The 52,445-nt window shown below is 38.5% G+C and overlaps 1 protein-coding gene across 1 annotated transcript; it reads right to left on the bottom strand.

Annotated features, from left to right (window-relative positions):
• Positions 1–15,197: 15,197 nt before the first annotated feature.
• Positions 15,198–42,247, bottom strand: LOC101407964 (myosin-8). The gene is made up of 38 exons (XM_014789502.2): positions 42,038–42,247; positions 41,035–41,178; positions 40,793–40,949; positions 38,356–38,383; positions 38,141–38,255; positions 37,963–38,055; positions 37,766–37,829; positions 36,729–36,827; positions 36,534–36,637; positions 35,942–36,080; positions 34,637–34,755; positions 34,383–34,532; positions 33,076–33,246; positions 31,874–32,183; positions 31,697–31,764; positions 29,965–30,052; positions 29,762–29,879; positions 29,269–29,392; positions 29,035–29,171; positions 27,266–27,521; positions 25,363–25,605; positions 25,095–25,271; positions 24,871–25,016; positions 24,697–24,787; positions 24,218–24,607; positions 23,654–23,780; positions 23,187–23,305; positions 22,863–23,059; positions 21,555–21,738; positions 21,305–21,470; positions 21,083–21,207; positions 19,835–20,143; positions 18,956–19,159; positions 17,554–17,679; positions 17,294–17,464; positions 17,003–17,107; positions 16,340–16,435; positions 15,198–15,347 (listed from the first exon to the last, which is right to left on the bottom strand). The coding sequence occupies exons 1-38, from the start codon at positions 42,245–42,247 to the stop codon at positions 15,198–15,200; spliced, it is 5,820 nt and encodes a 1,939-aa protein (XP_014644988.1).
• Between the last annotated feature and the right edge of the window lie 10,198 nt (positions 42,248–52,445).

The following is a 52,445-nucleotide window of genomic DNA, read 5'->3' as shown; positions in this document are numbered from 1 at the left end:
TAAAACAATCTTTGCTAATTTCAAGTATTGCATTCCCAATCAAGCTGAAAGTAACTCTTACCGTCTTGGTTTCCAAAGTGATGGTCAGTGTCCTTCAGGAACGAAGTATCTTCTTGGGGGTGATTTCAGGTATCAAAACCAAACAAAAACATAGAACAAATGAACTACAAAGAGTTTAAATAAATATAGAAACTTTGTTTCTTCCAAGTTTAGTTATATTTACATAGGTACATAGTATATGGTGTGGGACGGAAATAAATTTGCCATTTTTCCCTTCAGTTAAATCATCATTTTTTACATAATTCGTTAATTACAACGAATTATGATTTGATTAACACTTTGAGTATCTTCTGTGCAAACTACCATTTCGACTCCTTAAGAGGATACAAAGAAAAATAAAGACACTCTTTGCCTTTTACAGTAATGCAAAATTTAGTATAAGTTAAGAGAAATGCTCAAATAAATCTTTCTTTAAACAAGGAAAAATAAGCCAAATTTTGTGAGAGTCTAAATGATGTATTATGGGGACTTAGAGAGATGGTGCTTCTGGCTGAGGATATGGGGCTGTGAGGGGTCAGGCAAGAAGGAAAGGAGGGAGAGAAATGATACAGATTGTAACCTGATGCTTAAAGCCAGTGGTTGAATTCTTTCGGCACTAGGAGAAAAGTTGTAAATTGTAGGCAAGACTTCTTTAAGAGGTCTAGGAGGAGCACTCTCTTAAATATTCTAAATTCTCCTGGAGAAGATGAAGGTAGGTAGAGCAGCTGAAAACTCATTTGGGACTAAGAAATCTCAGGTCTAGGAGTTTATAACCCATGTGATGATCTCAAGGAGCCACGAGAGTCTGGAAAATTTTCAATATCAAATGTAATTTAAACAAACTTCCCATTTACTCTGCAGTACTTTCGTGGAACCAGCAGGGACGTGTCACGAAACACCGTTTAGGCAGGAAGAGACATTGCAGCACTTGCTTTGCTACTTCGCTTTCCTCCTTCCTTCTCTTTCTTTTATGAGTCTCTAATAGTCTCTGGCTATACCCTAAAACTCCCACAAATTTCTCCGGAAAAAATTAAATGATTACATGTTACAATATTACATATTCTGAAGTCTTAGTTCAAAAGAAATAAGACTTAGACGCAGAACCTCAGTCTTCTAATACCAGTTTTGTTGAGTAGCTGTTGTAATTTCTTTGGGCTTTGGTTTCCTTCTGTGAAATGAGATAGATGGATCAGAAAAATCTCCAAGATTCCTCTTAGCTCTGGGATTCTATGACAGAAAGTACTCTGGTGGAGATGGTGGCCTGAAATCAAAGCGTCACAAGTCTCCCAAAGCTGGAGTCCCTCTAAGGGGTGTGACTACAATGTCAGACATGACTCAGCCCAAAGTCCACAAGGCATGCCATGCAAGACCAGTCCGGAAAGCAGTCAATAATAACCAGGCTATGATGTATTCTAGGATGGATAAAATGCTTGGGAGAATTTCTTCCTTAATCCTCTCCCAGAAATCCTGATATGGGAAAAAAATTTAAATACCATAAAAATTTCAAATAATGGTTCAAGGCAATTACAGAAGAGATATCACAAATTAACATGTTTATTTGCTAACTGCATGGTATAACACTGACCTAAACAATTAGAGGGGAAATTATGCATCATATTCAGTTTTATTCTGCAGGTTAATTTTTTTTTGTTTTATAACTGTTATCTTCTTGTCTTTTTACTCCTTGTAAAAGCTTCGTGAAAGACAATTACCTGTTTTGCTCTCTTGTTTCCCATAACGCAGACTCTTACACTTAGTAGGACCTCAGTAAAGGCTACTGTGTTGTCTTCCCTCCTTGACTGGTAGCCTGATTAGGTGTAATCACGCATGGAACAAAAAATTGGGCACTTGTGAGCACTTACCTTGAGATGCTGTGGTCGGAGAAGTTTCAAGAGTGTGGCCGCCAGCTCTCTTTATACTCCCAAATCTGCCAGCCCAGCACTCTAACTTGGCTATATTTGGGGGATCACCATTTACTCATTAGATGTAAATGTGTCGTAGTCCTGATCTCTCACTCTTGTTAAATTACTTGGATAAATGACCAGCGGAGGCTGCATAATGCCAAGTCAGCTGGGTAGGGATTTTGACGCTGGACGCAGATCTTTGAGACTTAGAGTCCTAGGGACTGGAACTGGGGCAGAGTGTGCTAAGAAGGTCAGTGAAGGGTAGAGCCACAGGGTGAATTGTCAAGCCATGGACGATCAATAGCACGGACAGTAACTACATCTCATGTACTTAGCATCAATGTGGGATGGTGTGCGCTTCTTCTCAGAAATTTCCAGAAAATTTAAGATTGACCCTTTAACACATTCGGTGTTACTTATTTATTAAAAAAAATCTGTCAATGAAGGAAAGGTTTCTAAAATGTGTTACATATTATCTTGTTTTATTTAATCTAGTATCTTGAATAGAATTTAACTTTTTCCTGATCACACAGGGGCCTGGGAGGTGATGTAATGAAGTTGTCACGGATATTAGTTTCTTAGTGGATTTTACCCTGCACTAAGTGTTCCTAGATGCTATGAATTTTTGTGTCTACTTATTAGTTTATATATTTTCATCTTCATGGCTAGCATCTCAAGTGTAATTCTTTCTGTGGTTACTATGTTTGCCTCTTCTGGCCTGATTTTGCTTTTTCTAATTTGCTATAGACTGGGAAACAGATTACAAAGTTAAGATCAGGCTAAAGTCAGAATCAGTAAGGTCCAAGTGAACTTCTAGAGGGTCCTAATGAAAATACATGGTCTTCGTGACAACTCTTATGGTTGCACGGGGAATTTTTTTGCTAAAACATACGTGATGTTTGGATGTGGGAACAACTGTGCTTGTAGAAGTTAGAGCCATTTACAGCAATACAGTCTGACCTGTTTAAAGATTTTATTTATTTATTTATTTTTCCCCCAAAGCCCCAGTAGATAGTTGTCTGTCATAGCTGCACATCCTTCTAGTTGCTATATGTGGGACGCAGCCTCAGCATGGCCGGAGGAGCGGTGCGTCGGTTCACACCTGGGATCCGAACCCTGGGCCGCCGGCAGCCGAGCGAACGCACTTAACCGTTAAGCCACGGGGCCGGCCCTGACCTGTTTAAATTGTATATGATCAATGTTTACTGAATCAAGATTCCCTATCCAGTCTTCCAGTGGGTAGTCTGATGTAGCTGGAGCATTTCCAAAGGACAGTTTGCATTAGTCAAAATAAAATTGTGGGCAGAGGAGGAATAGATAGGAATGGGACTTCCACATAGTGTTTTCCAAAGTAGATTTGACAGAATGCTGATTCCAAGAAAAACCGTGAAATAAATGGTCCCATGGTTAAATGGGTTTAGGAAAAGTGGCAAGCTCTATTCCCTGCTGTTAGAGATTCACTATAAATATTAGTGTATTAAGGGATCTGAGAGGCCTTTTGGTAAAGAAATAAGAATAACGTTGTTGTACCTGGTGATTTGATGCTGGAACGCCATCTTATTCCCAGCATATGGCCCAGAAGAAAGCAACAGAGAGCTAGCAGGCATAAACCCACCTGCTTTTATTCAAGGGACAGCCTTGTGTACATAGCAGATGCTCAGTAAATGTTTGTTCTGGTGAAGAAACAACTTCCCAGGAGTCAAGATGATTCCTGGGAAATCTGTGTTGTAAGAGGACTGAAGCGATAAGGAGAAAAGAATGGAACCAGACTCAGTCTTACTTAACTGTAATAGTTGACATTTATTAAGAACTCACCACGCGCCAGGCTTTATCCATATTGGCTCACTGAAGCTTCATAATAGTGCTGTGAGGTAGGTGCTAATATGATTCCCATTTCACAGACAAAGAAATTGGGCCACTGAGAGTTTAAATAACCTGCCCAAGGCCGTACGACTAGTGAGTGGCAGAAATGAGATTCAAACCCTCTCTGGCTGTAGAGCCTACACCTATCACCTTTCACTTTGCAAGCACATCATTTTTGAGTGCCTGCTCGGCACAGGGCTCTGTGCTGGGAATAGGGAAGGGGATATGAAATAGGGCGGCTGCCCCAAAGGAGCTGATGGTGAACATGGAAAGAGAGCACATAGACATGAAAAGGATAAGACACTTCTCCAAGGTTGAGCTCAATGCCTAAGTGCCCAAAGGAGTGGGATGTACAGCGGATCAGCTGTACTTACAGGGTGTTTGAAACCTGTAAAAGGTGTTGTACACATAAAATATTATCAGAGTTGTTATTGGTGATAATGACACTACTTTGGTGGAATAAAGAGATCTAGAGGGGAGTGGTGACTGTGGAGATAATAATGACCCTTTTGTAGTACTCTCCAATTTACATAGCATCTTTGTATATTGCATTATGTTTAATTTCCTCTACAAGCCTGAGGGGTTTATACTATTTATATTATTATTATTTCCATTGTCAAAATGGGGAAACTGAGCCCTAAGAGGGTTAAGTGATTGGCCAAAAGGCCCCACAGCAATAGAGCCAGAATTGAAATCCAGGGTTTCTGATTCCAGAGCCTCACTTTTCCCTCTATCCTCTACTCTCTCTTGAAGAAGGTGGGCTTTTATATGGGTGAGAGGAATAGGGAGGAGGTTCTAGGCTTAAGAAACTGAGGAATCAGGGCTTTGAAATAAGACTTCCCAGCTTATGTTTCAGGAATCCTGGAGTGAAGGGTTGGGGTGAGGTGGGAGGCAGTATGGAGGTTAAGGCAGGAGAAGTGGGCTGGGCTTGTTATGATGGGCTTCAAATGCCCAGTGGAGGAGTCAGGACATTATTCTGAGGTCATTGGGAAATCTTTTGAGATTTTTGAACAGAAAAGTAAGCATATATATATATATATATATATATATTTGAAGACGAATCCAGAACTGATGATAGGATACAACAAAGAGGTGACAACCTGGGGCCCAGAACCATTTAGCAATTATTTAAAAATTCTTAGTGTAAAACTTGATGAGATGATTATACAGGCTCTGATGACTTGTGGGGGCAGCCAGGCATTTAGAGGGTTAAAATTAACTCCTGCATGCCTCTATGAGTTCAGGTCTCTGTTAAAACTCTCTAGAGCATCAGAGGGCTGGCCTTCACAATGGTTGTATCCTGGTGTCTCTGAGGCCATCCCGCAGAGTTGAGAAGAGGAGCATTGTGTGGGTCAAAGTTTTCTGCCTCACTCTCCCATTTAGGCTTAGCAAGAAAAGAAAACTTTTAAAGCCCAGGAGGTAAAAAGACCTCTGTGAGCTGTAGGCTTATTTACTGAGGCCTTATCTCACACTATATCAATATATTAAAATCAACTCAATATATACTAAAATCTACTTGCACTGAATATAAAAAATGATCCTAGTGTAAAGTGAAGAGGGCCTTGACTAAGTAGGACAGAAATGAGATTTAAAAGGAAAGATAAAACACAAGGGATACCGTGAATGCAAGATCCACAGGATTTTGACGACTGCCAGGTTTGAGGAGGGAGGAGGAATCAGAGCATCCTGCCTTTTGTCTGGCCCTCATTTCAGCCTGGGAATCTAGGGGATGACACCAGCCCCAAGGAAATACTGAAGGGGAGAAATATGAGTTTAGATTTTAGACATATTGAGGTCAAGATGATGGTGATGTCCAGCTGGTAGAGAGAGATAAGGGTTCAAAGTTTAAAGGAGAAGTCAAGGCTGAAGATGTAGGTGTGTGTGTGTGTGTGTGTGTTGCACCTCTATACAGTTGACACAAACTCCTTGAGGAGGTTGAGCTCTCAGAGGAAGGCTGCATGTTTAGGAGGTAGAAAGAGAGAATGAAGACAGAAAGAGTGGGGAAAATAAAAGGTCATTCTGCACGTAAGCAAATACCTGAGTGAGATCTTATTGGATCCAAAAGAGACAAATGGGTCCACATTTTACTTCTGCCATTTACTGACTGTGGTGAGTCACATCATCTCTCTTAGCAACTGTGGTGTTTTTCCCTTCAGCTGCAAAGTCAGACAAATAATTCTGTTTCTGCCCAAGTCATGAGGATGGTGTAGGGGTCAAATGAGATACTCTCTTCTTATCTAGATGTGGCTGTCTCTGCATGCAGTCTGTTTCCAGCCCATGCCAAACAGTATGTTTCAATCTGTGTCATCCTTGACATACACATCAGCAAATAACCCATTAACACCAAAAACATAAGCGAGCAGTGTGGACTTTACTGAAGATATTGTATGAAGAAACATAGAAGAGGGTTATATTACACACCCTGATGCTAGTGGTTCATTCCTTTCTTCCCCTGAGTTATCTCCCCCAGCCTTACTGGCACTCAGTTATTCCTCTATTATGGGAGCCATTTAGCTCTGCATAGACCTGCATTCCTATTCATCTGGTTACTCAACGAAATAAAAGTACTCAAGTAAAGAAGACCACTGTCATCCTTGGAAGTTTGGTGACCACCTATTTTTACTCACATATGCACTTTTGGGGGACTCATCTTTATCCTACCACTATCCCCTGTAGTCCATAGCTCACATCCCACACTGTCACCCCCTCTCTCCCAAACCTGAGAGGAATTCTGTGAGAGAGGGTTTTCTCCAGGCTTGTTACAAAATCATTTTGTCAACTCTAAAGTGAAGGGACCTTTATTACTAGTATCAAAAGAAGTCAAGGGCAGTGATATTTTCAAGAGAGAGGATAGAACGAAGAGCACTACAGAGAAGCTGGGGAAAAGAGGACCATGAAAAGGACATTGGACTGGTCAGGGAGGTGATCTTGACCTTAATGTCAGCAGGATGGTGGGGGTGGAAGCTCTGAAGGCCAGGGATTAAGGAGTGAGCAGGTGTTTAGGAGGAGGAAAAAGTTTTCCTGATTTTCCTAGGAGCAAATCTCTCCACCAATCACGACATAAGATGCCTTCAGAGGAAATGCAGACTCGGATGGTGCAGAAGGGGAAAAGCGGTAGCAGGGCCAGCTAGAGAGGACTAGGAAGAAAGTGTGATCCACGTCAGTCCTCAGAGGGCTACTTGAGAAGAAAGGGCAATTAATTGTGCTGATAGTGAGCTCACACCTTACCCCTCACAACCATCTCAGAGCTTATGTAACAGATGAAGTTTCAAAAAGCAGCAGGAAGTTCCTTTGCCAGGACAGAAATTTCTGGGTGAAAGTCATAGAACAGGTACATTAGTGAGTGACATGAATTCATATTTGAATTGCCTAATTAAATATTTAAGTTAGAATATTAGATTCCAGACTCAAGAGAGCTAGTTCAGAACTCTTTCAAATGCAATATATAATCTTCTGCACTGCTAGCATTTATACGCTGAAATTTTGCAAAGCAAAAAGTTGAAAATAGAGGAAGATTGGCATGGATGTTTTCTCAGGGTGAATCTTCCTCAGGGGGAAAAAAAAAGTTGGTAGGGGATTATCAAGAGAATTATTTAAATTGATTGTCCTTACATCTCAACGAGGAAATAAATTTATCAGTTTTGTATGTTGGAAAACTGAAGCTTGGCAAGGTTAGGTGACTAGTAATACAGCTAGGGAGTGGCAGAGTGGGAACTGGAACAAACATCTTTGACTCCAAGTCCAGTTTGTCTTTTCATTACAATTCAGCTGCTTCTGGTTTTGCAAGATCCTGTAAGACACTAATGTTCTCAGAATTATACACGCTTCTCAGAATTACACACACACCAGGTGTCCTTCTCCGAAACAACATGGAGAGATGTGGGGATGGCCAGGGAACACTTGTGTTCGGAGAAGAAATCCTACCAGCTAGGTCTGCTCAATAAGCTGGAGACTTCCCTGCCTGGCCTCATAACCTTGCCTGTTGCCTGCAAGAGTAAGAGTCCGTCATTTGCCTTTTTGTCTATTAGTTGTGTTTTGGTTACTTCACTTGCTTAAAGCCTCATTAGAACTAAGAAAAGCATAACCAATTACTTTTAATTTACTACTATTGGGTCTTAAACGATGTATCCTTTAAAAAAAAAGATATATCCTTTGTTGGACATAGCAAAAATATGCATTTATATTGTTAAAATTGCTTGACAATGTAGTAACTAAGACCTTGAGTGTCAGAATGCTGGGGTTCAAATCCTGACTTTACCATTTAAACTATGTGGATTTCGGTAAGTTATTTAAGTTTTCTGAGCCTCAGTTTCTTCATCGGTAAAATAAGGATAATAAAAATATCTAACTCATGGGGTTCTAGTGACAACTGAGTTAATGAATGCATGGCAGGGTACTATTTGGAAGTGACATGATAGTTTGGAAAAGGAAGAGTGGGTGGGGCCATGTTGACAGGAGAGCCTGACATTTAGAAACCAGGAGCTTTCTCTAGTGAAAGCACCAACAACTGCGAGTGCCAGAGGGCCCTGGAAGGCAGGACAACATCTTCTATGCTGTTCTTTCATGTCTTTTTTGTTGCTGTTTGATGAGGCCTGCCAGCTGACCACGGCCTGACCACTGTCCACCCAGTCCTTCCATCCTACCTGCCGCATATAGCCAATTTCCTGTTCAGATGGCCCAGAACACTCTGAAGTCAACACTCCCATCTCCCTGCTGATACCTCCCCCCACAACAATAAAACAACACAAGGAAGATGGAGGCTGGATTCCTGGATGTAGGGCGGCCAACCATCCTAGTTTGCTTGGGACTGAAGAGGTTCCTGAGACTTTCAGTTTTAAAATCAGTACAGTCCTGGGCAAACCCAGATAAGTTCATCATTGAAAGGTTGTTGAGGATATCAGGGCAAAATCCTCAAATCTGACCAAGATGGGGCTAGATGAAACCAGCTTGAGATCTCTTACCAAGCTAGGTGGTGATGAGATTCACACCTGGAATTGCTAATTTTGAAGCTGTAATGCTCAGAGCCAGCAACATAGCAGGCATACACTCGTTCAATCATTTATTCATCAGACATTCATTGAGGGCTTACTATGCTCTGGGAAGATTTTAAGTGCTAAGGAACAACACAGGCAGTCTCTGCCCTCATGAAAATTCTATTCTAGGGTGTGTATATGTGGGGACAGACAACAAACAGATATCTAATTTCGATTAGTGATAAACCGTCTGAAGTAAAGGAAAAGCAGGATAAGGAAACAGTGGCTGTGTGGTGTCTAAATAGATGGATGAGAGAAAGTTTCTCTGAAGAGGTGGTATTTGAACAGACACCTAGTGAAGTGAAGAGCAAGAAATGAGAACATCAAAGGGGGACAGCGTTCCAGGCAGGAGAAACAAATGTGAAGGCTCTGGGAGGTGAGTGTGCATGCACAGGAACAGAAAAAAGGCCAGTAGGGCAGGAGCGAAGGGAGCGAGGGAAACCGTAGTAGGGAACGAAGTGGTAGAGGTGGCCAGGGGCCAGATGGTTAGAGTTTTGCTAACTAAGGCAAGAACTTCGGAGTTTAAACGTCAGCTGTTGTTATGAAGGCGACTTCATTCTTCCTTATTCTATGCTGTTGGCCCAGTTGTCTGCTCTTTTTCTACTCAGCTTTGCTTCATTCAGTCAAACAAAAAGAATTTATTGAGCGCTCTTCATTTAACAGGTGGCTTATGAAGACACTGTTCCAGGCATTGGGGATAAAAAGTTGGTTCTCTCAAAACGGCTTATGATCTAGTTGTGGGTGGGTGAGCGGATCGCGGTACCGACAACACATGAAAAGACAGCACTGTGGGCTTCCAGGGACCACCCAGAGACTATCGGAAAGAAGCAGGGTTCCAATTCACCAGAGAGGGGAGGAGTCACTTCCGGTGCGCCCCAGGGCATCATGGGGGCAGCGAGACCGCGGGAAGGAAAGGCCGGAAGTGACCCCGCCATGGTTAGGACCAGCCTTGAGGCGACGGTGCGACCTGGGCGGTAAGTGTGCCTTTGAGCGTTTGTGGGCGAGACGGGCCTAGCTCCACCCCACGACAGTCGGGCCTGCGCTTCCCGAAAGTGACTGCGTGAGACTGAGGTGGGGAGGGCGAGACGTCGGCCATGGGGAGGGAATTTGAACGCAGGCCTCTTGACGTGACTGGCGAGGAGGAGATTTTTGAAAAATTTTTAAGTCGCCAAATTCCGTTTGATGTTTTTCATTGCATATGTAGGCATGTTGTTATACTCTGTATAAATAAACCTATGTAATATATTGTGCTGAATCCATTTTGGATACTAAAATCTGTGGCTATCCATTGAATTATTTTTCAGATTACTGGAAAAAATTATGATTCTGTGGCTCAAAAGGTACCATCTTTCCCATCCATGTTCTTAACAAAATTGCTCGTAATTTGAGCCCTCGCACTGCGTAGCAGCTCAGTTTCCCCAAGAGAGAGCCGTAAGCCGTAGTTTCTGTGAGGAGCGGAGAAGAAAGTCCGCCCTCTTGTGAAGGTCAGGCGGCTGTAATCTAAGAAAATCCCTGTTTTGGGTGCGTTCCCATGGGGAATGTTTTTCTCCTTCACCACCGGAGAGGCTTTCTTTTCCCTTGTGGGCTCCGGAAACAGCATCTTGGGGCCCGTGGGGCCCGGAGGGAGGAATCAGGCTGGTCAGTTCCATCCTTGAGTAAGGTTCTTGCCATCTGCCCACAGCTGACTTTTCTGCTTCCCACTTAGGAAAATGTGACCGAGGAAGTCTGCAGTGAAGGTGCGTGGGGACGCTGGCATGTGTAGCCTGTGCCCAAGCCTCTGCCGCAGCACTGACAGCTGCCGTGTTAGCCCTGGAATGTTAATCCTCGCTGAAAGCTTAGATGACAGGCGACAGCTTTCAGCAGCTGTGCTAATGGTCGCATCCATCAAATGACCCTCTCCTCTTCACCTTTCTGTTGTCAGTCATGGCCCTGTCTTTGATGAGGGTGGAGAGGAAATCTTCTTAAGAAGCAGGTCACTTTTATTTATTTATTTAAAAACTACGAGCCTTTAAAAAAATTTTAGAAGGGATGTACACATTGTGGAAAGATTAAAAAATGTAGTGGAACACACTGAAGGGAAATTTTAAATCACTCCTAAAATTGTAGCATAGAGGTCATCTCTACAGAAATTTTGGAAATTTCACACCTTTGTTTCCATGTTTGTAAATAGATACACATTTTTTTTAAAGACAGGTTTTTAAACACATATGCAGTTGGGATATCAGCCTGTAAGCATGGTTTGTGTTCTGCCTTTAAAACTTAACAGATTATGAAAACTTTCTTGTGGTATTAACTCTTCTACATTATGATTTTTAATAGTTACGTAGCATTCTATCCTGTGACTGTACCATAATTTGTTTAACCAGTATTCTATTGTTGGGCATTTAGGGTGCTCTAATTTTTAAATTATTTGCTCTTTTCAATATTCTAGTAAACATATGTGCACGTAAATGTTTATGCATGTCTTTAATTATTAAATTTAAAGAATAAACTTTATGGGCAAAGGCTTATGGATATTTTACGGTTCGAAATAGTGGAGTCCCTGTTGGAGTCTCCATGGTAATGGTATGCGTAGGAAAACAAAAGATATTCAGTAATGCTCGTGCTTATTGTCCAGTGTTGTAAATGTGCAATAATCAATGCAACATGACTGCAAAATAAAATGACAAATCTTGCAAAAGTTGCAGAATTTAATGAAGTTGAGGAAAGTGGTATTAGAAATCTGCTTGAATTTTGCAAAGCCGTTGACCAGTGTGGATGCAACAGCACTGAACTAGTTGACAATTGAAGAACTAAAAATGGACAAAGGTGATGATCCAATAAGCGTTTCAAGAGAATGAGTTTCAGGATCAAAGGATTAGGAATGCCCTTAAAAATATCAGTGAAGCCATCACATATTTTTTGCAGAAAAGGACATTTTTTTTTATGATTGCATTGCAAAAATCAAGCATAAAGGATGCCACGTCATATAAGATTGTGGGACTATGTCCCTTTCCCCCCAACTCCAACACTGATTCATTCTTTGTGCTAAGAATTAGCAGAGAGTTGCAATGATAAACTAAATTGTGAAATATAACAGAAAATAAACTTATTTCAATAATTTGGCTTTACTTTTAAGGTAAAATCCCAATCAGACTTTTTGCCCCAGAATTTACTGTGTAATTTAGGACTTCATTTTAATTTAGATTTACTTAAAGTGGTTGTTTTCCCAGAACATGATTGTCTATATAGAAAATCCCAAAGAATTTACAAAAAAACTCAGAACTATTAAGTGAGTTTAGTAGGGTTTCAGGATATAAGATAAACATGCAAAAATCAATGGTATTTTTATATGCTATTTGCTAGCAATGAACACATGGACACCAAAATTAGAAATACAGTACCATTTGCAATCGCTTAAAAACAAGAGGAAAGAAAGAAAAAGAAATTTAGGTGTAAATCTGACAAAACACATACAGGATTTATATGCCAAAAACTACAAAACACTCATGAAAGAAATCAAAGGTAAAAATAAATGGAGAAACATACTGTGTTCATAAATTGGAAGAATCAACATAGTAAATATGTTAATTCTCCCCTAACTGATAAATAGATTTAATGTAATTCCTATCAAAAATTATAACTCTGACTTTAAAGTTTGACATACAGTATTCTAATTATTTTCCCAAAACACTATAATTGTAGTATTTCACCTAATGAAAAATTTTAAACAGTTTTATGAAGGTATAACTGGCGTATAATAAACTTCACATATTTAAAGTGTATTAACACTTACTACACTTAATACACTCCGACACCATCATCCAAATCAAGATAATGAACATATCCATCATCCCCCAAAGTTTCCTCCTGCTCCTTTGTAATACCCCCTACTGTCCCTTCGTGCCTCCCATAAATCCTGCCTCTCCAACCCTCGGCAACCACTGGTCAGCTTTAGGTCACTATAGATTAGTTTTTATTTTCTAGATTTTTATATAAATGGAATAATAGAGTCTACACTTTTTCTTTGGTCTGGCTGCTTTCACTCAGCATAATTATTTTGAGATTCATCCTTTTTTTGTGTTAATAGTTTATTTCTTTTTATCACTGAGTAGTATTTCATTGTATGGATTTACCACAACGTGTTTATCCAGTCACCTGTTGATGGACATTTGGGTTGCTTCCACTTTTTGGCTATTACAAATAAATATGCTGTGAATATTTGTGTACAAGTTTTTGTGTGGACGTATGTTTTCATTTCTGTTGGGTAAATACCTAGGAATGGAATGACTGGAACAAATGGATAATTTCTTAACTTTTTCAGAAGGTACCAAACTGATTTCCAAAGTGGTTGTGCCATTTTACATTATCACTAGCAGATGTGAGAGGTCCACTTCCTCTACCTCTTGGCCAACACTTGGACTTCTAGCCATTGTAATGGGTGTGTAGTGATATCTCATTATATTTTCATTGTTATTTTCCTAATGACTCATGATGCTGAGCATTTTTCATGTGCCTGTTTGCCATCTGTATATCTTCTTTGGTGAAATGTTTGTGTAAATCTTTTGCCTCTTTCAAAATTGGGTGATTTGTTTTCTTTTTATTGACTTTTTAGATTTCTTTATATATACCAGACATGAGTCCTTTATCAGGAATATAGTTTGCAAATATTTTCTCTCAGTCTGTGACTTTTCATTCTCTAACAGTGTTTTTCAAAGGGCAGAAACTTGAAATTTTGATGAAGTCCAGTCTATCAATTTTTTCTTTCATGTCTTATACTTCTGGTATTGTATCTAAGAAATCTTTGTGTAAGCCAAGGTCACAAAGATTTACTCTTATGTTTACTTCTAGATGTTTTTGTGATTATAGTTTTGGTTTTTTCTTTGAAAACCAAAATTTTGTTTAGGAGAGTATTTGAAACTTTTTTTTTGTTTTAAACCTTTGTTATTAATTTTAGACATATTTGAGATTGTGACCTGTACGATTTATACTGTAAAAGATCGAGGTGGGGGAGAGTAGATGCTAGAAGGTGGAAGAAGGACAGGAATGCAAAAAATATAATTTTTTGTCTAGATTGCGTTTTTGTTCTACTGCCTCCTTTCTTTCTGGAGATCAAACCCATCATGTTTATACTCCACCAAGTCTTTCTTGTCTTATCCTTCCTCTTTTCATAAGTTCTTTCCTTCTCTTTCTCTCTCTCTGACCCACTCACGCATCCAGTCTATCAGAAAATTCTATGTGCACTAACTTCATAATACGTCTAGAATCCATCCACTTATCATCATCTCCCAATGCTATTTCTCTGGTCTAAGCCACTGTCATTTTTTATCTTTTATTTTACAATAGGCTCCTAACTGGTCTCCCAGTTTCTACCTTTGCCACCTTCAGTTTATTCTCACCACAGCAGCCAGAGTGATTCTTTTAAAATGCTTGTTAGTATCACTCCTCTGCTCAGAACCCTCCAAAGCTTTCCCATCTCACTCCGAGTAAAGAAAAAAGTCTACTTGATCTCTGGGCCCTCTGGTTCCTCTCCTATGTCATAATTCTATCTTGTTCTTTCTCCCCCAGCCCTGCTGGCCTCCTCCCTGTCCCTGTCACATGCCAACCTGCACCTGCCTCAGGGCCTTTGCATTTTCTGTCTTTCCCTCTGCCTGGAAAAGCTCTGCCCTCATGTACTCACTTGGCTTACTCTCTTGCTTCCTTCAAGTCTCTGTTCAAATGTCTTCTTATTGGAGATCCCTTCTTTCACTACTCTCCCCAAAAGACAAACTGTGTCCCCCTAGTTTTTTATTTTTCCCTAGCACTTACCATCTGGTACATTACATAGCTTCTTATTTGTTGATTGCCTTTCTCTCCTTGTAGAACGGAAGCTCCCATAGGGCAGGAACTATGCTTTGTTCATTGCTATACCCACAGAACTTAGCACAGGGCCTGGCACATAATAGATGCCCAATACCTATTTGTGGAGTGGATAAATGAATGGGTCCTGTCTGCAGTGGCAGCCTCAGGGCATGTTTTCCGTCATAATTTGTAACAGTCTAGAGAAATTTAATAAAATCAAGTCCAGCAAAGATAATTGTGTGTGGGGAGGGGAGGGGAGGAGATGGGAAAGGAGATGCTGAGTGGTGATGTGGGTACAAAATACTGAATGCTCTGCAAAGCCATATATAACATTAAAAAAATAAATAGCTAGGTGAGAACTGTATTTGAGATTAAATAATTTTGGAAATAAAAAATGACAGTCTGGTTTAATTTATAAGGTTACTGTAGTTTTTATTTACTCAACATTAAGAGAAAAAGAAACGTCATAAAGCAAGTGACTGAAATTAGCACATTTTGTGCATTTCTTCAGCCACTTGGCAGCGTCAGGCAGATGTGTTCACTCTGCACTGAGTTTGGTGTGAACCTCCCGGCTCTTCACCCGCAGCTTGTTGACCTGGGACTCGGCAATGTCAGCCCGTTCCTCGGCCTCCTCCAGCTCGTGCTGGAGCTTGCGGAATTTAGCGAGATTAGCGTTGGATTGTTCCTCCTAAGAATAGAGATGAAATTGTGAGAATTAGACTTTGTGGTTCTCCTTGCACTTGTCACCAAACAGGATTATTTCCTCAACTCAAATAGTTCCGCCCACAGTCTGTTTGCCTTATCTGACTTCAAATCTGGACAGAACTTGTAACTTCAATTACATTTTTCCTTTAAAGAATGAAAGAAGAAACAGTTTGGAAATGGAAGGGACAACCTTATGTCAAACCGATACATACGTGAAATCCGTTTATGATGTATGGACTGGGTGGAAAAGGAGGAGGAGGCCATGTACCCTCACAGAGTTTAGTAAGTAAATGTAAGGTCAAATGATAACTTTGGGAAAATCCCACCTTAAATTTTTTGCCATATATCTGACTCTGGCATGGAGAGAAAAGGAACATGTGGGGCTAGGAAGAAAGTCCTCTGTTGGTTGGACTTATTACCATTTGTGCCTCTCCCTTGCTTCTTTCTTTTCCTTTCTTCCTGCCTACTGCATTGTGTCTGGAAGAAGGGGGAACAACCAGGAGAAGAGAAGCTGGCCAATCTCCCAACATCCTTATTTGCTTCAGCAAACAGGGAGAAATGAACTCTGAGGATAACACTGGTTGTGAGCAAATGAATCAGTCTGGGTAAAAGATTTATGTTCGACTTTTGAAAACACTTGATTTTGTGCATTTCCAGAGGGAGAGGAATTTTGTCATGGTGTTAATTAGATCTTCTATTGTATATTCTTTGCAGCTATCAAGTAAGGTGGGTTATTTGGAGCTTTCTTTTTTTCCCCCTAAAACTTACACATTGTTTAATAATAAAAATCTCCTCTTGAAGTCTTATTTGTAATTAGGATTTGGAGGTAAATTTGTATTTATAAAATCATCTCTCTTAAAATATGAGTGGTATATTCTTACTTTGTCTCCTTTTTTCTTATTAACACATTCTCTTAATACACTTTGTACCCTTAAAGAAGTTTTCATTTTCCCTCAAAGGCCTAAAGATACTTACAGCCTCTTCAGCTTGTCTCTTGTATGATTTCACCTTTGCCTGTAATTTATCTACCAAGTCCTGCAGCCTGAGAACATTCTTGCGGTCTTCCTCAGTCTGGAAGTTTGAAAAAATGATTTGCATTCAACCCAATGAAATAAGCCTACTATAGATAGTAAAATAAATCACTTTGGTAGGATGGTAGGTGGGCCTGGAGTAAACTTGGTTAACTCTACGGCTTCTTTCATAGTATTAACACTTGCTACTCTTGTTAAATGTCCACTATGTGCAGGCACTGTATTAGGGAATTACATACATCTTCTCTAATCCTTACCTTCCTACCCTGGAAAGTAGATGTTATTCTGTTTTATAGGTGATGAAACTAAGGTTGAGAGTGTTAAGTAACCTACTCAAGTTCAAAAAAGTAAATGAGGCCAAACTAGGGCTAATACCAAGTTTATCTGGCTTTAAAATCTGCGTTCTTTCCTCTCTTATGCTATTTTGTAAAGGCCTTCCTGATGTTCCGAGCTTAGTATAGGTCTGTGATAAGCAACTGTGACATTTGCCCCTTATATGTACCAAGTTAATGTGTATCTATTTGTAAGTGCCACATAAATCATCACCAGGTTTTAAATTTCCCACTGGGCAGAAAGTCTGGATATTCTAGAAAGCTCTTCCTCTTACCTGGTAGGTGAGTTCCTTTACTCTTCTCTCGTGTTTCCGCAAGCCTTTAACAGCCTCAGCATTGCGTTTCTGTTCGTTTTCAACCTCTCCTTCAAGCTCACGTACCTGCAACCGAGGAAGATACTTATACGGTTGGTCTTGGATGATATTAATTAGCTCAGGACCTACCGAAGATATTGGGTGGATGTCCCCAGCCCTAGTACAAGGATGGGAGTCAATATGTGGGAAGAGAGAAGGGTAGAGGGAGTGCCCTTTTCCTCTTCCCAGATCCAGAGAGACTGAAATACCCACCCTGGCCTCCAGTTTCTGGATCTGCTTCTTCCCGCCCTTCAGGGCCAGCTGCTCAGCCTCGTCCAGACGGTGCTGCAGGTCCTTCACCGTCTGCTCCAGGTTCTTCTTCATCCGCTCCAGGTGGGCGCTGGTGTCCTGCTCCTTCTTCAGCTCCTCAGCCATCATGGCCGCCTAGTTAGCAAATAAATCAAGAAAATAAGGAAACCTGGTAATGGCAGGTTGTACACGGTGTCAGTAAAACAAATGCTCATCTTGCTCACGTCAGTGATGGCCTTCTTGGCCTTTTCTTCTGCATTCCGCGATTCTTGAATTACTTCTTCCACTTCACTCTGGAGTTGTGAAATATCATTTTCCAGTTTCTTCTTGGTGTTGATCAGGCTGGTGTTCTGTTAAAATTAGTTAGTGGAAATTGGCAGGATTTGCAGTTTGCCCTCTTGGCATTTTACAAATGTCTCACTTGTTGGCTCATGCAAGGGACTAATGACAACATTTCACTAAACTTTAAATATTTGTTCAATGCAGAATAATTATTTGTAGGGTTGGACTTCCTCCCCCCTCATTGCCCCACTATCCATCTGATTTATGCATAAAGACTTCCGAAGTTTGAGAATGCCTATATTGGGGCCGGCCCCGTGGCTTAGTGGTTAAGTGCATGTGCTCCACTGCCTGCGGCCCGGGTTCGGATCCCGGGCGCGCACCGACACACCACTTGTCTGGCCATGCTGAGGCAGTGTCCCACATACAGCAACTAGAGGGATGTGCAACTATGACATACAACTATCTACTGGGGCTTTGGGGAAAAAAAGGAGGAGGATTGGCAATAGATGTTAGCTCAGGGCTGGTCTTCCTCAGCGAAAAAGAGGAGGATTAGCACGGTTGTTAGCTCAGGGCTGATCTTCCTCACCAAAAAAAAACAAAAAAAAAAAAACAAAAAAACATGCCTATATTAATTAATTGCTCTTTCAATTATATTTCAGCTGGACATCACTAGTGTTCTATTCTTAAAAGGCTGGAAATATTAGAAAAGAATAGATTCTTTTTGTTGAGTGCCTGGGACTGGGAGTTTCTCAATTAGGAGGAATCTATTCTCTGTGCACTTTCATGGTTTGCTCCCTTGGAGAATACTGAATTAGTCTTATGAAAACATTACCTTAAAATTTCTACCCAGTGGTTCTCAAAGGGAAGCACTATTGCCTCAATGGGTATTTGGAAATGTTTGGGGGTGGATATTTTTGGTTGTCAAAATGACTAGAGGGTGCTACTCCCTTTAATGTCTGGGCAAATCAGGGGTGCTGAATGGCCTGCAAGGCACAGGGACAGTAAATGCTGAAGTGCCCTTGATGGGAAACACTGCATGGAACATTTTTGGATTTTGGAGTCAGCAGATATCTTCATTCAAGTTTATTTCACATCATGGTTTTCAAAGTAAAGAGCCAAACCTTATTTTTAAATAAAAAAGTAATACCCTCTTTTTTTTGGTAGAAAATCTAAAAAAGACAAATAGGAACACACACATAAAAACACTTATAACCCCATCATCCTAAGATAACTGCATATCCTCCATCCCTTTTAATATACATATGTTTATAAAAATGGAGTACTTTATAATTCCGATTCATCACTTAACAATACACCAGCATTTGTTTTATGTGAGGATCTCACCTGGGTGTGCAGGAGCTGGACGCGCTCACTGGCATCCAGGAGCTCCTGTTCTGCGATTTTCCTGCTCCTCTCTGTCTGTTCCAGAGCGGCCCGCAGCTCCTCGATCTCAGCCTGCAGCAAGTTGGCTCTGCGCTCCACCATGGCCAGCTGCTCCTTCAGGTCCTCGTGGCCCCGGAGAGCGTCATCCAGGTGTAGCTGGGTGTCCTGTTAAGTAAAAATTGTCACTGGACACTCTGAAGAGGATATGAACATCCCGGGAGATGAACTGGAAGACGTACTGGTGCCAGGAACAGGAAATGACAGGCTTGTCATTTGAAAGAACATGAAAATGATGATGTCACCAGCTCAAGTAAGAGAGAATTATCAGAAGACAAATTCTTGTTCTATTTATGCCATGAACTGGTTATTTTTTCATGTGCGAGTCACTGACGTCTATTATTTATGGAGCATTTTCCATATGCTCTACCCGGTGCTTGACATCTGTTATCTCATTTGATCCTCAAAATAACCCCATGAGGTGGGTAGTTTCATTCTTATTTTGTAGAAGTAGAAACAGAGGTTCTGAGAAGTTAAATAACTTGCCTGAAATCAGGCAGCTAGTAAGTGACAAAACTAAGACTCAACCTCAGGCTTATTGGTGCCAGTCTTGCACTTTCTCTCATGTCATACCTTATCTCTGGGCTTCTGTTTGTTCTTGTACATAACATTTCTTTAAAAGTATTATATTCTACATGTATTTAATTTAGCTACCTCCATACTATGAGCTGTATAATTTTTTAAAAGAAAAAAAATGGATGGTTTAACAAGAAAGTGTTTTGAGGACTGGAAGACAGGTAAATTGCCTGACTTATCTGAGTAGTTAAATGTGGACTCATTTACCTTCAGGATGCCTTGGGTGTTCCTGTAGTTCCTCAGGGTCTCTGCAGCCAAGCGGTTGGCGTGGTTCAGCTGGATTTCCATTTCATTCAGATCTCCCTCCATCTTCTTCTTCACTCTCAGAGCATCATTCCTGCTTCTGATCTCAGCATCCAAGGTGCTCTGCATAGTCTCCACGACTCTAATGTGGTTTCTCTTCAGCTGGTCAATTTCCTCATCCTTTTCAGCAATTTTCCTATCAACTTCAGACTTGACTTGGTTCAACTCCAGCTGGATGCGCAGGATCTTTCCTTCTTCATGTTCAAGAGATGCCTTAACAAAATAGTGATCAATTAATAATGGAAAATAACTTGAATTTCTGGGAGTATATTCCCTTGTAAGCCAAACTCTTACTAATATCAGTTTGTGTGATTTTACAAAGAACAGTACAGTAGTTCCAGAAGCCTGCTAGGTGAGTCATTCTTTTGTTTGTTCAGTCATGGGTTATATAGGGCAGCTCTGCAATAAAAGTGCTTTGTAAAGTATAAAGTGCTATACAAATGTTATTCATAGATGTACTAACAAAAATTATATGATTAAACTTATGTGTAGTGAACATGAATTCTCAATCTGTTTTATAAATTAAAATGTTCATGTGTGATATACTAATTCTTGTAGAAATTCTCAGTTTTAAAACATATATTTTTTCTGATTACAAAATACATGTTCATTGTAGAATGTGGGGGCAATGCATAAAAACAAAGAAAAAATCTCCTGTTGTGTCCCCACTCAAGGATAACCATTTTAATATGGTGCATTTTTTCTAGTCTTTTTTCCTATTTGTCTATATTTCTACATAATAAAATTATATTGTAAATGCAAATGTGTGTATTGCTTTAAAAATTACTGTCTACCATAAATACTTCCCCATATTCATTATATTTAATCTTTGTATAAAATTGCAACATATGGATGTTCCATAATTTTCTTAATCTTGTTCTTGGAATGGACATCTCTGTGCTTAAAGCTTTGCCTCCATTTATGATTATTTTCTTGGAATAGATTCTTAGAAATAGAATTGATGGGTCACAGTATTTACATTTTTAAGGCTTTTGATGAGTATTGCCCAATTGCCCTTCATAAAGGTTATATGAGTTCGGATTCTCACTAGCTCTGTAATAATGTATCCATTTTACAGTATGATTGCCCACTTTGAGTGTTTTCACTGATGTCTATCTTTGCTTTTTTTCCCCACAACCTAATAATATGTACCTCTGCTTCCTCTAAGGCAGCCTGAATGTCACATTTCTCTTGTTCCACTTGCTTCTTTATTTTCTCCAATTCATGGATTTGCTTCCCACCCTCAGCAATCTGCTCTGTGAGGTCAGAAATCTCCTCTGTGGGTGAACAGACAAGGGAGAAGTGGTCAGCTGATGGAGACATGGAAAGGTCCTGCCAGAGCTATGTGGGGTAGGGCGGTTCAAGAGGACTCACGCTGCAAGTTCTTATTTTCTCTCTTTAGTGTTTCAAGTTGATCCAGGGATTCCTCGTATGCATTCTTGACCTTGAACAGCTCAGTACTGAGAGAACGGGACTCCTTCTGGGAGGCCTCAAGTTCAGCCTGAGTTTCCTCATACTTCTGTTTCCATTCTGATAGGACCTGAGAAGCAGTAAATTGTCAGCCAATGCAAGGAGAAAGGGAGACCAAGTAAAACACTGATAAGGTTTAAGCAGGCTGAGCCACCTTGTCAAAGTTCCTTTGCTTCTTGTCAAGAGCCGCGCAGGCAGCATTAGATCTCTCCACATCCAGCATGAGGTCCTCCACTTCATTCTGGAGCCGCTGCTTGGTCTTCTCAAGGGAAGCACATTTGGCGTTCACGGCTTCTACATGTTCCTCAGCTTCCTGCAGACGCTGAGCCAGCTTCTTCCTGAAAAGTTAGCCAGGCAGTTAAGGAGAGTGATCAAAAACAGGGGCAAGCGATAACCTCCTTGGCCCCCTTTCATTGTCTTGTTTCCATAATGGCAAATAACATGGTTTGCGTAACTTGTAGCCAGAACTGCTTTCTAGATTGATAAACTGTTTGAAAAGGTCCAAAGTGGTGAACAATTGGATTTAAGTCCTTGGTATGTTATTGAATTCTTAGAGGCCACTGTTAGTGCTCCACTGTATGTGTCTTACTGCATAAGTAATTCAGAATTTTCAGGACTTCTGATTGAGTATAGTTGTGAAGAATGGCCAGGACAATTTTATTAATTGATTTATATATATCATCTCATTCCAAAAAGGATTTGAGGCTAACTAGATATTTTTATTGGGCAAAAATATACTGAACATATTAATTTGCTTTCTCAGACTTTCCATCTCATTTCGTGTACTTTTTCCCTAGAGAACAAGAGCCAGTTTCTTCTAATCCTATATATTTCGACAGTCTCACCAGAGAAAGACATTGATGAATAAATCAAGACAATTCATGCAGTTTAAGCAAAGGCAGGTTTTTTGTTTTTCCTTTCTGAATCACCTACATTCTTCATTCCCAATTGTGTGCCTACTGTAAGGTACAGAAAAGCCTTTATCCCTGATGCTCAAGAAGATCTACTTGAAGTCCCCTTTGGTCTGTACACAGACTAAGACTTTATTTAGACTGACCCTGGACATTATGTATGGTTTGGTGGCCTTCAACATGAGTTTTAAGAGCTCTCTCTTTCTATTGCGATGCTTTAGGTGGGCTCTGGAATTAGAATGTCTCATTCTAATCCCAGCTGTGCCATTTATTAACCGTATGCCCTTGGGTTAGTTGGTTAACCACTCACAGCCTCAATTTCCTCATCTGTAAAGTAGGGATAAGAATAATAATACCAATATAATGTCCTATGAAAACTACATGAGCTAATATAGTACTTGACACATAGTACGCACTCAGTAAATGCTAGCTCCTGCTGTTATTATTACATTATCATCATCATCAACATCATCACAGCTGCTTCTGGGAGTTGCTGAGTTGGACAGCTAAGAAACATGTCATTTTCCTCCCCCAGAGTTCACAGCACATACTTGGCCTCCTCCAGCTCCTCTGTGCGCTGGATGGCGTCCGTCTCGTACTTGGTCCTCCACTGGGCAACCTCGCTGTTGGCCTTGGACAGCGCCCTCTGCAGCTCGGCTTTGCCTTCCTGCTCCTCCTCGTACTGTTCCCGCAGCAGGTCACAGTCGTGGCGGGAGGACTGCAGGGCGTGGGCCAGGGCGTTCTTGGCCTGCAGAAGTACCAGTTCAGTGACTTAAATTCATATATTCAGTGATATTTAATTTACACATCCGAAGTGGAACCTAACAGGACATGTTTAGATTTGATTAGCTAGTAAGGTCTTTGGTAAAACTCACTTTAGTTTCTTCCTCTAGCTGATGTTTCAGCTCCTCAATCTGCTGAGTAGATGCTTGTTTGCTCCTTGAAAGCTGAGAGACTAAAGCATCTTTCTCATCTAATTGTCGGGAATATTCACCTAAGAATAATAGAAGTAAAGGAATTTGTTAATGGCTTAAAAAAAATAAGCCTAAAGCTTTTATATTTATGTATATGTATATATGTATATATATCAAATATATACTTATCTACTTCTCAATATTATTATAGAGCTGGTTAGAACTGGAGATGAAAAAGCAGAGTTGCCAGAGAAGTGTAACAGGTAAACTTGCTTGCTGATTCTTGCTTTTTTTTTTCTTTCTGACCTGTCAGCAAATTCTAATAGTTTGTTTATCCCCCTCTAAAATGAAAGTATTACTGTTTATTCAGAAGCCCTGGAATTGCTTCTTCTAGTACACAATTGCAGGCCTCAGAGAAGGTTCTCCACCTGCTTCCGTCTGCAGGCGCGCTCTCTGGGCCGTCAGCTCGTTGATCAGCCGCTGCTGCTCTTCCTCCTTTGTCTTCAGTTCACTCAGCTGATCCTCTAGCGCACGGCACATCTTTTCAAGGTTTGCCTGTGGGACGTGTGACAATGAAAGATGAGACATTAATGCCGTAAAAAAAAGTTAAAACTTGATTCTTAAAATATTTTTAGAGTGAATAACTTTATGTCAAGTGTGAGTTGAAAGTTTTGGCACCAACTCTGTGGAGTGTGCTAGGATTCAAGCATAATGCATAATGAGTGAGTGAGTGCATAATGTCCCTAAAGTGGTCACTGTTGGGGCCCATTCCTTTGTCCTAATGAGACTGATGCTTGCTTAAAGTGGATTTTGAAATAATCCTAATGGGTCATATCCATCATTTAAAAAAAATGAAATAAAATGGAATATATTAGAATAGAAAATATTAGATCAGTGCTATAAACTGCCTGCAAACAATGTTTAGTGACAGAGAACAGATGGGTGTTCTTACAGGTTATTAACTACTCTCATTCAGAGATGGTATTGGGTACCTTGGCTTTGGAAATGGCCTCTGCATTACTGCTAAGGTCATCGATCTCCATCTTCAGCTCACTCTTCTCCTTCTCCAGTTTCTGCTTGACCCTCTGCAGGTTGTCTATCTGCTCCCCAAGTTCAGCGACACTGTCCCCGTGCTTCTTCCGAAGAGCAGCTGCCGTGGCTTCATGCTGCAGGGTGGCCTCCTCCAGGTCTCTGCGCATTTTCTGGAACTCAGCCTCCCTCTTCTTGTTCATCTCAATCTGGGCTGAAGTCGCCCCACCAGCTTCCTCCAGGCGCTCGCTGATCTCCTCCAGTTCCCGGGAGAGGTCGGAGCGCTGCTTCTCTGCTTTGGCCCGGGAGGCCCGCTCTGCCTCGATTTCCTCCTCCAGCTCCTCGATGCGGGCCTGAGAGTGACACAAGCACGTTAACATAAACTCATCTCAATTTCAGGTTTTTTGTGGGTGCAGAAAAAAATGGAGGTGAGATGACTCACCTGCAACTCTTTGATCTTCTTCTGTAGTTGAATTTCCACTGCCTGCTTATCTTCAATTTTGCTTAGCAGATTGCTGATTTCAAATTCTTTCCTTCAGACAGAACAACAAGACATCTTAGTACCTATATGAGTTGAAAGATGGAATCACATAAAATTTCTTTCTGGAGTTCCTACTTTTTAAGTTTTTCATCAAGTTGCTGTTTGTCATTTTCTATATCCATTGTGGATTCTTGGGCCAATTTTAGGTCACCCTCCAGTTTCCTCTTTGCTCTTTCTAGATCCATTCGAAGTTTCTTTTCTTGCTCTAGAGACCCTTCAAGCTAATGAGAAAGTAAAATTTGTTAAAAATTGAAAGTATATTAAAAAATCTTCCAAATGGATATTAAAAATACACTTACATCATCCACTTGCTGCTCTAGCTTGGTTTTAGCTTTGGTCAGGATGTTGACTTTGTCCTCTTCTGCCTGCAGGTCATCCAGGGTCTGCTGGTGGGTCTCTTGGAGGGCCTTCTTCTCCTTGGTCAGCTTAGCGATGGTTTCATCCAGGCCTGCCATCTCCTCTGTGAGGTTTTTCACCTTGAAAAATTAAAAAGAAATGATCTCTGCAATAAAGCAGCTTAGTTGGATGGCAGAACGTCTATATGGGATAGCAGAATGTGATTCATACCTTATTTTCTGTGGCATGTTTCTCCTTTTCAACCTTGGCCAGTGTCAGCTCAAGGTCATCAATGTCTTTCTTGAGTTCTGAGCATTCGTCCTCCAGTTTCCTCTTCTTGGCCGTCAGCTCAGCATTGATCTCTTCCTCTTCCTCAGCTCTCTCAGTCACCTCTTTGATTTTGGCCTCCAGCTGGATTTTGTTTTTAATCAGTTGCTCACACCTTTCCTCTGCATCAGCCAAGGCGTCAGCTTCCTGTGGAGAGATTCATTGAAGATATTTAGAGAATTCGTTACTTATTTTGAACTTGTTCTTTGCATAAAATAGTAGTGTTTACTGAATTCTGATGAATTTTTCAATATGAGTATAAATTAAACTTAACTGAACATTATTACATGGCCTGGAGAAATGCAGCTAATTAGAAGTGAGACTAGATTTAGAAGCAAATTAGTCTGAAAAATTATTGGATTGAAGCAGTTGGCTATTTTAAAAAGTAGTCTGTGGAAAAGTGGAAGGATCAAAGGAAGCTTGGGTTCTTGTCCCAAATTTGCCTCCAAATGTATGACCTTGGGCAAATGGCTTTATTCCTCTTATTCTCAATTATCTCATATCTAATGAAGTGGATTGGAATAAATGATTGCTAAGAGCATTTCAGGTGTAATATTCAAAGATTTTGACTTAGATTGGTTAGTTTTGATTTTGATCATTCCTTCCTTCAAACAGCTAGTTGCTAGATTAAATTTAAAAAAGAAAAGAAAAAGAACTTAAATAATTTTACACCTATCAATACATTTCCATGCAACATTTTTTAATACACTCAGAACCTTCCTGATAGTCCATAACAGTGGTATAATTGTCTAAAATTTCCATTTCCATTATAAGAATTACCTCTTAGTCTCAAAATGAATTTTAAAATAGATAGGAACATGTAATTTTGAGAAACTATATAGCTCAATAAACTTTTTATAAGTGACTAAAGGACTCAAATAAAAATCAGTTCAGCCACTAACTTATTAGATTACTCTGGCCTGGGGAATTTCTTTAACTTCTCAGTTGTTGTTTTGTTCATATCTTAAGTTTTTTTTTAAGTGGATGATAATGGAGACTTCCTAAGGTTCCTTTGCTTTTATTTTTAATAGTGATACACTCCACAGATACTCACTGACTGATGATAACACTTATGAAACGAGGCTATGCTTTTGGGAAAATGTAACCTTCATATAAGTGAAGTTAGAAGGAAAAGTTGAAAATTTTAGGAAAATTATCCTCTTCACAGGTTTCTTCATTATGTTGTTGGGCTTGTTGGACTAAGAAATGGGAGGTTGTGTTTGGCCAGAGTGCTGCTGCCAAACCTACCACCTACTCTGATTACAACTCCATCCTGAGTCAATAAACGGAGGCCTTAAGAACTCGGGATCTCTATCAAAGGAAGAATCACAGAGGGCACTTATCTCTGCCTCACACCCTGGTAGTTAATAAATTTATTGAGCTAAATCTCGAGGGTTGGGGAAAGGAGATATAGAGAGAAATAAGAATAACTGTCTTTCTTGATTTTAAATACAATCTCATACATTTGCATTCAGAAAACAGGACTATACTTTTAAGGCTGGCATGAAGCAGGTAAGGCAAATGGGTAAAATGACTAAGATTTGGGGATTTGCCTTTAAATGGCTTCCTTCATGGCTGTTAAATTTGTGATATTGTTAAATAAATTCTTCAATCTTTCCTTTTCCATTTGTAATTTGGAAGTACTTTTGCCTTACTTCCTCATAGGAATATTGAAGTTAAGTGAAATAGGAAAAAAAAACAACTTGAGATTTTCTTTTTCAATAAAAGGCCATTTGTAAATTCAAAGTTTATGTGATTTCTAGAAAAGCTTCTGTAACTTGGTGCATTCAGAATATAGAGTACTCACTGATTGAACCTGGAGTTGCAGGTCATTTTTCTCTTTCAAGAGAGTGACCATTTTCTCCTCCAGTTCCTTTCTTTTTGCCTCTGACTTGGCGAGTTCATCTTTGGTTTTCTGAAACTCTTCCTTTATGGTGGCCATCTCCTTCTCAGTCTCCGCACTCTTGAGGAGGGGCTTGATCTTGAAGAAGAGTTTCATCCAGGGCCAGTGCTTGACGTTCATGAATGCACGTACATTATACTGGATGCAGAAAAGGGCTTCTCTAAAATGACAAAAATATCAGTGTAGATTGATCCATTAGAGACAATATTATTGCTATTGTTATTTTTTTACACACAAAGTCCTGCTTTAATGACTCCCCCCCACATATAAATGATATGTCACATTTTGTATATGTTATATGCAGGCTTTGTACACAAGCACACATGCCCTTACACTCACACTCATGGTAGTCCTCAGTATAACCACTTTGCTAATGTGTACTGCTCATATTGAACAATTCTCTCTTCTCAAGTTCCTATCAAATTAGCAAAGAAGTTGACTTTAGAGGTGGAATACTTTGCATGTATGAGCAACACATACCATTCTAAGATCATCTGAACTATTACAATATTAGTGATTTGGGAGTGGATGTGGCAGTTGTAAGTTGATTGTGATGCTTGGCCATCGGCATCCAGATGTGAACCGTGAAATGGTATAGGTTGTTTTCTGAATTGCCCAATCTAAATTGAGCTTATGATTTGTCATATTTTCCTTGAAGCTTTTCCTCTTACTTTAATCACCACTAGATTATCTACTTTGTAAACTCTTTTTGTTAGCTTCTTCAGATAGTGTACTGGCTTTTCTCAGATTCCTTCAAATGCCTCATTCTTACCTGCTCAATTAGTTTGTTAATATTCATAGGGTGTTTAGCATGGATTGAGCTCCAAAATTTGTTTATTTAAATAAAATTTTAAAATAGTCATAAAAGATACCCCTTCTGCAAACTATAGCAATGGACTGGCAAGGTTTGACTACCTTGTAGCGATGTATACATCTCTTCAAGCTTGCTAAAATGGAAGTTCTATTTCTATAGGTCTACTTTATAAGAACCATAAATTTGATAAGGCAGATATTATGACACAAACTATAATGTAGGCACGTGGAAAAGACTTGGGAACACTGATAATGCAGACCTAAGTAAGTAAAGATGAGCAAATGAATGCAAAATCTGTGTGTAAGGACAGGGAGTGCAGTAGTGCTGGGTGGATAGAGCTTAATTAGAGAAAGGACGAGGTTAATTAGAGAAAGGAGAATGGAAGTTTTGAATTCATAAATAGATAAGTTAGGATGAGAGGAGAAAGCTTGTGCAAACATGGAAATAGGAGATAAGCAAATTGTTTAGCCTGGCTGGCAAAGGCTGTGTGGGTGGAAATGATAAATGAGGTGGTGCATAGAGAGGGCCTTGACAGCCATGCAAGGCAACTTGGATTTGACATGGGAGACCATGGGGAACCACAGACTGAGATATGGTGTGATGAAAATAGTGCTTACTGCACGTTATTCCTGCAGCTGTGTGTGAGATGGACAGAAAGGGAGAAATTGGAGGGAGGAGAGAAGTTTTGGAGGGAAACCAAGTGTGAGGGGTTAAGCAAAGGCTGACGTGTTGTAAGAGTGAATTCTGAACTGGGTGAGAGGCTCATTTTAACTACAAAATGAAAGAGTTAGTGAATGAGGAAGGCTGATTTATAGTCCCTAAAGGACCCTACAGTTCTGATATTCTGCATGGTTGTTACCTCCTTTGCAACATCTTCTGATATTCTACCCTCATTAGGAATCCCCTACAGACGGCTTGAGTTCTTGTTATAATCTGGGCCAACTTTTCATCTCTCATTTCCTCCAGAAGACCCAGAAGGCCAGCTTTGAAGAAAACCTGCATAAAAGGAGAGTCACAAATCATCCCTATATTATAGGAGACACAGAAATGGCAGAAGGTACTTGGGTCATGTGTAAATAAATAATAGCTATACCTTTGTATGTCCAAATTTATATTGGGTGTGATCAATATCAATAGAGGCAAGAAGTTTCTCAGAAGCCTTTTTGCTGTCAATGAACTGTCCCTCTGGAATAGCACTTGCATTTAAAAGTTTGTATCTGTTCAGTCAAAGAAAGGAAGAATGATTAGGAAGATGTGATCATATATGAGAACCAAATGATACCCAAAAGAAACATCAATAAAAATCTCAGAGAAAGAATAAAAGTAGAAAATCCACCTGTCCTTTAAGTCCAGGTAGTAAAAAATATGACTTTTCTGTGGTCTAATGCATGCTCCTTCCTATTTTTAAGAAATGCCACTTTTTCTAACCTGTTATTCTGTCCTACTGCCATAAGACTATATTATTTGGCTTCTTAATTTTATAGTATTTACTAAGCAAGATACATGAAATACAGTGAACAAAGGACAACAATTAAGATGATTAAATATTCACGGCATTCAGTGAAATACTACAAAGAGAGACTGGCCTTTGTTTAAAATCCCCATATAAGATTCTGCTTGGGAATCCCTTCCTGCAGATGCGGATGCCTTCCAGCACACCATTACACCTCAGCTGGTGCAGGACAAGTTCATGCTCCATGGCCCCTAAAAATATATCAGAGTACTTACTACTGGGCTCTGAATTTTCAGACTTGTGCCTGTTTGATTATTTCACGCTGTTATATCTTACCAGGAGTTTTGGTTTCATTGGGAATGATACACCGTACGAAGTGAGGGTGTGTGCTCCTCAGATTGGTCATCAGTTTATTTAAATTTTCCTAGAAAACCAGATAGAAGGGACTTGATGAGAAAGTTCTATTTCAGATTGCTTTTTTAGTAATTATATGGAACAAACCTAGGCACTCTGTTAACTATTAGGTATAAGTCTATGAGGCTTCAGTTGCTCTCTATTTTAAAGGTCTCAAGAGTTCTAGCATGCCACCGAAGCAAAAGGCCAAAGTGTTGGGAAGAAATGCAGCTCTCCGAGGGATTCATTTCTAACACCTAGGATCTATCCTATAAACAACCTGCACATTCAGTAGCCTTGAAGCACAGGAAGTGTTCTCGACCAGGAATCAGAAGACAGAAGACCATGGTCTCGCTCTGCCCCTAATGAGCTGCTTGATTCTGTAAAATCCCAGAGTCTCTCTGGGCCTCATCTGAAAATAGTCAAGATTACCTCTGAGGTCTCTTTCATCTCTCTCAGTGCTAATACTTTTCACAGTAGTCGTTTACAGTGGTAACCTAGGTTAGCACTTGTCCCAGCTTTTGCCATTGCTTCCTCAAGTTTATTATTCCCTGGGACCTGTAACCCCTTGTTTTGTGTTGTTTTTTGGAGAGTCTAAAATCATGAGACTATATAACCTTGTGTGGGCGGATCTTGTGTACCTGAGAATGATCCATAGTCTGAAGCATCTGGGGGGAGTTATTCCAGAAATAGAGCAATTGGGTATGATGGATGATGATATTTTACTCGACCATAGAAAACTCACATGTAAATATTTCTCAATATTTCTTAGGTATACTCTTTGAGAAAGCAGATTCGCCCCCCCCATCTCAGTTAACCATTAGAAAATAAACAAAGTGATGTGAGTTTCTAATCTTGAAAACATATACAAGGATAAGTTGATGAAACTACAGTCTATTTGGTGAGATATTGCAAATTGGTAGTGAGAAAGAAAAAGAACAGGGCAGTTTTCCTGTTTAGGTCATAGATCATAGGCCATAGGTCATATGTACATTTTAGTTTTAAAAGGTATGAGTCTTAGCCATACAAATTCTGACAAAGCAGCTATTAGTCCAAACATTTTGTACATTCCCCTTTAGAAGAGCCAGTTTCTAAGCCACCTAAGAAAATCAGATTATTTGTAGTAAGACTATTATTATTGTTATTTTAACCTCAAGAAATATTTTCTAGCTTAATCATCCATCTAAATCACTAGGCTTGGCTTTAGATGATTTTCAGCTATTACAAAAATTAAATCCACCTCAGAGGACAAAGATGTGTTTTGGTGGAAGGATGTCCTAAAGAGTGTGTCGGGCTCATTCTCAAAGTGGAACTCAGGAACATTCTCAAAGGGCAACATTAGTGGAATAAAGATACGGCCTTCCACACAGAGTCTTGACATTCAGCTATACTTCTTTAAAAATGAGCCTCATATATAATAAGAAAGCTTCTAAGGACATTTTGGCAGTCCTGAATATTATGAATATTATCATCTAATGAGATGATCATAATAAGGAATAACGGGTAAAGCATCTGACCCTACAGGAGAAGTGTTGCTTTGGCTCTACCCTGACAAGAGTGAATATTTGAAGTGATTCCTATTAATATTCCATTCCCTCCTAATATATTCTAAACGCAATAATTATGATAATTCATAGAAACTGAGTAGGTTTTTCGAATTAAATTTGTACTTTACCCTGAAAAGGGCTGACACAGTCTGGAAAGAAGAGCCCTTCTTCTTAGCACCTTTCTTTGCGCTGCTGTCTGAGGTAAAAAGAAAACGTATCAATTAAAGTAGAATCCCAGAGGCTGGAATGATATGTGAACATTCTGTGGGAATAGGTTTAATTTAGATGAAGAGCATAGAAGGTACCTGCTTCAGCACTAGCATATGTGGAAAAGAGACTGGCCAGAGTCTTCATTGAGGACTTCTGGTACAGCCCAACCACGGTATCATTCAGGGGGTCCTTATTCTTATCAAGCCAGCCAGTAATGTTGTAGTCCACAGTGCCAGCATAGTGGATCAGCGAGAAGTGGGCCTCGGCTTTGCCTTTGACAACCTTGGGCTTCTGGAAGTTGGCAGACTTGCCCAGGTGCTGGTCATACAGCTTGTTCTTGAAGGAGGTGTCTGTGGCCTTGGGGAACATGCACTCCTCTTCCAGGATGGAGAAGATGCCCAGTGGCTGAATTCAGAAAAGTAGACAATGGTGTCAACCTACCTTCCCTCAAAAGATATACATAGTGGCTATCATTTGATCGAATTATGAGCACTCCCAATTAAATATATGTATAAAGTAAACCAGGGTCACAGCTCAAAGAAGTCCTTTTATTATCGCTAGAATGACTTTTTCACCATTCTTTCTCACGTTCAGTCCATAGCATCATTTTCAATGAAAAGAATAGCTGGATACAAACTCCAAATGTCAGCACAGCATGTGGGGGCGATTTGTTAAAATGTTCTGTATTTATCGCACTTTTTTCCTATTGATTTATTGTTAAAGTTTTATTTTAATATGAAAAGGCTTTCTGACTTAGAATGAGGTTCACTTTACATGCAATAATTAAAAAGTATAAGCAACCCAAAACTTATTTAAGACATTTTGTGTATTTAATCTCCTCAAAGACAGTCATGAAGAACCATAAGCAATTGGACTTCTTGACTTCAAGATTATCTTTCATATAAGCCCCAGTTGTGTTACCTGTGCATTAATTTTTATTTAGAAAAAAGACTTTATTTCTGTTGCTGACACTTGGATCAGAATGGAGATAGATTTAGCACTAATGAGGTAATTGTTCTAGTGAAGCGGACCATCTCAATAGAGTTTTTAGTGCTGCTTTAAAATTGGATTTGAGTCAATGTTAGAACAAAACTGGGTAGAACAAAATCAAACTAAACACTCTCTGATCCTTCTTATGTAAAAGTTGAAAAGAGAAAGTTAATTCTAAATAGTAAGTAGTTTTCTAATTTGTTCTGATATCAATCTATTAAAGATTACAGGAATACTTTCTGGAGTTGCTAAGACACTTGGAAAAGTTATCCTTACAGTTCAGCCTTTCTTTAGAAGTCAAACAGACCTTCTCAATGAGCTCAATGCAGGCAGCCAGGTCCATCCCAAAGTCGATGAACGTCCACTCGATGCCTTCCTTCTTGTACTCCTCCTGCTCCAGCACGAACATGTGGTGGTTGAAAAACTGTTGCAGTTTCTCGTTGGTGAAGTTGATGCACAGCTGCTCCAGGCTGTTGAACTGCACAAAACAAAATTTCCAACATTCAATGGATTTTTATTACAGTAAAATTCATTACTGAAAAAAATCTTTTGTTGAAAAAATGTGGAATATAGTAATGAAATAAATTTTAATCTAATTGTTGTTCTTTCAAAAATCCCGGGAAAAAAATGCTTATTTTTGACATGACCTTTTTTCATGAATTCTGGGCATTATTAAGGCCGCAGATGTCAATCACACAACAAGGGTTCTGGTAGAATCTACCTCCTACCTCCTCTAAGATTGCACAGGCATTAATATACATTAAAAGTACAAGCGTGATCCTATGAGTTATGGTTCGGATTTAAGGGTGAAAGTAATTTATTAGAAAGCCTCACTTCTTTAATTACCCCCACTCTCCAATTCAAGATGAAAGTTCATGTTTTCACTTTTGGCTGTCATGTTATTAAGGAAAGCTTATCTTAAGACCTTGAGTTGATGTACAAAGTGAAATTAATAGGCTAATTTCTCTTCTATTCATATCAAACATTTGGCAAATCCCCTTTGTCAGATCTGTGAGAGTAGGGATCTGATGTGGTCTAGGAGTGGAAGATCTGAAAGAATCTTTGTAATAATTTACATCCTCATTTTATAGATATTGAAGTTGATGCCCCAGAGGGGAAATGGTGTGTGTCAGGTGAACCTGGAAGAGCAAAGACTATGAACTGTGTCTGTGCTTCTACCTTTAGGCCCTTTCTCCTCCGTGGGAGATGCCTTGTATAGGGACCAAAAACTACAGATCTGCGTTCCTGTCCTGGCTTTGCTTTACATGGTGGTAGGATCTTTAGCAAGTGTTTTAATTTTCCTGCATCTCAGTTTCTCCACGTGTAATTAGCAGTAATATTAATTACTCCTTTGTGTGTTGTTTGGAGGTTAAATGAGGTCACATTTTGAAGTACTTAGTATAGTGCCAGAAATACACTGACTTCTCAATAAATGTTAACTATTATTATATTCTGTTATGTCATAGGTATTTTGGAGGTAACTCTTGTTCTAGGTGCAGTGTTGGAGAAAGCAATGTGGACACTACATATGTAAATGAATGATGATAATATCTAGTTTATATCAAAGCCCAAATTGCCTTCCTCCCACTTTTTACTAATATAAAGATAACTGACATCAAAGATCTCAAAGCCAGCGATGTCCAAGACCCCAATGAAGTACTGCCTGGGCTGCTTGGTGTCCAGCTGCTGGTTGATGCGGGTGACCATCCAGAGGAACATCTTCTCATAGACGGCCTTGGCCAGAGCACCTACTGCATTGTACACCTTCATAGACAAAGTAATGATTGTTGGTGTTATTAAAGGAATAATGTTCCTTGGCACTATTAAAGGCCTGGGATGTGTGAGATTCATTGAGGTTGTGCACTTACCTGCTGCACAGTCTGGCCTTTGGTGACGTACTCATTGCCAACCTTGACCCTAGGGTAGCAGAGGGCTTTGAGCAGGTCAGCAGAGTTCAGACTCTGGAGATAGGCTGCCTTGTCAGCAACTGCAGAGACACAATTCAAGAAATGTTTAATGGCGGATATCCTCTTTAACCTAATTTTTCCATTTTCCTCCAATCCATTTTCTTTGTTATTTAAATAAAAATATTTAATTCTATAGAAGATCAGATGAGGCTGTCTCTACATTAGAGCATGTATTTGCTAATAAATGATTAATCAGTTACACTGGCTTTTGGTGATTTATTGCAAGCAGCTTTTGAGAAATTCATCAACAATAAACATATGTTCAGTGTTTATGGAAATACTGTATGTAAGGCAAAACCCATAGTCCCTGTTCTTAACACACATTAGGTGTAGTTGGAAGGGTAAGATAAATACATCTTAATATTCACTGTTAGGGACAGGTAAAAGTCAGAATATTTGGATTCTTATCTCAGTTTTGGTCCTCCCAATTTCATCTCATCGCAACAGTTTCTTTATCTGAAAATTTGGGGATTAAATTTCACTGCATGATCCCTACAGAGTCCCTTTGTAGAATTCTGTCAATGACTATAATGTAAATGTCACATGTCAGGTACAAAAGTAACTGCTAAAAAGCTTAGAGGTAGGAGAGAGAACTTTAAGCTTGGGAGGTCGGGAAAGGTTTGAGGAACAGATAATTTAGCCTCCGTGGTAGGTCCTGTATGTTCTATGTTCTTTCGTACATAGAGTGTATGATTTTTCTTTCTTAGTTCCTTTTTAATCTTACTTGCTAGACTCTACAGGTTTATATATAGACAACACACACATGCATACAGATGTCTAGAGACATCCTTCACCCCTAGCACTGTGTTTCGGCAGATCCTGTGTTACCAGCCACCAGGCTTACCTAGCTAGTGCTGAAATAGACCAGTATGCCAACTTATCTTATGTACCTACCTGCCATTGCCAAGGTAAAGCAGGAACACTGTTCCATTTCATTCTCTCTCTAGTGATCTGGCCTCAGATTGTGCTTTTTAAGGTATCTCCTTGTAAGTGGCTATTAGGGTTCATTTTAACTTATTTGGGCTGGATAGAAATGATGGAGATAGGGAGATGCAAGGAAAGAAAAGAGGTGAGGAAAGGATGCAGTGTGTGTAAATGTGTATATGCCCTTCAGAAGTCCAGCTACAAAGGAGATAAGAGTTTAGAATAGGTTTTTTTTGTTGCCATATTCTCTAATTCAAACCCAGATGGAGGTTCATTTGGTACCTTCAGTGCCGTCTGGCTCCGCTTGCTCCTCACGCTGCTTTTGCTTGAATTTCATGTTCCCATAGTGCATTACTGCCCCTGTCAGTTTATAAATGGATACTTTCTCTTCAGGAGTAAAGCCCAGGATGTCAATGGCACTCTGCCAGGATAGATGATAGGACAAAGGTTAGGGCAGAAGAGACTAACTTATTTAGGAGAATTTATACTGTATCCTAAAGTAACCACACCTACAGTGGATTGTTATTGTCATTCCCATACATAATGGATTTTTAATTTATTTATTTATTTTCTTGTCAGGAAGATTAGCCCTGAGCTAACATCTGTTGCCAATCCTCCTCTTTTTGCTGAGGAAGATTGGCCCTGGGCTGACATCTGTGCCCATCTTCTTCTACTTTAAATGTGGAACACCTGCCACAGCATGGCTTGATAAGCAGTGCGTAGGTCCATGCCCAGCATCCAAACCTGAGAACTCCCGGCCACCGAAGTGGAGTGTGCGAACTTAACCACTATGCCACTGGGCCGTCCCCCCCATAATGGATTTTTTAAAAAGTGTGTGTGTGTGTGAGAGAGAGAGAGAGAGAAAGAGACTTACATCAGTGGCCATCAGCTCTTCTTGGTCATCAATGCTGGGGACTGTGATCTCCCCTTGACTGATGAAGGCATAGTCATATGGGTTGGTGGTGATCAGGAGCATTTCTGGGTATGTAGAATTCAGGGTATATGTTTTACATTAGAAGTTATTAATAAAAATATTAATGTTCATCTGTGAATTTAAGTTCTTTCTTACCAATCAGATCTGGCTTCTTATTGGAAGTGATCTGATAAAAAATATGGTAGCTTCTTTCTGCCTTTAGCTGGAAAGTAACTCTAGACTTTTCTAGCAGATCTGGAAAGAGAGGGAAATAAATATTAAATTAGAAAAAAAATCAGTGCTGCTGAGATTTTAAATGAACCGCAGTGTCTTTGCTAAAATTGGGGGCGTTACAGTCAGCTCCATTGAGATTTCAACCTGATGATTGATCCTCTTGGTGCTACATATAAGAATTCCAAATACATATGGCAATTGCCCAGCGTTCTCACCATCAAGAGCAGAGACCAAAGCACACCTGCTTTAGTAAAAATAAACTTTTCACATGGAGGACTCGTGACCTCTGTATTGTAATTGATTCTTTTTTTTTTTTTCCTGCTGAGGAAGATTTTCCCTGAGCTAATGTCTGTTGTCAATCCTCCTCTTTTTTTTGCTTGAGGAAGATTAGCCCTGAGCTAACATCTGTGCCAATCTTCCTCTATTTTGTATGTGGGTCACCACCACAGCATGGCTGATGAGTGGTATAGGTGAGATCTGTGCACGGGATCCAAACCTGTGAACCTGGGCCACTGAAGCAGTGCATGCCCAACTTAACCACTATGTCACATATCCGGCCCCTGTAATTGATTTTTAATATCCCCACCTTCCTCAGATCACCTCAGACTCTGTGGTGAGGGGCTACCTTGGAAACACCTACCAAAGCTCAGATGGAGAGCAAATCACAGAGATGTATTTTAAACCTATAGGTAACTCATAGGAACACGTAAGTAGCCCTAGTGTTTGTCCTGGAAAAAATGTCACAGTTGCTTCTGAGGCAGGAATTCCAGAATGCGCTACAGAACCATCGGTCTGAGATTGAGGTAAATGGAGCCCACAGCAGGTTATGGATAAGTCTGGCATTAGCTCATGGGCAACTTTGGCAGCAGGCTCAATACTCACCAAGTGTTGCAAAATATCCCTGCAAATGAAATCACTTGTCTCCCTCTGTTTTGATTTTTAATGGTCCTGTTACTCACATGTTTCAATATCTGCAGAAGCCAGCTTCCCTGTAGTACCGAAGTGGATTCTAATGAATTTACCCTTGAATAAAGAAAGATTATTTAGTATTAAAAAGTTGAAGCACATAGAGAGAGGCAATCGAAATGATACTTTGGACATGGCTATTCTGGCACTTAAGGGCAGAGAAGACCCCTCTTGTGACCGAGAGACTCACAAAACGAGAAGAGTTGTCATTCCTCACAGTCTTGGCGTTGCCAAAGGCCTCCAGTAGGGGGTTGGCACTGATGATTTGATCTTCCAGAGTCCCCTGCAAAGGCAAGAGCAGGTCTCACAAGTGGGCTTGGGAACTTCTTACCTGAGAGCCAGAGTCTGACCATGGCCGTCAGACCCACCTGCATTTTGCCAGTAGTAGGTTCCTCCTTCTTCTTCTCCCCAGTGACTGCAATTGTTGCAAAGTACTGGATGACACGCTTGGTGTTCACAGTCTTCCCTGCACCAGATTCTCCACTGTCAAACAGAAACCACAGAAGAGATGAGAAGTGCAGCTCACATTGTCAACATCAAAGACAGTCACCACAAACCAGAGAAGAAGAAAAAAATCACGTACGTGATCAGGATGGACTGGTTCTCACGATCTGTGAAAGAGAAATTAAGATCATCAGTTAAAAAAAATGCACATTCAATATGAAGATTATTGAATCATGTCAGATCAAACACAGCTTGTTCTTTTTAAGATTTTGAAGATGTAACCTATGATTTTGGTTTTGCGTTTAGCCCCCAAATAGCACTTGCCTCTTGGAGTAAAATCTGTGAAAATGAGAGGTGAAGAATCATTTATTTCTTTTTTGTATTTTATTAATTTTTTAAACTTTGTAATGGGAAATTTCAAACATATACAAAAGTAGAGAGAATAATATAAAGAGCCGCCATGGACCCATCATACAGCTTCAACAGTTAATATATTATCATTTGACCAATTTTATATAATTTATAGCCCCACCCCAGTCTCACTGGATTATTTTAAAGAAAATCCCAGGCATCTTATAATTTCGTCTGTAAATAATTCAGTAAGAATCATAGAATTTTGAAGTTTTGTTTAACAATTAAGAAGCTGAGACCCAGAAAAGAATAAATGACTTTTCAAATAATTACATAGCTTGTTAAGATCAAAGATATTCAGGTCTTTTGACTTCCAATTTATATAGTTTTCTGCTACCTGGTGTCCTCCCAGTTCTTAATATCATTAATTTGGCTGCTGGTAATATTAAATAAGGAAAGGATCTGTAATTGTAAATGTTTGCTTTCATTTACTTTTATTTTCCTTTTATATATATTTCTAAATAATAAAAACAAAAATTGTCACTAGTTACATGAGCGATATGTTGGATTTATACCAATTTTCTGATTTGTTACATCTCTAATTCTGTACTGACAGATTATAGATTTTAGAGAATTCTCAAATGTAAAAATCTATTCAGAGAAATAGATACAAATATGGATGTTATTTAGATGTAGATTTTAGACTTTACAGAAATTTAAAGTTCTACTCAGGGAAGTAGATACAGAATTTGGAACATAGATTTTTTTTTTTCCAATAGAAGAAAAATCGTGAAAGATCATATCGCACCTGGTGGGAGCATAGGTAAGAAACAATGTTCTTGTCTCTTTTGGCAATGCTAAAATAAGATTAACCTGGTTAAATGTCATGGTTGTGCATGGTTTTATATGAAAATCATGTTTGGGGGCCATAAGTAGCGTTGAATTTGAAGCAGCCCCAAAGCCTGGGGAGTGGGGACCTTGGTAGAGGCGGTGGTGTACAAAGCACTGTAAACGCAGCTGCTGAGTATTAAAACCTTTGAAAAGAGCCAGCATTTGGGTAATTTCTGGAAGGTAGCTAGCTTCTGTCGACAACCAAGGAACAGTTTACTGGCATGAGATCCTTGTAGAACTGCTGGCCAATCTGTAATAGAAGATTCCTACTCTATTCCTTTCTCTTCTCTCTTCTCCTTTAAAAGACAATTTAAAAACAAGTGCAACAAAACCAACAAATAAAAAACGAAAAAAGAAGAAAACCCTTTCAGTTTCCAAAATGCCATGGAAAACAGGAAACTCAGTAATTTAGAATATTTCCAAAGGCAATACATTTGGTGTGTGAAGATAAAAGATTTTATTGCTGTATTTGGGCCTATAATGTGTATCAAAGCTGTTTGTTTATGCTTTGATAAGGCAGGAATAACAGACTTTGAAATAATTTTTAAAAAATATTTTCAAAGAAAGAGATTTTCATCTTCTTCCATTCTAATAGGAAAATGCTTCAAAATCTTTGGGAGGAAAGTCAGAGCTCTTTCTTCACTCAGGTTCTACCCCAGAGGCTGGCAATATTAGCTGTGTTATTTATTTATTTATTTTTAAAAAATATTCTATTTATTTATTTTTCCCCCCCAAAGCACCAGTAGATAGCTGTATGTCATAGCTGCACATCCTTCCAGTTGCTGTATGTGGGACGCGGCCCCAGCATAGCCGGAGAAGTGGTGCGCGCCCGGGATCCGAACCTGGGCTGCCAGCAGCGGAGCGCATGCACTTAACCGCTAAGCCACGGGGCCGGCCCAGCTGTGTTATTTAAAGGTAAAGATTTCACGTAGCTTTCCAGCTGTGGCTGGTAACCATTTTCCTTCATTGCTGTGCATGTTGATATTTTAAAAAATCTATTTGAACTTTTTTTTCTATCCAAATTAGAATGTAAAAAATATAGGAAAGCAACAAATATGTTTACGGAGGTCTGCTAATTGTTTCAGCTAGGCTTCTGGTTACTAGCTGGCTTAGCTGGAACAGGTCAGTGAACTCAGTGAGTTTCATTTTACTCATCAATAAAATGGAGATTGTTGCTAGGAAGAATATATGATGCATTACGGCTCTGAAAGTTCTTTGAAAACAGTGAAGCCCTATGTGACTGCAATGTATTATTATAATCACGGCCCAAAATCTGTTTGTTTGTTAAAGATTTTATTTCCACATTTCTGTAAATAGATGGATCACTTACTCACCAGTCAGCATGAACTGATAGGCGTTGTCAGAGATGGAGAAGATGTGGGGTGGGGCCTCCTGGCGTTTTTTGCCTCGGTAGGCAGCCACCACCTCAGGGTTGTACACTGGCAGCCACTTGTAGGGGTTGACAGTGACACAGAAGAGGCCTGAGTAGGTCTAAAAAAATCAAAATATGCAACGTGTGGATCTTGTTTTTACTCAGAGAGATAGATGGAGTAGAGAGACATTGAAGAGTGCTCACATAGATCATCCAGGCTGCATAGCGCTCTTTGAGGTTGTATAGCACTCCAGGCTCATGTAGATGTGTCATCATGGCCATGTCCTCAATTTTGTCATATTTCGGAGGGTTCATAGGGAAGACTTGATCTTCCCTGACAGTTAGAGTCTGGCAAGTAAAGTAAGAGACCAGTTTGTATTAATGGTTGGAGGTAGGGTTTATGTTTATCTGTTTGTTTTGGTTATAAAACTAAAATTACAGACACTTTCCATTATATTATTCAGTGTCTTTTAAATAAAGGCATGAAAATATATTCATTTCAGAGTTTGATGCTAAGAAAATCTGTTTCTTACGATGAACTACGATATTACCTTTTTATAAAAATTTTTTTCCTTCCACATTCCCCTGTCCCAAGTTTATTTATCAGTTTATATCCTTTTACTCTTATTTTCATAAGTTAAATTTTTTATTTTTCCTTGCCATTCATTGCAAAAAACTTAAATTTGGGAGGAAGTAATGGGGATATTAATACATTGTTTAACTAAGTAAATGATAATTCTTCTGATAGGAGAAGCTAGTTTTTTTTTTAATTCCAAGAACAATTTATTCTGCTAAAAGCCAGTGTGATAAACTTATTTGAGCTGATACACTTATTTGAGCTGATAAACTTATTTGGTGGCTGAAAAGGCCAAGACGAGGATGACATTTACATTTAACTAGAATCTTTTCAGAGAAGCTAGTTTTTATTTCTCCCAAGTTTTGGGGATTTAGACTGAGAAGTGGGGAATTGAAGGCAGGTGGTAGAGGCTGATACTAGTGGGTTGAAGTCCTGTGGGTGGTTGGGAAGGAGAGAAATGAAGTTATTGCCGAGATTTCTTTTGCCTTCCAAATCTGATGTCCGTAAACAGACTAGAAGGGAGCTTGTATCGGCGATAGGCTCAGAGATTCCTCGCAAGTAAGACTTCAGCTCCAAGTGAGGAGACAGAGAAATGAAATGAGAGTTTTTTCTCCTTATGTTTGTACTTACTGCTCCACCTTCTGTCTTTACAGTTACTCTCCCTCCTTCCTTGCTTTGTATGGTGCTCTTCACGTAGGATTCCTTGGGCTCCGTGACAAAGACTGATGTTTTAGCATCAAAGGGCTTGTTTTGGGCCTCAATCCGCTCCTTTTCCGATTTTCGAAGGTAGGGAGCGGCTTCTCCAAAAACAGCCATCTCAGCATCCGAACTCGCACTCATGGCTGCGAGTTATTTAGCAGAAGATTCTGCCTTGGGGAAAAAATGGAGGAGAGGTAGAAATAGAAACTGGGAGTTATACATGTGAGCTAGAATTTGAAATGACAGAAATGTTGAGCCTCCATTGCCTGGGCTGTAACTATTCTTCCAAGCTGTCTTCTATGTGTTCTTACACAGTAACACGAACACAGGACTGGTTTGGAATGAGAAATAGTAATTTGAGGCTTCATTTTGGGACTTTGAAAATTTCCTTCCCAGATTGCATCTATCTTGATCCTCAGGGCTAGGTACCTACAATTGAGTGAGAATCCTTGCATGTTTTAATCTCTAAACTGTAACAATATCTATAGCTAAAACTGTTGATGGATTGTTTTATAGCAACTGTCATTCTTTAATCCCCACTTTTCCTTCTGCAGAACGTTTGCATCTGCCGTATGCTAGGACAGTGATATAGTTAGGAAGGAAAGTTTGTCTTGTGTGCAAGTGAAGGAGGATATTTTCAAAGCTATCAAAAACATCTTTGCCTTTTAGATGGCCATTTTTTTCTCATAAGCCAAATAATTGTTTTTAACATTTACTTTGTGTTAATATTTGCTGTTATGTCTCTTGGTGGGTTATTAAAAGAACCTTATAATAAATTCTTAGTACTCTGGATTTTTTTGTCATTTGGTTTGTTACTAAGAGACTTAGTATTGCCTTAATTCCAGAATCTCTTTGGACACTCTCCTTTTGGCATTAGAGATTTCAGTGGTCAGTAAACAGATCTAACCCACAGAGAAATAAGACCTTCAGCATGAAGAAGGCCCTTCTTCCTACATAAATTCCACAGGCTTCTCTTCTTTCCATCCAGAAAAAGAAAAGAGACAAAAATTTAAGAGTTGATCACATGCATGTAAGCCATTGTCCTCTGATTGATAGATATGTCTCTGCAACATTGCCATGTTAGATTGGTTGAATCTTTCCTTTACTTTCAGGTAGTGAATTAACTGGGGAAGGGCCAGGATCTCTTCTAAATTAGATATGATTTTAGCACTCTGTGGGTGTAATACTTGTGACTTTTTAAACGAACAATAATAAATCTTTCTAAAAGCAAACAACAGTGAATCATCAAAAAGTAGCTAAAATATTATGGTTGTAACAAGATGTTTATTTGTGTTTACATTTTTAGATAAGATTTTTTCTGAGTTGTTTAAAAAATATCAGTAAAACATCTAAGTATTCAATGCTTAGCAGTAGAGGGAGGTTGGCATGGAATAGTCTATTACCCCTGGGTAGTTCTAAGTGCAGCTGAGAACTCACTGTCACAATTCATTCTGTCCTAAATGGTCCTTTAATCCCGGAACTCAAATGAGGGTAGTCTCTGAGAATAAGACATTCTGAAAAAATGATTTCCCAGCATTTATGAGCAGTCATTCGGAAGCACCATCTACTTACATAACTGCAGAAAACATGAAAATGGTGTACAATTAAGAGTTGTTCCCAGCTTCATTAAACTAAATCCCCTCTGTCATCAATAAAATGAATAAAGCCAAGTCTTACCTCTGGAGTTCCAGATGAAACTGCAGGTTCAGAAGAGTCTAACACTTGTAAAACAGCAAGTTTCTTCTTAGTGACGCTCTGAAATTCCAGTAAGATAGTTACAGAATTAAACTTTCCCTGGTCTGAAGCTTGGCTCTGGGAAAATAAAAGTCAAAGTTGGGAGGAACAGTTTCATGCTCAGAGATGTGCTTGGAGAAGGGGTGAGTTATTTCTGCCCCTTGGGGTCCTTCAAGTCTCAAGGCCCCCATCACTCACCTCTGGATTCTTGGTGGAGATAAGACAGGAGGGATCGGTGCTGCTTATATAGGGACTAAAGTGCTGATGCTGCAGCTCTCTTCTCTTTGTTAGGGCAAGACATTTGGCAACATGAACCCTCAGCGTAATTTGCACTGACATTTGGCATGTTTGGATATAATTAGAAGTATTCATATCATTTTGAGTATGTGAACCAATCTCCTATAAATAATTTGACAGGGACCAAATCTGCCAGCAGAGAATGCTTTCTAGTATGCTGGGAAGATTATCTTTGACAGTGCCTGGTGGGGCCTCAAAGTAAGTTTCTATGAACTATATTCCATTTGGCAAACTCTTTCATGCATGCCTCTGGTAACCCAGTGATCAGATACTTAGCGATACACTGCTGTCAGGGCCCTAACCACTTTTCCTTATTTTTTGCTACAGGGACCCCCAACTTCATTCCGTTGGGTCACTGCTAGGGCTTACCTTTGGGGTCTGGGCTTGGGCAGCAGAGCCAAGGTGAGGAAGATTCTACACTGAGTCTCCACCATTGGGCCAGTGCCCACCCACCTAACATTGAGAAAAATATTTTATTAGAAAATAATAAGCATTTATGGTAGGAAAAAATACAGATAAGCAAAGAGGAAAAAAGTCTATAATCCCAATATGCAGAGATAAAATAAGACATGGATCTATAAGTGGGATCATACTATATACATATATACATGTATAGTACATATATGTTTTACAATATACTTTAAAAATTATATCATAGGTTATTTTCATAACCCTAACATAATTTACACCCTTATTCTTTAAACAAATTATATTATAATCATTCTTTTTAAACTAAAATCTTTCCTGTTTTAAGGGTCAGTTATACAGCAGAGTTTCACCTATTTTAAGTGATGGTTGTATGAGGTTTCTTTGCTATTTTAGATAACAACAACAACAAACAAACACATAGAGACAGAGATTGGATTACCAGAGGGGAAGGGGGGGAAGGAGGAGGGCGAAAGGGATAATTCGGCACATGTGTGTGGTGATGGGTTGTAATTAGTATTTGGGTGGTGAACATGATGTAATCTATGCAGAAATAGAAGTATAATGATGTTTATACAAATGAAATTTATACAATGTTATAAACCAATGTTACTGCAAAAAACAAAAAATTAAAAAAAATTTTTTTAATTTTACAGTAAAATTCACTTCTTTTGTTGTATAGTTCTATGAGTTTTTGAATGTGCCTTGGTTCTTATAACCACTGCCACAGACAGGATGCAGAACAATTCAATTTCTATGAGTTTTGATAAATACATACAGTTGTGTAACCTCTTACATTCTAATAGCATGAAAAAATTAAAGCCTTATGGATTAGGCTAAAATACCCCTTTGAAGAACACTCACAATGGAAGTAGCTCCCTTCTCTCTAGAGGTAACTTACCACCAATACCAGTTTGGTTTGTAATATTCCAGATCTTTTCTGTGCATTTACTAATATATATTTAGGAAAATATAAAGTAGTGAAACTGGCCTAAGAAAAGTGGCCCACAGAAAATATATAATTAGATGTTTAAAATATATTATAAATAGTATCATAGTTTACATATTTACCAACTTACTTTTTTCATTCTATACTCTTGGATCATTTTCCATGTTAGTACATAAATTAAAATACGGAAAAATTTCAAACATATACAGAAGTGGGGAAAAGGTATAATGAACCCACTGTACTCATCATCCAGCATTAATAATTATCAGTTCATGGTCAGTCTTGTTTCATATATACCCCTACCCATTCCCTCCATCCCTGGATTATTTTGATATTACTCATTTAGAAATATCTGTGTAGAATTCTGTATGTTCTAGACTGTAATAATTTCTTTTTTATACAAGTTGTAAAAGGTTTCTCCTGGTCTAATAATGGTCTTAACTTTGCTGTAGTATCTCAGTCTTATAGCAGTTTTAAAATTTTACGTAGTCAAAGTTATAAAAATATTTATATTTTTGCTTTTTTGTGTGTATTGTAAAAGAACCTTCTCTAACTCAAGGACTCAAGGCCATAAATATGTTCTTCTATATTTTCAATCTAATGCTTTTGAAAAAAATATTGAGATTTGTGACCTAGCTGTATTTGTGTGTCTGTGTGTGTGCATGTGTGTGTGAATGTAATCTGTTTCTGGATTCCATATTTTATACTATATTTCTGTGCCAATAACACATATATTTTGATATCTAGTGGGCAGATTTCCCCTAATTATTCATTTATTTCAAAGTTGTCTTGACAATTCTTGCAGTCTACTGTAGAAATTTTAGAGTCAGTTTTTCAGATTATATGTAAAATTCTGTGGGATTTTGATTTAGATTAAATTGAATTAATAAGTTAATTTGATGAGAATCAATATATTTACAATAATGAGCCCTTCAATCCACAAGTATGATATGTTTTTCCGTTTATTCCATCTGTTTTTCAAATGTTCTTCAGTCTTTTTTTTCGTAAAAGTCTTATGTATTTCTTATTAGGTTTATTCCTAGGAATTTTATAGTTTTTTGTTGGTATGGTGAATAGGATTATTTTTCCTATTATATTTTCTACTTGGTTATTACTGGCATGTGGCAGACGAGTTTGCCTACTCAGAACTTCAGTTTTGTTTGTGGCAGCAGTATGCCAACCAGACTTCATTCCCAGAGTCCTTTAAGTGCAAGCAAGAGTTGGTTGGGGGGACTTCCAGAAAAGCCCTTTAATGAAAGAGAGCAGACTGTGCTGATACTACCTTTCCCTTCTTATCCTTGTTCCTGCGTAGAACACAGATGTAATGCTGGATCTATAGCCTTGAAAGAAAGAACGAGAGAATTTCAGAGAGAGCTTTGACATCTGGGAGCTGAATTTTATTATGTGAAGAAAAAAACCAAACCACTAATATTAATGATACTGTTTACTCAGATTTTCTGTTACATAAAAACACAGTCCCTAGCAGATGCATGGTGTTTCAGAAAGTTATTGCAATGTTTTTCTATGTTATCTTTTATCTGGCCCCCCTTGCTGAATTTCCTTATGACTTCTAATAATTTATTTGATTCTCTCCAGTTTTTGATGTATCATGCACAAATAATCACAATTTTCTGTCTTCTTTCTTTTGTAATTTATACATTATTTTTTTCCTTCTCTTACTGCACTGCCTAAGACATTTAAAAGAACAATTCTGAACAGTAATACTAGGATACTTGTATACATATCCTATATAAGATAAGTGATCTTTATCTTGTTCCTGACTTTAATTGGATTGCATCTAATGTTTCATCAAGTTTGATATTTGCTGTATACTTTTTATCTAGTTTGTCAATAATTTTAATCATAAAAATGAATTAAATTGTTCCATTCTTAGGTATATGACCAAGGGAATTGAAAACATATGCTTATACAAAAACTTGTACACAAATGTTCATAGCAGCATTATCCATAATAGCTAAAAAGTGGAAACAACCCAAATGTCCATCAACAGACAAAAGGATAAACAAAATGTGGTATATCCATACAGTGGAATATTATTCAGCCATAAAAAGGAATGAAGTACTGATACATGATATAACAATGATGAATCTTTAAAACACTACACTAAGTGAAAAAAGTCAGATATATGCACTCATATTTGATGATTCTATTTATATAAAATGTGAAGAATAGGCAAATCTGTAGATACAGAAAGTAGGTCAGTGGTTGCCAGAGGATGGTCTGGAGAGGGGAGTTTAGGGAGTCACTGCTAATGGGGTTCTTTCTGAGGTGATGAAAATGTTCTGGAATTAGATAGTGGTTACAGTTGCATAACTTTGTGAATCCTCTAAAACCACTGAATTGTACATTTAAATGATGGATTTTATGGTATGTGAATTATATCTAAAAAAAAATGCATTGGATTTTATCAGTGTTTTTTCCTGCAGCTATTGAGATTATTTTTTTCTCCTCTAACTTGTTATTGTAGTGAATTATTTGGTAGATTTTCTCACTTTTACCAATCTAGAATTCACGAAACAAAACCTATTGATATAGGGGCCGGCCCGGTGGCGCAGGCGGTTAAGTGCGCACGCTCCACTGCAGCGGCCCGGGCTTCGCTGGTTCGGATCCCAGGCATGCACTGGCACACTGCTTGGCAAGCCATGCTGTGGCGGTGTCCCATATAAAGTGGAGGAAGATGGGCACAGATGTTAGCCCAGGGCCAGTCTTCCTCAGCAAAAAAAAAAAAAAAAAAAGGATTGGTAGATGTTAGCACAGGGTTGATCTCACCAAAAAAAAAACAACAAACCTATTGATATAATATTGTTTAATTCCCTGCTACTTTAAGTTTAGTAATTTTTTTGTGTGGGATGTCTGTATTTGAGTTCATATGGGACTAGGCCATAGTTTTCTTTTCTGGTTTTGATATCGGGATCATGCTAGTCTTGTAAAATGAGTAGCTTCCCATTTGTTTCTATTTTCTTCCACAGTGTGTTTAGGATGTGAATAATCTGTTCTGTGAAGGGTTGGTAGAGTTCCTTCATAGAACTCTTTGGGCCTGTAGCCTCTTTGGAGGGGAAATCTTTTACTCTTATTTAAGTTTTTTCATGACTATTGATTAGTCTGTTCAGAGTTTCTACTTGTTTTTTCTGGCCCATTTGGAAAATTTATGTTTTCCTAGAAAATTGCCCATTTCATGTGAGTTTTTAGGTTTTTTGGCATTTTTTTGTGCATATCTTTTTATAATTAAAAAACTCCTGTGTAGTCATCGATTCCTTTTTATTCTTTACATAGTTTAATCCTATTCTTCTTTTTAAATCATGTTTGCCAAAGTTTTGTCTTTCGTGTTGGTCTTTTTAATTTAGTTTTATCAATTAACCATTTTTTAATATTTTACTATATTCTGCTTTTAATCTTATTCATTCCTTTCTTTTATTTCTTTAGGTGTATTTTATTGGTCTGTATCTAGCATCTTGAATTGAAAGCTTACTTCATTTATTTTCATTCTTTTTTTTTTTTTTTTTTTTGGTGAGGAAGATTAGCCCTGAGCTAACATCTGTGGCCGATCCTTCTCCTTTTTGCTGAGGAATATTGGCCCTGGGCTAACATCTGTGCCCATCTTCCTCTACTTTTTATATGTGGGACGCCTGCCACAGCATGGCCTGATAAGTGCTGCTTAGGTCCGTGCCTGGGATCCAAACACGCGAACCCTGGGCTGCTGAAGCAGAGCACGTGAACTTAACCACTACACCACTGGGCCGGCCCCTTTCATTCTTTCTTATGATTTTACAAGTTCATTTGAGGTTATAAATTTTCTTTTGGTTACCACTTTGGCTGAATCCCACAGGTTGATATGTAGTACTCTGACTGTCCTTCAGTTATAATTATTTTAAAATATCTATTTCCATTCCAACCCCCAAATTGTGTAAAGCATGTTTGTTTTTTAAATTTCTAGATACATAAATTTGGGCGCTGAGGGGAAGGTTCTCTTTTAGCCGTTAATTCTTTTTTATCTTCTGTGTGTGTGTGTGTTTGTGTGGCACTTTGTTTCCTAGTAGGACCAATAGGAATGAGGGATGTGAGGGATGTGATTCATGTGTCTGTGTTTGTGTGTGTCAGCAATAAAACAATTCAGAGAGTTTCCAGATAAGAATATTATCAGCAGCCCATAAACCTCTCATGAACCTCCTCATTATAACTATTTCCCTACCCAAGAGATAACTATGATTTTTACTTTTATGATAATCATTTCTCTGCTTTTCTTTATAGTTTTGTTATTTGTATATGCATCTGTAAACAATGCATATACATTTTTTGCCTGTTTTTGAGCATCATATGAATACAACTTTATTTATTCTTTAGTATCTCACTTTTTTTGCCCAACATTGTTGAGATTTTTTTCATGAAGTTACATGTAACTGTATTTTATTTTCATTACTGTACAGTATTACATTGTATGATAATATGACTATTTATTCATTCTACTGTAGACAAAATTTGGGGTGGTTCCCAGTTTTTTGCTACAGCTTTTTATTTTATTTATTTATTTTTGCAAGGTGAACAGTGACTGTCATCTCTGTGATATCTTATTCTAGAAATAGTTGATATTTCTTTTGTGGCTTTGTACATGGGTCAATTGTTGTTATTATTTCTCCTCCTTCTCCTCCTCCTATTCTTTTTCTTTAGACAGTTTTATTCAGGTAGAATTTCATACACTTAAAAGTTATCCACTTTAAGTATACAGTCAATGAGTTTTAGTAAATTCATGAGGTTGTGCAACCATCACCACAATCCAGTTTTATAACAATTTCATCAACTCAAAAATTTCCCTTGTGCCCATTTGCCATCAATTCCCATTCCAACCCCAAACCCCAGGCAACCACTGATCTGCTTTCTGTCTCTATAGTTTTGCCTTTTCTAGAAATTTCATATAAGTGGAATCCTACGTTGTGCAGTCTTTTATGTCTGGCTTCTTTCCCTTAGCCTGTTTTGGAGTCGATCCTCGTTGTTGCATGTATCAGTAGTTCATTCATTTTTATTGCTGAGTAGTAGTCCATTGTATAGACATGCCACATTTTGTTTATCCAATTCACCAGTTGATGGACATTTGATTTGTTTCTAGTTTTTGGCTATTATGAATAATGCTGTTAATAATATTCCATACAAGTCACTGTGTGGACATTTGTTTTCATTTCTTTTGGGTAGATAACTAGGAGTTGAATTGCTAGGTTGTATACGTTTAACTTTTTAAGAAACTGCCAAATTCTTTTCCACAGTGGCTGTACCATTTTACATTTCCATCAAGAAGGTTCCAGTTTCTTTACATTCTCACCTACACTTGTATTGTCCTTCTTTTTGATTATAGCCATCCTAGTGAGTGTAAAGTGCTATCACATTGTGGTTTTAATTAGCGTTTCCTTAATGAATAATGATTTTGATTACTTTTCATGTGCTTATTTGCCATTCATATATTTTCTTTAGGTAAAGTGTCTATCCAAATCTTTATCCCATTTAAAGAAATTGGATCATTTTCTTATTATTTAATTGTTAGAGGTTTATATATATATATTTATGTTTTTGATACAAGTCCTTCATCAGAGGTATGATTAACATTTTCTTCCAGTCCATGGCTTGTCTTTTCATTTTCTTAATGGTGCCTCTTGAAGAGCAAAAGTTTAAATTTTGATGAAGTCCAATTTATCAATATTTTCTTTTATGGATCATGCTTTTGGTGTGGTATCTTATAAATATTTCCTAGTGCAAAGTCACAAATATTTTTCTTCTATATATTTTATAGCGTATTTATAGCTCTTACATTTAGGTCTATATTCCATTTCATATTAATTTTTGTGTATGGTGTGAAGTAAGGGTCTAGGTTCATTTGTTTTTACATGTATATATATCTCTAGTTGTTTCAGTGCCATTTGTTGAAAAGACTATCCTTACCCTACTAAATTACCTTGGTACCCTTGCCAAAAATCTTTAATGATTTTTCTTATTTTAAAATTGAAACAATTTGCTTTTCATGTAGTTTATGCATTTACATCTTCAAAATTCCAGAAGCACAGAAGAATACACAATGAAAATCTTTTTTCACACTGTTTAGTAATGAGAAAACTATTTAGTTTTTCTCCCCAGAGTCAACAACAGTTATCAGATTCTTTTGTGCTTTTAAGAGGTATTTTATGCATGTATAAGCAAATATACATATATTCTTTTTTTCCCTCTACATGGCTCAATTTTTGTGAATGTTTTAGATTAGTGTTTTTTGACATCTTTTATATTACTGTCCACTGAAGAGAAAAAATTAAGTTTAATTTCTAAGAAATGAAATACTAAGCAATAAGATTTTCATTAAATAAATTTAAGTTTAATTTAATTTCTCTCGAATAAGACAAATTAAGCAATAAGGTTTTTTCAGGTAGGGTTGAGCTTGGAGGAGGGAGGCACAAACTATTATAATATCTAAGATTTTTTTTGCTTCCCTAAGAATTAATTTCCCTGTCCTAAGGAGCAGTATCACCTCCACTGAAAATGCATGTATTAGGTATTTGAAAAGCGTTTATATTCCCTCATTGTTGGCTACAAAATTTTACATTTATCTTTACAATTGAGCTTGTTATTTGTGTTGTTCAAATCATCTGTTTTTAGTTTTGTCTGCTTGATCTGTAATTTTTCCAGTAGATCTAAGTTAAAATCCTCTACTACGATTGTTCTCCAGATCTTTCAGATTTTTGTTTGTATAATTCAAAGTAGTTGCTAACTCAATAGAAATTTGTGATCATTTTATCTTTTTGGTAGATTATATCTTTTAAAAATAAAATATGAACTATCTTTGCCACTTTTAAATTATTTTGCTTTGAATTTTATTTTGGCTAATATTTTGCTATATTTGCTTTTAGTTTTTGGTAGCATATGTATGGGTTATCTTTT

This window comes from Ceratotherium simum, chromosome 16, assembly GCF_057802395.1.
Source record: "Ceratotherium simum simum isolate JZ-2026a chromosome 16, ASM5780239v1, whole genome shotgun sequence".
NCBI classification, from domain to species: domain Eukaryota; kingdom Metazoa; phylum Chordata; class Mammalia; order Perissodactyla; family Rhinocerotidae; genus Ceratotherium; species Ceratotherium simum.
This window is presented reverse-complemented; position numbering and strand designations above follow the sequence as displayed.

What these genes read in the sequence shown, in the direction of transcription:
- LOC101407964 (XM_014789502.2), bottom strand. Translation starts at nt 42,247, where the DNA reads ATGAGTGCGAGTTCGGATGCTGAGATGGCTGTTTTTGGAGAAGCCGCT. An exon ending in TCCAGCTCCTGCACACCCAG is followed by an intron (nt 17,680 to 18,955) that starts GTGAGATCCTCA and finishes TAATTTTAACAG; the next exon opens with AACACCAGCCTGATCAACAC. An exon ending in AGAGACAAGCTGAAGAGGCT is followed by an intron (nt 15,348 to 16,339) that starts GTAAGTATCTTT and finishes CTCTATTCTTAG; the next exon opens with GAGGAACAATCCAACGCTAA.